The following is a 72,089-nucleotide window of genomic DNA, read 5'->3' on the forward strand; positions in this document are numbered from 1 at the left end:
ATAACCTAATATTTTAGGGATCAAATATGTAATTCCCATGTTATAAGTTTGGCCACCTACCAAAAAATTTTCCAATGTGTACAAGTTAGCCACCAAATATAAAATTCTCATGTTCAAAGTTTGTCCACCAACCAAGATGAAATTTCCAATAAGTTGGCCACCAACCAAGAAGAAATTTCCAACTTGCCAACTTAATTTCAAGTAAAATCTAACACCATCTACCTCTATCTAATTTTTCAAGAATTAAATGAGAAAAGCGTTCCATAACCAATATAAATAAGTAAGGTGATAAGGGATCTCCATATAACACCCCAATTTATGGGATAAATTTTAGAATTTTAAAGTATTGAATTTAAGTGATATTTTGAAAGAAATTGAGGATTAAATTGTAAAATACAAAGTTGACAGATCTTTTTAGGAAGTGTAGGAAATTCAGGGACACAATCCTGAATTTACCCATTTTTCTTATATGTTGAATTATAAACTCTCTCCCCTGTGTAATCTGGTTTTTCCCAAATTATTTTTCCCATTTTCTCTCCCCCACCAACCCTCATTTGACCTCTGATTTCTCCACCTTCCGACCGCCGTTCGTCGATCCGAAACCACCGTTTGTCGATCCGAAACCACTATCGTGTCTGTTGTCGACCGATGAACAAAAGCCCTCAAACATCTCGTTATGAATCGGCTTCGTTCGTCGTAAATCTCAATCGGAAGTATCGTTGGTTTTAACTCGATCGCTATTGGTTTTTCGTTGATTCAGATCGATCCAGCCACCCGTTTTCAATACCTCTCGCACCATCATGTTCCTTACATCGTTTCGAGTCCGCCAGTGTTATTCTTGTCTCCATCGCCGCCGTGCGAGTGAAGGGGTGAGGAAGTTAAAGTTTCCGATGTTTCGGAATTGAGCTCTCTTCCATTCAGAATTGTGAAGCGAGCTTGATAAGATTCTCAAAATGCCTTAAAATATTTTTAGAAATTTTTACGGAATTTTTTTGAACCCTCTAGGCCTTCGTACGCACCCCTACGCGCCACCCTTGAGAGTGGGCTTCGTCTGGCAGTATGGGGGAGCTGATTGAGCCGAGTCAAGCCGCCGAGCCGAGCCACTGAGCCGACTGAGTCAACCCGTGCTGAGTTAACTCGATTAAGTCAACTCACTAGGTCAACTCGTTTACTTTGACCGAGTCAACCCGTTGACTTTGACCGAGTCAAACCGTTGACCGTTGACTAAGACCAAAAAGTAAAAAATTTTGAAAAGTCATATTTTACATTTTTTAACGTCCTGAATCCGATTCTGAAGTCCGTTTCGCCAAATTCGAACCCGGTAATCTATTTTTCACTGATTTATCACCCAATTCGATCCGTTTTTCGCAATTAAGCTCAGTTTTTGATTAAATTTCTATTGATATGTATCTGAAAAATTATTGGACATTGATTTCAAGATTGAGGGCGTTCAAATGGAGTTTAAATGGTCGATCGGGATGGAACGAAAATCGAGGTAATACTCTACTACCTTTTGTATGCTTTTCGGAACTCATGGATAGATGATAACTGCTTGATTGGAATAATTGGTTTGTTAGGGTAGTTAACTATCTTTGGACTCATACGGAAATTAGATTAAGGAAGAAACACTGTATAACACTCTAACGGCTCGAAATGAAATTAGCATACTGATCGGAAACAAATCTCAGTTCAATGAATAAATCAGTGAATCAATCCATCTCAGAAAGTGTAATTTCTGACTAATCTCATTAAGGATTAAATGTAGGAAATATTTGGATATGAAATTACCGAAAGGAGCGCTATGGATAAATTATAAAATTACCCTTTACTGAAAAAAAGGGCCAAGACTTTCCTTAGTGGCAAAATTAGCCTCCAGTGAGGAAATGAGCAAAGTACTCTATTCTTTAATGGAATTGGAATACTTTCAAGCATAATTTACCGAAGTAATGCCACTTTCGGAATTGAATAAAATTACGATAATACCCTTAAAGAGTAAAACAAAATATGGATGACTATGATAATAGAGATGACCTGAGAACTCATACCTTGATTCACGGGAACCTTGGAATCATCGAATTAAATTTCGGATCTATATTGGAATTATAGAAATACCCCTAAAGTGTAAAATGACCAAAATGCCCCTAAAGTGTAAAATGGCCTAAAGTACCTCTAAACCCTGGAATTTCTAATACCACAGCTCTGAAATGAACTTAGCAACCTCAATGATTGAGGATTAAGTAAATGATTTTGATAAGTCTGGAAACTCTGATGAACTTACATGATATATCATCCCTATGGGTTATGAACCATAAATCAAGTAAGTCGACATTTCCTAATACTGTTGAAACGTGCAAATGAAATAAAGACCTATGAAATATATGTTCGTCTTCTTAAGATATATTCAACGATGATTCTAAAGATGATCTATGGACAAAAATTGTTAGTATTAAAGAGTGAATACCCTGGAAGGACAATGAATTGACCATTTGACAAGCATCCGTTTTGGGAGTTGTTCAGCTCGAGTTGTTCAATAATCCGATAGATCGACACAAATTATAAGTGCCCTAAATCTTTGTTTCTCCCTTATCAACTCAAATCACTATGATCATATATGAAAACACAAGTAACTCATATGCAAAGGATTATGAATACCCATTTGGTTCAATTGGACTAAAATCCGGTTAATTCAATGCCTAATCTTGAATACACCTGACTGTTGGGTAATGGAATCACTCTCAGTAAATCTGAATATAGAATTATTCTGTATAAAGGTTCCTGAACACTTTCTTAATGTACATGAATCATAGTGGGATTCTAAAGTATCAACCTTAAATGCCTGATTAGATCGATTAGCAATTGATTCTCTTCAATAGGACGTTGTTCCTGGTATCCGATCAAATTGTATAAGTTTCATGTTATCCATACTGATGACTACCAAGTGCATCTGAAAAATACTCGGATTCTCTAGTGTGTTCCACATGTATTACATGACGGTTTTATATGTTTTGAAATGAGTTTTAAATAAAGTATTGATTTACTGGTTTATGAACCATGACAACATAGTATGTGATATTCGATTATGGTTTTCACTGAAAATATAAATTTTTCCTGATTTATGGAATCATGAAAACTACTGGTTTATGAACCATGGTTTTATGTTTCACTGGTTATACTCGAACTATTTTATTGGGATATTATATGGGTAGATTGGAGGTACAATTCTGATCAAGCTGGTAATTTCTTACGGACCTAAGGTGATCCTTGGGTAAGCTCTCAGGCCCCAAGGCATTCCTTTGGGTTAATCATTGGACTACTTATGGTGTACAGGTGGAAATCATTTATACGATTTATTTCATTATCACGGTTATGACATATTACTGGATCACGATCCAGGTATTACGATTTACGGCTAAAACTGATTTCTACTAGATTTTTATATGGATAGGATTCTGAAGTATGGAGGCACAGCTCTGATCCAACGGTAAGACCTTACGGACCTAAGGATACCCTTAGGTAGGCCCATAGGCCCCAAGGTATATCCTTAGATTGGTTCCCTTTGTAGTCTTCTTAGGGTAACCCTACAGACCTAAGAAATACCCTTAGGTAGGCCCATAGGCCCCAAGGAATATCCTTAGGTTGACTTCCTTTTGCTTTATGCTTAGGGTAAACCCTACGGACGCAGTTCTGGGGAGCTGCATAATGGAGTTTGGTTGGGGGTTCCGCTATGGTTTTAAAAGATTTATATATTTTCACTGATTTTGATTGGAACACATCCTATTCGACCTCATGAAAATGTGATACTATGAATGCTTCCTATGAACTGAGATCTTCATGACTTTTACTCGATGAACTACTAGTAGAACCACAGATTATCCTAAAATCCTATATACGTCAGATTCAATAATGAAATTATATGGTTTTCCATTTAGCCACATGACATGTAGCATCAACTGGTAGTAGTGTATTACTGAGCTTTCCAAATCTCACTCTATTACTCATCTTTGCAGGTTAAAAGAATCGTATCAGTGCATCTATCGACTTTAGTAGGGGAGTTTTTCTTTCGGTATTGCTTGCAGAGTATGATACTTGTGATTGGGGGCATGTAGATTGTATTTTGTTCTATATCTGAGTCTGAACACCTGTTTTATTTTTTAATACTGATAAATGATTTTATGAGTTTACATGTTTTAATAAAAATTTTCAATTTTCCGTTATTTTTACGGTGGGTCGCTCCGGTAGCCCTAATGTGACACTCCAGATCAGATCGGATTACGCGCATCGGTCTGAGGGGTTACACTCTCTATCTTAATCCTTGGCCTGGCTCGAAAAATTATGTTATCTCTCCGTTCCATAAGTAATTGATGCTGCTATTTTCGATACAGAACATAATTGTATTGATCATTTCTTCGGGGGGAAATTGAAATCGGTTAAAGCCTTTTGAAGAAAACTCCAGCTGACTTCATCGTACGCTTTCTGAAGATCCATCTTAATAATAGCAGCCCCTTTGTTCCCTTTAAGATTCATTAAAGTAGATACCGCCTCTTGAACAATCAAAATATTATCTGAAGTTCGCCTTCCAGGTAGAAAACTGTTTTGAAAAGTTACCACTTTTGCCAGAACTTTATACACCCTATTGAAGAGACTAATAGGCCTAAATTGAGTTAGACTGTTTGCTGCTTCAGTCTTTGGAATTAGCACCAGAAACACCTTAAGAATCTCTTTATCAGAGGTCCCGGCTTAACAGTCCTCGGGAGTAATCTTCGTAATTGGTTTTGTTTGTTTATTTGGTTCCCTTGGTACTCGGGAGTAATCTTCTCTTTTGCAGCTTAACAGTCCTGTCTTCCATTTCGACAACATCCTGATCTTTGGAACATCCTTCCAGTGTGTTGTTTTGAATGTGTTTCGACTGAATACTAAAGTTATCCGTAACATGCTGTTCTATCTCCATACTATTAGCATTTATGTCTATTGGTTTTTCCCCGGGTATTTTCCTCTTATCTTCAGTTCTCTTTTACCAGAATTTCTGTTGGGATAATTTTGATTTTTTTCTAACCATCTCTCCCGAATTCGTATCCGCCTTGCTATTCTTTGTCAAAATTTCATGTTTAGACTTTTGGCTAACTCTTCTCACAGTAGTTTCTGTTCGATGTTGCTCTGAATTTTCTTCTGTTGGGAGTTCTTCCCTATTCATACCCTGTTCGTCTTCATTCTGAGTTTCCTTAACATCTCAAAACGATTTCCTTGTTGAACTTATTTAGCATTGTCAGGAGGTTCGTATTAACACGATTATTTTTCTATCTTCTTTGGACCAACATCCAGGGGCCAAAGTCTCCCTCATTTGAATTTTCTGGAATTCTTTATTTTTGTTGAACATGATATCGACTTTCTTGATTAACACAATTAATATGCAGGTCATTTCTTTCCTCTTTCTGCTGATTTTTCAAATGTTGCAGTGGACAAGACTCCATTCTATGGCCGACAATTCCACAGCGGAAGCATATTTGAATGAATTCCTTCATACTCAATGTTTAGAACAATCTTTCCAACACTTACCTTAGCAAGGAGGGGTTTATTCAAATCTATTTCAGCAAAAATTCTTGCGAACTTACCCCTTGTAGCCCAAGCTGTTCTATAGTCGACTTTCAAAGGATTCCCTACAAGTTTACCTATATTGACAAGAACCCCTTCATCAAAGTACTCGATAGGAAGCCCTGGAATATGAATCCAGACTGCTGTTGATGGAATCAATGCTTCTTCAGCTATAAAATTTGATTTCCACTTCTGAACTGTCAAGTAATGGTCCATGATTTTCCAGGGACCTTCTGTCAAGACTTTACTTCTGTCTTTCATGCTTTGAAATTTCACCGCATAGAACCCGTGTGGGACACCACTTTCGAGATTCTACATTGTTGTAATTTTGTTATGAAATGTTTTGTATGCTATAGTCTTTCCCATGAGTTTTACAATCAGGGCTTTCTCCCATGGTTTCCTAATCTTTTGCTTTAAAACTTTCGAAATCTTCATCCTCGAATCTGCTTGAACTATTGAACATGCCAGTAAAGAAAGGTGAGTCGGCCACCGTATCGCTCCAGGATTTAGTCCATATTCTTTCTTCTGTAGCTACCTCTTCTCCCGTTGATCTTACTCTCTTGTTGTCACCACCACTTGCTATTGAATCTTCCGCCGCCTGGGGCACTGTCGTGACCGGCGAATACTCCCCTGCATGTGCCAAACTTTTCAGAAGATTACTTTTTAGAATCTTGATTTCTTATTTTAGTCGTTTTGTTTTGTTTTTTTTGTAAAGTAATCTGCTATCAATTAAATTACTTGGGGAATTAATCAGAAAATTAATATGATTAGCTAATGATTGTAGCACTAGTTAAATGGATTCCTATTTATGACATTTTTATACATCAAAAGTAATTACGCGAATACTTATCCAAAACAAGAGCAGACACTAAAAGTAATTAAGTAAACACTTAACAAAAACAAAACAAACTAAAGTGAGGATGAAACTGATTTCAACTTAAAAGGAAACTCGAACACGAACATGTATTACATAAACATTACGAATTCCTTACATACATTAATTAAACACTCCCTCTCTCCTTATTTACTCTCATACTCTACACATACATACAGACAGACATAGATATTTACATCAGCTTTATGCCTAAAGCCTTGCATGGCGTTTATTTCAGCAGGTCCGCAATCCAGTCCAGATATTGCAAATCCGAATCAGCCACCCCAACCCCACCTCCAAAGATGCTGTTGTTGTTGTTGTTCAGTCGCCTTGCCTCATCTTCTCTCAGCTTCAATGTCCTTAAACTCTCGAGCAAAGTCGAGAGCCCTTCCAGTTTTGGTGTTGAAGGTACAACATGATTTGCCTGCATTGGCCTGGAAGTTTCTCCGCTGCTGCTCGATGGAGACCCCTCCGCCATCATCAGCCGGTAATGTTCGGTGGTGGCGTCCATCATCAGCATCTTTCCTTTGCTTGCTGAATTTGGAGAGTTTAATTTGGGCTCAGGCCTCAGCTGGTCAAGTGAGTGAGCAAAGAAGCACACCTTACGTGTGCAGAACCTGCCTGCCTCGCATGGGCGGGTGCGGTACCTGGCGGGGTGAAGCCAGTACTCGAACACGCCGTGAGCGAGCTTGCAGTTGTTGCCTTTTGGGCATATTCCGTCGCGGAAGGCGGGGCAGATAATGGCGACGTAGGGATACTTTCGAGGGTCACGTCTTTGAGCCCTCTCGCCACGGTGCGCGTAGGGACAATCCATCCAGTCGTGGCTGCGCATCCTGGTGCAGCGCTTGATCTTGTAACCGTACATCCGGAATTCATCGGACCCATAGATTTCTTGATCAATGGCCTCATTATATCTAGCCTGAGCCAGAGCCAAAGCCTGACCTTGAGCCTGAGCCTGTGCCTCTGCCTGCGCCTGGACAATGTCGAAGTTGGAGATGGCCTGTTGTTCTGCAGGATCGCAGACATTTGGATTGACGATATCTCTCAGCATTTTTCCGAGAATGTCAAATGAACAGATAATCCAAAACCAAATGCAGCTACAAAATATTTATCAATACAAGAAATATGGGAATCAAAGAAACCTAAGAGATAAACAAAACAAAAATATAATTATGGTTGTAGGAGAAGGTGAAGCACTTGGGGAGACTAAGGTGGTCTGGTTTATATAGATAAGAATAAAGTAAAAAAAAGAGTAAAAACTTCATAGGACAGTTACATTTCAACTCCATAACCATTTACCTGACCACGGTCGGATCTATGTTATAAAATAAAGGGTAATTCTCCTCTCAAATTTTATCGTATTAAAAATATGTATTGAAATATTTATTCACCTGAATTCTTAATTTTAATTTATTTTAATTTCATCTTATTTTTAATAATCTGACTTTTCACTGTAACTGACGTCCTCTTCTTTTCTCCATCAACTCTCGTTAGCTACATGTTTTGTCTACTTTTTTTTAAATATCAATATTTAAATAAATAATAGATATTTCTTCAAATAAATAAATAATATTTATTAATTAAAATATTTAAACTCAAATATGAATAAACTATGTCTGAGTTTACAAGAAGCAAAAATATTCATATAACGTAGATGACATGGGGAGACACACGTGTTGGTCATAAGGCGGCGTACTTATATTAGGACAAAAGTGCAAAGTGAGATTCCGTGGTACACGTGTTAGGGAAACGACTCTAGTCGCCAAGCATCTTATGCTCAGTCTTACATGCACTGCTCCTCGTCATCCGTTTCTCTCATCCTTTGTTAACTATTTGACAAAACTCTGAAACTAATTCCCTCGTGGGACTAAATACTTATATTTTTCTCTTCATAAAATTCAAAAATAAAATAAAATAAAAAATCTATTTAAAAACATATATGTTTTGAAGCATATAAATAATTTTACTTATTACAGTGACTTTAGTCAGTTCATAATACGACTACATATAGTAGTAAAAATCTTAAAGTTCACAAATAAACTTAGTAAAAATTATATTTTAAATTCCTCATGATATTTTGTATTCATCTTTAACAAAAAAAAAACAACTAGTTTATATATATAAAAAGGGATTTAATTTTATTAGGAAAACGGATCTCAAGAAGTAGAAACATGTATGAAATTGAAGATCAAGTAAATGAAGCCATCGTACCTCGGGCGCTGATATGAAAAGTTATCACCTTCCTTTCAAAATCATACTTGCCAACAATCACCTCTTTGTGAAACCCTAAACATAGTTGACACCGACTTCTATGATCAAGCTCACTGATGAGTGTTCTAAATCGATTATATTTGCTCGTTAATTTTTTGATCTTGTAGATTTATTGTTGTTGATTTGGTTGTATTATGTTTATTTTTCGTACATGATCTTATTTTTCAGGATTAACAGTAAAAATGGTACATTCTGTATTTTTTTTTATTATTTGGTTATGGTTGGAGACATGGGCACGACTCTGGGCATGACACGGTCTGACGTGACCGTTTCTAGAAGGTTCAGTCAACAACAATTTTCTAGAAGATCTAGTCAACACCTTCTAAGAGGTGGACGGGTAGAGATATCTTAGGAGATTTAAAGTTTGAATTTGAATAAAACATTGAGAATTATATTTAGGATTATTTTTATTCCATGTTTATCTCTTGGATTTTAGTTTAAATATTTTAAGAGTTATATTTTATCTTATCTTTGTTTTTAGTATTTTAATTTAAATAGTTTAAGTATTTTCATTAGGACTTATCTCTTTATATTAGGAATTATATTTTCCTTATTTTTAAAATTTTAAAGGCTATAATTACTCTCTCAGGGTAAGCCTAGAAACACATTCAGAAATCATTCTTCTTATTTCTCTAGTTTTTAATAAAAGTTTTTTTCTTCTTTTTCAAAGTTCTTTGTTTTATTTTATTTGTCAAAGATGCTATGTATGATTGTCATACTTAGCTAATTTTTCCATAGCCAAAGGCTGAAGCGATGACTCAATCCCAATTGTGAGGATTGAAAAGCACTAAAATAACTTCGAGTTATTTTCTCAATTTTCTGTAGGAATAAAATTGGTAATCGACCTATCTTTTTAAAATCAAAACTTTTTCAAATAAAAAATAGCTCGTTGGTTTGAAAGTTATTCTGATTACAGTTGGGAGGGAGAATCGACTGGTAGCAAGTTTGACTTCCTCTGAACACACTTAGCGACGGTCTGCTAAGGGAAATTGAGATCGGGTTAGATTCTCATTGAGGCGACATAGTCTGAGTCGGGTTTTTCCAGATCTATAAAACAGGTTAGTGTTAGCGACAATAGTCGTAGTTAGTCTCCGTAAAGGACTAATATCCAAAATAGATTTTGGTTTATCGGTTCACAAAAGAGAAAAACAAGTTATAAGAGTTGGGACCTATAGACTGTAACCGACAAATAACCGAAGCAAAAATCTATTTCGAGGATCAACAGAAATTTGAGGCAAAGCTGAAGTCAAAGGCTAATTTTACTATAAGTTTCTCTTTATATCAATATCTTTAAATTATTTATTTAATTATTTTCTTTTATTTAATTCTTATCTTTTATTTTAAAAACAACTTTTATAACCCCCTATTTAATCTCATCCAAAAGTCTACCTTATCTCATCATTTTCTAAATTAGAAAGTTCACTTCATTAGAAACACCAGAGTCCCTGTGAACCAGCCCTACTTCCCTACGCTACTCTTTATTTATTTATTTTTAAGAAGCCAAAATTATTTTGACAGTAAAACGACACCTGTCGAAATTGGTGCCGTTGTTGGGGATTTCGGCTAAAGTAACTGATAAAGTTGTTTCTTTTTTATTTATGACTAGAACTAATCCAGGTGATTTGGTAGAATTTGATCCAGAAATCAAAGCTCGAGCCAGACGAATTCATACAAAAATGCTTCTAGAAAAAGAAGGAAACAACAACAGGAACAATTGGAGCATTCAGATCCAGAATTAAATTCGGAATGATCATCAACTTTTGATACAAACGAAGAACCGAAGATACACTAGGCGCAGAGAGCACGCCAGAACCAATTACAAATCAGATGATTTAACAGTTAGATGCGACAGTTGCCGTACAACAACCTCTCTGCATCACTTTTCCTCAAGGCGCAACTCCGTTTACGCTGAAAACAAGCCTTATTCATATTCTTCCTATATTCCATGGGCTTCCCAATGAAAGCCCACACAAACATCTCACAGAGTTTCATATGGTCTGTTCAAGCATGAAACCTCAGGGTGTATATGAAGACCAAATGAAACTACGGGCTTTCCCTTTTTCTTTATTTGGTTTAGCCAAAGAATGGATATTTTATTCACCTCCCAATTCTATAAATACATGGGCTAATTTAACTCGGATTTTTCTTGATAGGTTTTTCCTAACAGCAAAAACAAATGAATTAAGGAGAATCATTCTGGGAATAAGACAAAAAGATGGAGAATCGCTTGACGATTACTGGGAGCGATTTAAGAAGCTTTGTGCAAGCTGTCCACAACACGGATTATCCGAGCAAACACTCCTCCAATATTTCTATGAAGGGCTACTTCCAATGGAGATGAAAACTATAGACGCTGCTAGTGGAGGAGCTCTTGTGAACAAAACACCAGCTGCATTAAGGGATTTAATTTCGACAATGACTGCCAACTCTCAGCAGTTTAGCACTTCAAGTGAACCCAACCGACGGGTTCATGAGATAAGTATTATTTCCTTAGAAAACAAAATCGATAAATTAACTGAAATAGTTAATTCTTTGGTTGCGGGAAAAATTGGATCAGCAAAAGTATATGGAATATGCACAATGCCAGATCATCTGACAGACTGTTGTCCAATGCTCCAGGAGGAAGTTGACGCATAAGAAAATGTTGTAGGGAACTTTTCAGGACCTCCCCAGAGACTCTATAACCCATACTCCAATACTTATAATCTGGGATGGATAGACCATCCAAATCTGAGCTATGGACAAAACCCAAGGAAAATCAAGCCTATTAGCAAAGGCCCCCACAAATGTTTCAACCACAAAAGTCCTCTCTCAAATCCATTGTTGAACGTTTGGCCTTGTCTCATAAAAGTTCCAAAATCGAACCGATGCCCATCTACAAGAAATGAGCCAACTGACTCAAATTGTGGGAAGATTAGAATCACAAGGGAAGTTACCTTCTCAAACGGAATCAAATCCAAGAGAGAATGTAAGCGCCATCACTATCTGAAGTGGTATAGTTGTCGAACAACCAGTCTTAGAGGATGTTGGCACGAACCCACAAAGAAATGAAGAAGATCTGAAATCCCAAATAGAAGAAGAAGTAGTTGGTGCAGATCCCCCTAAGAAAAATAGAATTGACGCAAATCCCCAAATAAAGAATAAAGAAGTTTCAAATCCTGAACTGACACCATATCCCTAAAAAACTCCACCATCTTTTCCTTCAAGGTTAGTAAAAAGAGACAAAAAAACTGAAGAAAAGGAAATTCTGGAAGGTTGAAATTAACATATCCTTCCCAAACGTAATATGAAAAATACCAAGGTATGCTAGATTTCTTAAAGACCTTTGTACCACGAAAATAAGGCTTACCAAAATAGAAAAGGTGAATTTAGGAGAGCCTGTTTCAGCTGTTTTCCAACGAAAGCTTCCACCAAAGTTAAAAGATCAAGGTATATTTGTTATACCTTGCAAAATTACTAAAGTTCGAATTAAACGTGTAATGTGTGCTTTAGGAGCTTCTATTTATATAATTCCTTCATCTGTGTACAACTTACTTTCTAATGAGCCTTTGAATGATACAAGAGTAACAATACAGCTGGAGGATCGATCGATAATATATCTCGAAAGACTATTGGAAGATGTCTTGGTTAAGGTAAATGAGTTTATATTCCCACCAGATTTCTATGTCATTGACATGGAAAACGACCGAACGAATACTTATTTCGAGATACTTTGGGGTCGTCCATTTCTTACACAACAAATACAAAAATAGATATAAGAAGTGGGACTTTAATCATGGAGTTTGATGGTGAGATCATTAAATTTGATGTGTATAAGAAAATGAAACACCCAAACAAATTGGCGAGCATAAATTATGTTGATATTATTGATCCTTTGGCAAATGAGTTTGTATAAACTAATGTATCTTTTGATCTATGCATGGAGTTAGAAGATTACAATGAGGAAATCAGAGAGTTGGAAAATTTATTTTCTGTTCATTCTGATTTACGCTTGATTCTTTCTAAGTCTAAAGTTCTTCCTTCTGTTTTGCAGGCATCTGAGATAGAATTGAAATAAATGACAAAACACTTAAATGCCTTATTAGGAGAAAATGCTACTTCATCAGTTATTATTTCAGATAAGCTTTCAAAGCTAAAAAAGATCCGGAAAAAAACCTATGAGAAAACCAAAATCTACAAAAAAAATAAAAGAATTATACGATCGTGAAATTTCTCATAAGGAAGTTCTTAATTGGAAAAATGTATGAAGTGGATGAAGTATTTCTCTCAAAACCTATAGTCCGAAACAGATCGTCAAGCTAACGACGTTAAACAAAAGCGCTTTATCGGAGGCAACCCATTTTCAATTATGCTTCTTTAATTTATTTTTATCATTTTTGTTTAATTTATTTCCTCTAATTTTCCTTTTAATTTTTAGGTATCCGATGTTTTAAATCAAGCTTAAAGGAGGATTTGGAAATCTTCATTCGAACAGTGCAAAAACCAGACGCTTTAGCAGTGAAGATCGTTCAACATTAAATCTGGGGAGTATTTATTCCTTCTCTCGTACTTTAATTTTACGTTTTAGGACAAAACGCCTTAAGTGAGGGGGAGTAGAGTCTAGGTTGAATTTTCATTTGCTTATCTCCATGTTTTGATGCTAGTATGTGTTGGTTGGATTTGCGGAAAGTTTCATTGAATCTTTTTGTCTTGTTGAATGTTTTTTTGGTATGACATGCTTGTTTGGGAACACATAATTGTTTAGGTTAAAATATTCTTGATAGCAGATAGCATGAGTTATGATAAAGTGGGTATTCTTGTGATATTCCATAATTTTTTTGGTTGAAATGTTCTTAGCTCAATGCATGAAAACATTTTGGTGAGATTTGAGACTTTACGTGCATATTATTCGGCTCTCATTTTGTTGGATTGAGTGTGTAAAATTTGACATTAGTATTCTAGAACCTACATTTTAAATACTATCAAGATTACAAACGAACATGATGCTTAAAAATGATTTGGGCCCCTTAGGATTAACCACCTTGTTTTCCCCACTAAATTGCCTACCCATGCATTTTTCCCTAGTTAACCACTCTTAAGCTTATTCACATTCTTTGTTTTCACCACATTTATAACCCAAGCTTTTTTATCCCTCTTTTCTACTATTTTCAAGACAAGTGAACAATTTATCCGGTGTATGATCATGCTCCATAAACAGAAGATTTTTTGTGGTGTTAGAAAGAAAGTCATGTGTAAAAGAAAAAAAATCTTCTTTAGTTAAAAAAACAGGAAAAAAGAAAAGAAAACAGAAAGATACATGAGAAAAAAATGGAAAAACAAAGTAACAACACAAGTGCGGAAAAATCAAGTTCAATTCGAAAGAAAATGTGTTGTTTGATGGTACTTAGTCGATTGATGAAGTATTACTTATTATTTGTAGTTCCTTGTCTTGAATTTTTATCCATATATTTAGCCTTATTCCCACCTTTACCTAAGTCCCGTTACAACCAATAAAACACCCTTTGATTTATGCATATTGTTCTTATTAGTAGTGGAGATTTGATTTACTTGCAGGCCTATTGTAATTTCGTGTCAGTTCTGGCATTGAACGTTTCTATACCCCAAATACATTGAGTTCTTTGAGTGAATCTTGGTAAGGTGTTGAGTTATGTGGCATTGAGATTGATGAATGGATGAATGTTACAATTGTATTTAACTTGTTCCAATTGGCGATGTTCAATTGATTGATGTCTTAACTTGGATGATTATTGTGGTCTCTACCTTGCCTCCTCGAATGTGAGACTTGATAAAGAAAAGTAAATGGAATTTTTGGTTGATTTGATTATATCATACTTGAGGACAAGCATAAGATAAGCGAGGGGGAATTTGATGAGTGTTCTAAATCGATAATATTTGCTCGTTAATTCTTCGATATTGTGGATTTATTGCTGGCGATTTGGTTGTATTATGCTTATTTTTGTGTAGGATCTTACTTTTCAGGATTAGCAATAAAAAGGGCGCATTTAGTATTTTTTATTATTTAGTCACGACTGGAGACATGGGCACAACTCTGGGCATGATACGGTCTGGCATGGAAGTTTCTAAAAGGTCCAGTCAACAATGGTTTTCTAGAATATCTAGTCAGCTCCTTCTAGAAGGTGGACGGACAGAGATATCTTAAGAGATTTAAAGTTTGAATTTGAATAAAACATTTGAAATTATATTTAGGATTATTTTTATTCCATGTTTATCTCTAGGATTTTAGTTTAAATATTTTAAGAGTTATATTTTATCTTATCTTTATTTTTAGTATTTTAGTTTAAATAGTTTAAGTATTTTCATTAGGAATTATCTTTTTTTTAGGAATTATATTTTTTATTTTTAAGATTTTGAAAGCTATAAATACTCTTTCAGGGTAAGCCTAGAAACACATTCAAAAATCATTCTTCATCTTTCTCTAGTTTTTAATAAAAGTTTTTCTATTCTTTTTCAAAGTTCTTATTTGTTTTATTTTTATTTTTCAAAGATGCTAAGTATGATTGTCATACTTATCTAATTTCTCCATAGACAAGGGCTGAAGCGATGACTCAATCCCTATTGTGAGGATTGAAAAGCACTAAAATAACTTCGAGTTATTTTCTCAATTTTTTAGAGGAATAAGATTGGTAATCAACCTATCTTTTTAAAATCAAAACGTTTTCAAATCGAAAAGAGCTCATTGGTTCGAAAGTTGTTCTAATTTACAATTAGGAGGAAGAATAGGCTGGTAGCAAGTTCGACTTCCTGTGAACACACTTAGCGGCGGTTCGATAAGGGAAATTGAGCTCATGCTAGATTCTCATTGAGGCGACATAGTCCAAGTCGGGTTTTTCCAGATCTATAAAACAGGTTGGTGCTAATGACGATAGTCGTAGTTAGTCTCCGTAAAGGACTAATATCCAAAAATATATTTTGGTTTATCGGTTCACAAGAGAGAGAAATAAGTAACAGGGGTTGGGCCCTGTAGACTGTACTGGCAAATAACCGAAGCAAAAATCTATTCCGATGATCAACATGAATTTGAAACAAAGTTGAAGTCCAAGGCTAATTTTACTATAAGTTTATCTTTATCTCAATTTTTTTAAATTATTTATTTAAATATTTTCTTTTATTTAATTATTATCTTTTATTTTAAAAACAACTTTTAAAACTCCCTATTTAATCTCATCCAAAACTCTATCTTATTTCATAATTTTCTAAATTAGAAAGTTCACTTTATTAGAAACACCAGAGTCTCTGTGGACCGACCCTGTTTCCCTACGTTAATCTCTCTTTCTTCATTTATTTATTTTTAAGAAGTCGAAATTATTTTCAGTAAAACAACAGATGTCACTCACATTCAACGAAAATTACCGGATGTCCGGTAACCTTGAATAGCTTAATTTTCAGCATCGGCTCCATGCGACGATAAGAGACTGTTCGAAGAGCGTTTGAAATATGAATCGAATTCAGTAAATCAAAATTCATCTTATTCAAAGAAGAATAAGGTGGTAGATTAAAAAACGACTCGAAAGAAAATATGTTTCTGATGATTGCGATGCTCGGTGAAACCAGTATATGTTACGATACGTGGCAATTAGAACGTATACATTGTTAATTATTCATATCGTAATACTTAATTTATTAGAGATCGATTCTGTAATGTTCGTCAAAAACATAAGTGAATTGTGACTAAAGTCTCTTGTTAACATATCAAAGATCGAATAATTTGTAATATTAGATGAAAAAGAATAAATGTTGATAACGATATGTTTTATAGATAATAAAATGAAATAGTGTAGGTTTGGTCCTTTAGTATAGTTATTTAGCATAGTAAAATAAAAGAAGTAGAAGGAACAGAAAGTGACGTAGGGCTAGTGAATGTGAGGTTGTCGGTGAAGAAACAGAGGAAGTGGAGACAAAGACGAGGTCTGGTTTTCCGGGAGCGAACGTTACTTTTGTCATGGTCTTATCTCTTTTTGTAACAACACTCCAAAAGGAATCCAAGCTACTCTTCACTCCTCACTCCTTTGATGACTTCATTTGTTTCCCTTTTATAGATTATAGGGTAAATTACATAATTTCTCACCCATTTACTACTTCGGTTTAGTTTTGGTCACCTAAGTATTATCTTTTCAAAATCATAAATGAAGTTATATTTTAGTTCTATTTTGCTCACCCGCAGTTAAAAATTATTATTTATATAATTTTTTATTATTATATTATGTTGTCTTAGGTTATGTTTACCTTATATTTTAATTTTTTAGATAATCCATTTTTAAATTTATTTTACATTTTATTTGGAGGCCTTACGTAGGTGATGAAGTTACTTCATTTGTGCCACAATATGTTTATTTCGGTTGTCAATACTGGTTTGCTATTACATCACCAATCCATTTTGCTTTTGTCAAGTTCCAGTATTCGGATAGTGTTGAAGCAATTTGACTTCGACCAGCCTATTCTGCAACCTCCATACAATCATAAGGAGCTCCACAAATTGAAAGCAAAGGGTAAGCATGACGAGAAATGGGTCGAGAAACATGCATACTTCATTAATATTTGGAACAATAGAGGCTCGTTATTACCAAGTCTTACTCCCATTCAAGATGATGACTTTGGTTTCCAAACTTTAGCTTGCCTTAACTATTATGGGATAATGAAAAGTCGTATTTGATAACATAGAGTGAAAGACGACAATTTCAAAATTTTAAGAAAACAAATATTGTAAAACTGAAAAATCTATACGGAGTGGGAGTTCATCCCACCATGAAATAGAAACAACACATGTGGATGATAGCTCACCACAAGCATTTGATGATTCTTGTTCTGGCATATGTACCCGAGTTTATACATCCTCATCCACCCTAGTTTATGCATCCTTAAGCATCTATCTACTATCTCATGTTTGAATCAACGTATGATTTTGAGCACATGACATCATAGATGTCAAATACTATTATTTTTCATTCTATATTTCCACCAAAGATGGGAGAACAGAGTGTGGATATATATTTACAACACTCGATCAGATGCCCTCATTGAATGAGGAGGATGGCTGTAACATCCCAAACTATGGGTTAGTGACTAAATTGTAAAACTTCAGAATGTGGTGATTAAAGTGGGATAATTGAATAGTTCAATGATTTATTCAGAAATATTTCCTGAAGGTTTTAGTAATTATTAAAGGAATCAAAGGGCAAAATGGTCATTTAACATGAAATATATTTTCCCTCTTATAAGATAAGGGAACCACGTGGGGAAAGGAGAGATTTCTCCAAAGTTTTCTTCTTCCTTCTCCCAGCCGTGGACTCCAACTTGCAAAGGTAAGATTTCTTAATAGTTGATTCTTTGCTGAAATTTAAGTTGAGTTTCGATCATTAGATGATAATTAAGTTTAAGGAAAGCTTAATTTATTCTGAAACAACAAGATGAAAGGTATATGAGAGATTAAAGGAAATGAGTTTTTATATGAATTTATGGAAAAGAGTTGATAAGTTGAATATGAAGCTAAATTTGACTTGTCATCAACCAAATTAAGGAGTATGAAGTGTTGGAATTGAATTTAGAACATGTTGAAAATTGGGTATGATTCTTGGATTCTAGGTAGAGAAGTGGATTTTGTAGTTAAAGATGTATTGAATGAGTATTAATGACTTCAAGTATGAGTAGATGAGTTATGTATATGTAAGGGGATGAAATATGAAGTGTTTGAGCAGAAATGAGGGGATTTTCGTGCTCAAAACGTAATTTCTGGGTAGAGGGTATCAGTACCCTATGAAGGTGTATCGATACCCCCCTTTTAACAAAAAATTACAGAATGTTAGTAGGGTATCGATGCCCTATAGGGGGTATCGATACCCCTTGAAGATGAAAAATTCATAATGTCATTAGGGTATCTATACCATAGACAGGGTATCAATACTTCAGTTAGGGGTGTACCAATACCCTATAGAGGGTACCGATACCTACTTTAAACAAGAAATGAAAGTTTAAGAGTTAAAAGATTAGAGTATACAATTGGATTACTGATATGTATAAATGTATAATTATGTAGATAGTGAATGTAACCATGTTCCGGAACAATCGAAGTATTAGGATCGAATCACAGAAAGTAAGGCTAAGGTGAGTGCAATTTAACTTATACTTATGTTATCGAATAAACATTGGTTTGTGATGAGCCAGTGATGTACTTACTATGGTAATAAGTGACTCCTGAAATATTAATTGATTTGTGATTGATGTGATTCTTATGTGTGTGCATAAGAACATGAAAATGGATATATGTGTCATATGTTATTATATGTGACATGATCTACCTGATTACATGTATATGCGATATGTGATGCTGGATTACATGAATATATGAAAATATAATACAAATCTATATGGTATTGACATAAGTGATTACAGGAATATGTAATATAAGATACGTGAACTCAATATAAGTGAATATATGGAAATAGTATATAATTAAGGTGATATATGTGTTTATGAACAAGCGGAGGTAAGTTTAAATGAAGATATTATAATAAGATATAAATTACACGAGTTAGATATATAGGAATTGGTATAATCAACTTAGGAGAATAAATGAAAAGTGAGATAAGCTAAATAGTATTGACCTATGGGACAATATGAGAATAGTGTATAAATTGGGAAACATTGATAGAAGTGATTATACGAAGATGTAAGATAAGCTATATGGGGAAGAATTATAGGCTTAAATGAACATATAATTGTTAACTTCCTAAAAAGGCTACTTTTAAGGCCTTTTTCACTTGAGTTATTGTTTGTTTAAAAGCCCATTTTAGTCATTTTATGATTATGTAGTTTCATATAGTTGCATTTGTGGTGGTAGTGCTGTTTTATTTATTAATAGTCATGTTTGAGGAAAAGGTGCAGTTTGTCTATGGTGTGCAGGGAATAGCAAGAAAAAGGATTCTTTGGGAAGTCATGCCGAGGCATCACATGTTGTTGAAGCAGATTGAAATGCCTTGGCATTTGTGGTGCAGAAAACGACAAAAAGATACATCTATACGAGGACAGTTGGCGCTGCACGTGAAATTATTGTTGTAACCGCCTGCCAGAGGATCACTGCCACCTGGAGGATAAAGTTCATGCTTATGGTGTGATTCTAGGGGTATGAGGGGTATTTTGCACCCAACAACCTCATCATTACCCCTAGATATTTTTAATTATATATGAAACCTCAAGGGAGAGAATGAGGAAGATAGGTACAGACATACTCAGAGCAGAAAAATCAGATTTTTATTTTTTTCTTTTCTCTTTTTCTTCCTTGGGGTTTTCCTCATTTGATAAAGCTTCAAGGAGTGGTGAGCTAGGTATCGATAGGAGCTAGCGAGCTAAGGTGGTTTGTGGTGGTCGAGGAGACCTCCGGTGGCGAACGTCGAAGGCTTTTTCTCACTTCCCTTTGCTGCTATTTTATTTATTTTATTTGTGGGTTGTTGGAACTTTATTTTAATAGTATATTTAAGTTTATTTTGGTTCTTTATTTTCTTTGCTTATGAATGCTTCACCATCTAGGCTTATAAGAGGCATGAGAGTTTCCATTTCCTAGATGAAGGTTAGGTGTTCGAGAAAAACCTAAGCTAAAAATACTTGTAAGTATTCAAGAGAAACGCAAGACAAGATCCTCATAAGCAATGGGCTATAGTATTTTCAAGGGGCTTTGAACCGGCCTAGGAATACTATAATCTAATCCCTTAGATCTCGGGAGAGACTAGGATAGGATTTCAATGACTAAAAAGGGTGTCTTTATCAATAGGGTAGGCTGGCCAACATCGTTGAGTGAGAGCATATGTCTTAGCATCCTATTCTATTAGGTTCATTTGAGAACACTTTAGGAAAACCCTGTCGAGCAAGTAAAGATTAGATAGCTTAAATCCACATGAGAGATAAGTTTATCATCCTTGAATCAATCCCAACCATTCATTCCATTAGAAGTTTATCACGTGAGGATTATCTTCTTATCATTTTATTTGTTATTTATTTACTATTTTTACCATTTTTCATTGCCTCGGCATCACACCATTTTCAACACTAAACATCTGTTCTTGCCACTGCATTTCCATTCACTGCACTATCAGACCATTCATCCACATCCACTTTCATACATCTTTCATTTTCCATGACACTTGTATATATTAAGACTAACTATGCATAGATAGATTAGTGCTTAGCTTTGGTTGGACTTTTGTAATTTCACCCAATCCCTGTGGAGACGATATGTTGATAACGATATGTTTTATATATAATAAAATGAAATAGTGTAGGTTTGGTCCTTTAGTATAGTTATTTAGCATAGTAAAATAAAAGAAGGAGAAGGAACAGAAAGTGACGTAGGGCTAGTGAATGTAAGGTTATCGGTGAAGAAACAGAGGAAGTGGAGACAAAAGACGAGGTCTGGTTTTCCGGGAGCGAACTTTACTTTTGTCATGGTCTTATCTCTTTTTGTAACAACACTCCAAAAGGAATCCAAGCTACTCTTCACTCCTCACTCCTTTGATGACTTCATTTGTTTCCATTTTATAGATTATAGGGTAAATTACATAATTTCTGACCCAATTACTACTTCAGTTTAGTTTTGGTCACCTAAGTATTATCTTTTCAAAATCATACATGAAGTTACATTTTAGTTCTGTTTTGCTCACCCGCTGTTAAAAATTATTATTTTATATAATTTTTTATTATTATATTATTTTGTCTTAGGTTATGTTTACCTTATAATTTAATTTTTTTAGATAATTCATTTTTAAATTTATTTTACATTTTATTTGGAGGCCTTACGTAGGTGATGAAGTTACTTCGTTTGTGCTGCAAGATGTTTATTTCGGTTGTCAATATTGATGTGCTATTACATCGCTGATTCATTTTTCTTTTGTCAAGTTGTAGTCTTCAAATAGAGTGTTGAAGCAGTTTGGCTTCCACCAGCCTATTCTGCAACATCCATACAATCATAAGGAGCTCCACAAATTGAATGCAAAGGGTAAGCATGACGAGAAATGGGTCGCGAAGTTTGCATACTTCATTAATATTTGGAATAATAGAGGCTCGTTATTACCATCTCTTACTACCATTCAAGATGATGACTTTGGCTTACCTTAACTATTATTGGGATAATGGAAAGTCGTATTTGACAACACAGAGTGAAAGACGACAATTTAAAAAATTTAAGAAAAAATATGGTAAAACCGAAAAATCTATATCGAGTGGGAGTTCATCCCACAATGAAACAGAAACAACACATGTGGATGATAGTTCATCACAAGCATTTGATGATTCTGTTGTTCCGGCATAAGTATCCGATTTTATGCAGCCTCATCCACCTCAGTTTATGCATCCTTAAGCTTCTATCTACTCTCCCATGTTTGAATTAACACATGGTTTTGAGAACATGACATCATAGATGTCAAATACTACTATTTTTCATTCTATGTTTCCACAAAAAAAGGGAGAGCAGAGTGTGGGTATATATTTTACAACACTGGATCAGATGCCCTCAGTGAATGAGGAGGATGGCTACCACAACCCTTAGCAACCACAACGTCCGCAATGCAACCAATGTCTGCCTCGACATTATCATTCCACAACACCATGACACCGACAAAAACTATAAACGATTAATTATCTTTGTATAAAAATTAATATTAAATAAAATAGTGGTTATATTTACCTATTTAAATGATGATCGTTTAATTTCGTTTAATTCATCACATCCATTCAAATAAAATATGGAAATCAACCACACCCGTTAAAAAAAGAAATAGGAAAACATTCATTCAAATAAAATATGAAAAATCCATCACACTCATTCAAAAAATAATAAACAAGAAAAATCAAACATTTATTCTTCATTCATTGAAATTGAAACAAAAATATAAATTCAAATATTTGTTTATTCAAATACAATTACATATATGATTACTGATGAGGCATATATCTTGGTAGATTTTGATACTTTTTTTTTGAATGAAATTCACCCTTACATAATCCACATCTCTTCGATTGACCTTCTCTCTGCTATGGAAATTCATACTGGTATGAATACGAGTGGACTTAGGTCAATCCTTTAGACTTCTACGAAGCATTGAATTCGACAACCATTCGTCATGACCCTTTTTTGTCCAATATGATTCATTTGGGATTTGTCCAAAAATATAATTATAGACATTTGATATCCTCTGTAGTTGAAAGAACTCATCAACATAAGTGTACGCGCTTATACCAGCATACATACATGCAACGACTACATGGGCACATGAATATCTCCAAGCCTAAAAGTGACCACAGTCACACCATATGTGTTGTAAATCAGCTCTAAATGTTTGACATTCTCCTCATTTGTTACGACATATGCATAACACAACAAAAGTATGATCGGTTCGGTTGAAATTATGAACAAGCATTGAGTTTGCCAAACATTTTAGTTTAATAATAATAAAACGTTTATTAACTTTTAGTATGTAAACAAATCTTAAAGTTCAAACATATTAAATTTTTACATCATCATAAGTCAAATACTTTTTAGAGCATTATCACAAGTCTATTACATGCCAGCTAATAACATCAAAAGTAGACATAGTTGACGTACAGTTACTGATGAGGCGACCCTTGATTGGCGATGTCATATGCACTCCTTACTCCGCCCGCAATAATACTTACTTGTGAAATCAACACACGCTAAGTAATCACTTAGTGAGGCATAATAATAATGAGGTAAATTTTTAAAACCTAATTATATCGTAACTATCAAAATACGAATTGAAGATTACAACTCATTATAAATTTCATGGTTTTGCACTCATAGTGTCGATACGGTAATTCACAAACTCATTATGAATTACGTAGGTTGTACACATAGTGTCGATATGGTAATTCACAAACTAATTATGAATTACGTGGGTTGCACACATAGTGCCGATACGGTAATTCACAAACAAATTATAAATTACGTAGGTTGCACACATAGTGCCGATACGGTAATTCACAAACTAATTATGAATTATGTGGGTTGCACACATAGTGCTGATACGGTAATTCACAAAGTCATTATGAATAACTTAGGTTGCACACATAGTGCCAATACGATAATTCACAAACTAATTAGGAATTACTTAGGTTGCACACATAGTGCCAATACGGTAATTGCAACATATACATTAAACAAAATGCATCTATGACTATCATAACATATAAATACATAATAAATGCACTCACCTGGTTTGACTCGCTATTATGCCTTACTGATGTCTGACTATTTGACAACTTTATCCTTGCCCTTTTGATTGCTTGATTAAGGAGGTTAGTATACTTACATTTATCAAAATTAATAATACTCAAAAGTACTATTAAATTCGAATTTTATTAAAATTAATCATAACTTAACATTTCAGAATGAATAGTATAGGTACCCCTCCTATGGTATCGATACTTCTATACTATGGTGCTGATACTCCCTTCAGTATTGATACTATTTTTGCATTTTGGAATCCTTTTCTCAATAATAGTATTGATACCCCACTTCAATACTGATACTACTTGTATAAGTGTTGATATTGTTCATCGTGTTCATCTTCTTTCCTCAAATTTAACCCTATAGTATCGATATTGTTCTTTAGGTACTGATACCTTTACCCATATTTTACATATTTCACTTCGATTTTTACAACATTTTCTCCTAAATCTCTTACTTTTATCCACAACCATACCATTAAACTCATCATTACTTATCCAACTAACTTACATCCATAAATCTTCTTATAACATCTAAAATCTCTAAAGAACACTCAAAACTAAGAATTACACTAATTTTTTAAACATGTTTTTAATCACTTCTAAGGCTCCAAATCTCTTATTCACTTCTTTGACAAGTAAAAAATGCCTTCAAACTTTAATAACTGACCATATTTCATCAAATCATTTAAAAACTCATTTTATTAAATCTCAAATAAATCTTTCATCTCTCAGTTTTAATCATCCTTGAACTTTTCTTAAGCCTCTATATCACTTAAGGCTTCAAAACCATACCAAAAATGAAAGGAAAAACCAACTTGAAGGAAATTTTACCTTAGCTATGGAGGGCACGGGATGACGGGAAGAAGAAGATGGAGAATATAGAACTATTTCCCAGACTTATCCTCTTTTTCCCTTCTTTAACCCTTAATAAAATGAATATTAAATTCATTTCCTTCTAAAAGACCATAATGCCCCTCTATTTCTTCCATTCTTACTAATAGGTCTTAAACACAATTTCTTAAATAAATCCTTGTACTTTTAAATTTATTCAAATTAACCCACCAAATTTTAAATCCTTTCACTATACTCAACGACCCGATATTTGGGGTATTACACGACCAAATCTAGTGTCAATACTGAAGTTTTGCCCGAGGTTGGTGCATCCCGCCCAAATTGTCATCCAATGCTCACAAGGAGCAAATGTGGTATTTTTAAGCCTAAAGCTTTCTAGAGTTTCTTTGATGAAGAAGTTCCTTCAACAGTTAATGATGCGCTGCAGTCTCCAAACTGGGTTGCTATTGTTCAGGATGAATTTGATGCCCTGAAGAAGAATGGAACTTGGTCTCTTGTTAAGTTTCCACCAGGACGAGTAGTTGTTAGTTGTAAGTGGTTGTTCAAGTTGAAGCAAAATCCAAACGGCTCAGTTCATCGATATAAGGCGCGACTAGTTGCTATGGGTTTCTCTCATGTTCCTAAACATGACTATCTCGACACCTTTAGCCCTGTTGTGAAGTTTTCAACCCTTAATGTTGTTCTCTATTTTAGTGTCTAATAACTGGGATGCCTTCCTTAATGGATACTTGAAGGAGGCAATTTTTATGCAGCAACCTTCAGGTTCTGAATAGATGGCAGCTGATGATACACCTCTTGTGTGTAAGCTTCAGAAAACGTTGTACAAGTTGAAGCAAACTCCTCGTAATTGGCATGCCAAGTTGAAAGATGTGTTAGTTCAAATGGGATTTCAAGTTTCTCGAGCTGATGCTTCCATGTTTTTTACCAACGTCGGTGTTGAGCATGTTTATCTCTTGGTATATATCAATGATATTGTTATTACAGGTTCATTATCTCATGCGATTATTGGTGTTGTGCGCATGTTACACGAGACGTTTTCCCTTAAGGATTTGGGATCTCTCAGTTACTTCTTAGGGATTGTAGTAAAATAATCTAATGGCTCATTACTGCTCAGCCAAAAGAAGTTCATTTTGGAACTTTTGGAGGAGGCGAGTATGAAGAGTTATGCACCTTGTGTTACGCCTATGGTTCTCACGTCCAAATTGACTGAGGATGGTGAGTTACTTTCTGATTCTATTATGTATAGAAGCATTGTTGGGTCATTGCTTTATGTTTGTCATAGCAAACCAGATATTGCATTTAGTGTTGGAAATGTAGCTCAATTTATGCATGCACCTCGCGAAGTCATTTAGTTGCAGAGAAACATATTCTTGGCTACCTTGCTGGTACTGTGGATTATGGGTTGTTGTTTTTGCCATCTGATTCGGGGCTGACAGTTTCAGCATTTGTTGATGCTGACTGGGGCGCTACTATCACTGATCGGCGATCGATTTCTGGTTATGGTGTGTCTCTTGGTAAACATTTGGTTGCATGGAGTTCCAAGAAATAGAAGTTTGTTTCTCGATCAACAATGGAGGCTGATTATAAGAGTTTAGCTGATGCTATAGCAGAAGTTACTTGGGTGAGTGCGCTTTTAGCTGATCTCGGTTTAACGCAACACGAGAAATCAATGATCTGGTGTGACAATACAGGAGCAGTGTCGATGAGTGCCAATCCTGTTTACCATGCACAATCGAAACATGTTAATCTTGATATGCATTTTGTTCGTTAAAAGGTGGATGTAGAGCAGTTGTGCGTGATTTATGTGCTTGCAACTCACCAAGTTGTAGATGGGTTTACCAAGCCCTTGTCCAAATCAGCGTTTGAAGTGTTTCGTGAGAGAATCTGGGTGCGTTTGTGCTCAAGAACAGAAGACCAGACGAAGTAGAGGGAATATTAGCATTATTAGTAGGTACATGTGTTAGTGTATGATGGTTGAGGTTGTTAGAGTGGTTAGACAATCTGTTAGGGTTATAACAGTCTGCATGGGTTGTATATAAAGGGCATCTCAAGTGTTGTGCACACTGTGTGCATTATTTTCTTAATAAACATCTCTATATCCTTCTTATTCCCGGTAGCTTAACACAATCCTCCAACAACAACGAACACCTCAATAGATGTGAGAATTCCAATTGCAGACGAAATTTCACCAACAATAGCTAGACTAAGACCAGAACAGATAAACCCATCATGAAAACGAGCAATAAAGTGAGCTCCTTAGGCCACCATATAACACCTCTACAATCTAATCAACAAAGCCACAAACCAGTCTTGAGATACTCCACAACCAAAACAACACAACAAACTGAAACCTGGGTTGCAAGAGAACCATCCAGCACAACATAAATTAAGCTATCTTCAACCCTTGCGAAAATGTTTTAGATTGACAGTAGCGAAAATCACCAAAAAGCTATGAATCAGCAACAACCTTCGTCGAAGAAGACACAAAAATGGCCACCCCCCCTTGTACCTCGTAAAAGATGTAATCATTTCAAAGGAAAGAAAACCAAAAGCACATCACCAACAACCACACTCGAGAAATAAAAACGTAGAACCAGACTAATTAAGCACCAAGATTTCCAATCCGCTGCTGCACTACACCAAGCTTTAAGGAGTTCTAGACTCGACAATCCGATATCTGCCAACCATTCCGCCCATGGCTTCCACCACTTCCCAATCTTCCTCAACAAATAATCTTCCAAATCTGGCAAACACATCTGCTATGCTTGCCCCTGCTATTAACCGCGAAGAACAACACCCAATTTTATAAAAATAAATGCTACAACAAATTGCTCCCATCTATTTCACCCCAGAATAAGAGAGACTTTACACAAGAGTTGACTGCTTAAAACTTATCCCACCTTGAAGCAATAAATCGAATCCATCCGAAATACTATGAACAACGAACCACCGATTGTTAATCTCAACACCTGTGAATGAAGCTTTCATGGCTAACTCCACACACAATCTTTTTAGAAAACTTCAAACCACTTAACAAAATATATCTTCGAAACCAATCTTCTTACAATCCAATTAAGCACCCACATTCTCACTGAGCTCTCCCCTAAAATTTAAAGATTACTAATTCTCTTCCAATAAGGCTAGATCTCTCACCACCTCCCTTTCATCACCTATGAACTAAATTTCAAGTTTCTTTCCTAGTTCGAGCGTTTACCTAGCCTCCTTAATTTGTAATTCCAGCCTTTCAATCTCATTTTCTTTCTTCTTCTCTTTACTGATTGCCCGATCTCTCATCTTCCTCATCCGAACAGATAGGGCTCTGTCTTGGTAATTCTCCTAACACTTTCTTCTTTTGGAGATTCTCCACCTCCTCTTTTATAATTTTTATTCTGATTATCTTCCCTGTTGACAACGTTTATGGGGGTATTTCTCTGACCAGAGTTACCGTCTAACTTCTTTATCCCGTCGACCCTTATTTCTTTCTTCTGATTGACTCTTCTCCAGAAATCTCGTCTTTCATTATACTAAGCAGAAGATACTGATAAAATATTCCCATACAGCGAGGAAGCATTCCTTCTTCCAATTACTCTATTAGCCTCAAACTTTTCAAAACTCACAAAACCAAACCTTTTCCCTCTCCTATTCCTTTTGCTTGCTATGAAAGCATCCACTACCTCACCATGTCTTCCAAATGATTGCCATAATCCTTTCCAGTGAAGAGCTGCTGGAATGTTTTCCACATATAGTGTGGTTATCTGGTTTGCAATCCCTTTCCCCTTCCTCCACCAGCTGCTGTCGCTCCCCATTCTTTGGTTTGTTACTGTAAACTTGCAAAGTTACAACACACTACGATTATCCCTTCATTTGATTGTAGTTTTAGTTGACGGAGGATTATCTGCCATTAATTTAAATGTAAAATGGGATTTTTGATCAATACAAGATAAAGCATATAATGTATTTAGGTTATTAAATAGATGATAAAAATAAAACAATATCTTCGGATATTAAGATAATCTACTAGTAATCCTAATAATGCTTGGGAACCAAGTTTCCCTTCCTACTAATTAATCCATACCTTTTATAGGTAGAGTTATTTGCATATCAAATCTTTCCTTGCTCAAGACTTAAACTATAAATACTTCGTTTCCTTTTTAGAGAAAAATCAAGGGTTTAATCTTCACTTTTTCGTCATTATGCAGACCAAGTTTATGAAGTCGAAGAGAGAAAGAAACAATGGAGGACGTGACCAAGAGAAGGTGTAGCAGTAGTAGTAGTGGACGTAATGGTCATAATTCGAGAACGTGTGACGAGAAGAAAGAATCTGTGAAGCTTTTTGGTGTGAATATAGCAGCAATGGATCAAAATCAAGAATGTTTGAAAAAGAAAGTTTTTTTGCGTGGGAAATCCGCAGTTTGATGCAGAAAACCCTAACAAAAACAGAACCGCCCATAAAACTGGAAGAGGGAAGCCATGGACGGAAGAGGAGCATATAATGTTCTTGGCAGGTTTAAGAAAGCTGGGGAAAGGTGGTTGGAAAGGAATTTCAAAGGACTTCAGTTCAAGTTGCAAGCCATGCACAAAAATATTTTCTCAGGCAGCAACGAGACAAGAAAAAACTCAGGCAAAGCTTATTTGCATGCCTTTTCAACAATCTGAATCCAATTCTGTATATATTCTTAATCTCTCTCTTGCATGTTCTTTTCAACAAGAGTAACATATATGTAAGTCTAAATTTATGTATGTATGTATAGGTAATTTGTTCAAGTTGATGACTAGAGTTTCATGGTTTAAATTCACAGTACGAATGTCCTTGGGGTTCACCTGTAGAAGGGAATTCATCTCAGATTGTGAACCAATTTTCTCCGCCGATGATTGAATTTCCTATTTTACTGACTAGTAATCAAACGATTCGACCCATGGTAAGAAACTATCTGCAGTTCATTTTTTCCTCTAGTATACCAGATTTCCAGAGACAGATAACCTCGCAAGTTAATGTTTTAACAGGCAGAAGTAACTTGTAACATGATGCAATCTCCAGCAGTTGGAGCGGTAGCTGTCGGCGCACCAGCTGATCAAGCTTCGCCGGTGTCAGTTCGGGACAACATGTTTGGAGCATGCCCTGGTGCTTCATCAACAGAGGAAGATCATTTGGAGATCAAGATTGCTACCCCTAAACCAACAGAATGCATAACTATTTAACAATTTCGAGGATTCATTAGGGTGATTTGAAAAACACAAAATTGTCATTTATTATAAATAAGTCCCAATATTGTCCAGTTTTAAACAATAGTTTCAAACACATTGACCAATACATGATTCAGAATGTTTTGGTGCCTACTCTTCCATGGAATTACAGGCCATTATAATAAACTGTAAAAGAATTAAAAGTTCATTCAGCCATTGCCAAACATTGTTGAAGTTCTCCAACACTCTTACAAACTTATACTTAAATGTACTTATATCAACGTATTCGAACACGAACAAATGTACTTGTATCAACAGAAAAATATGATTTTAGTGTTGCATGCCAAACTAAATTGAAATGCAATGCCAAAACAATCGTTTACTGTTGCATTTAGTTCTACAGAGCAGATAATTATCACCAACAGTACCTAATTCTACCCTATTTAGTGATATTTCTTAAACCTTTTATGCTTTTAGAGTTCGGTTTGTTTCTCTTTCAGAAATGCAGTCAATCGAACATGTTTTTTTTTATCAGAGTTTTCTCTAATCTTACATAACTCCTTTTGTTTGTTGTCTGTATGGATTTTTTCACCATAAAAAAGTTAAATCTGTTCAATGAAGAATACTCTAAAATCTAAGTAGCTTCCTTGAAAGAAATTGGAAGACCTATGAAACTACTTGAAACTTGGCCATTTCGTTACACTGCAACGTTCTACACAATTGCTTATCAAAGGTTACAATCTTAGCAGCAGGACGGACCTAGAAATTTATGTTAGAGGTACGAATTTAAGAAATTATATTAGAAATTTAAAGATTGTGAAATTAGATAATCAATGGACAATACAAAGAAAATACATAAAATATAAGATAATTTAAAATTTATAGAGATACGACCTCATCTCCAGCAACCCCTTGGTCCATCCCTGCTTAAGCTTAACTCATTGGCTCAGCACAAGACCCTTATGTAAGGAGTGTCAGATTTGATTCCTTTTTTCTCTCAAGTAGAATTCATTTATTTTCTTTGATGTTATTCAGATTAATAAAGTGTGTTAACATATGGCATCACCCAATTGGTTTGAATAAAATTATTAGAAATGACACATGGACTGTTGTAGGGGGCGAGTCATGATTCTAATTCAAGTGGACAGTGTATAACTAACGATAGAAATGCGAAGGACAAAACTAAAATAAACCATGGGGGACAAAATCAAAATAAACCAAAATTTGAACGTCTGAATTCATGTTTTCCATATATATTTTTAATAATAAAAAATTGGGTGTGGTTTACACTTTTTCTATTTACGTTGGTAACCTCATTTTAGAAATAAGAATAAAAACACCTTTATTTAGAAATTAAGATAATAGAACATCTTATTATAGGAACAGTCAGCATATAGTACAGAAAAGTTTAATTCATGGTATAATGATAAACTTGACCCTAATAAAGGCGTGAAAGAAGTTTAGAGAGAACATTATATGGAACTTGGAAAACAAAAGACAAACATGCGAAGTTTGTTACTTGAAAAAAAAAACATGCAAATCAGTTTCAACTCATTATGGACCCTAAGTTTGCCTAAATAGCATGTGCTCCTATTTAAGCGTATAGGTCCCTGGAGCAGCTACGAAACTCCATGAATTCTTCTCTCCGCCAAGCAAAAAAACCAAACATAAACGAAAGCTGTCTTATAAGACACAGCTAAGCTAACACAGAGAAAACCAGACAAACCAGAAAAAAATGGCAGAACCGGTGACCAACGAAGCCAAAGACACTGTTCCCAGGGTCATATGTTTCTTGTCTTCTTTGTTGGAAAGAGTAGCGGAGTCCAATGATCGTTGCCGGTTGTTTCAGTTGCAGAAGATGTCGTTTTTTCATGGCACTACGAGGCCTACTATTTCCATCAGAAGCTATCTCGAGAGGATCTTTAAATACGCAAACTGTAGCCCTTCCTGTTTTGTGGTTGCCTATGTTTATCTTGATCGGTTCGTGCAGATGCAGCCATCTTTGCCTATCGATTCTTACAATGTACATAGGTTGCTCATCACCAGTGTCTTGGTTTCCGCCAAATTCATGGATGACATGTAAGTTTAAAGCTATGATTCCTGGAAAAATAACTTTGTGGTTCATTTTGTTTGCTCGCCTGGTTTTGGTCTGGGTTTTCATGTTTGAAGATTAAACATTTTGTATGTGCCATGGATCTTTCAATTTTCAACTTCAAAATCCATGATTTTGATGTTTGATTGAGCTTGCAAACCTTGTTTATTTGTGCTGATATTTCCTTACCTGCAAGATTTCAAGCAGGCATGTGAGAACATGAAAATCTTACAGCCATGTGAGATAACACATCATTTCTGACCAGACAACGTTATCCTGGATGTGCTGGTGTTGTCTATATCAACCATGGCACGCCTGTAAATTCCCCATAAAATTTTAAGAGCTTATGAATATGACAGCTCAATAAGGCCATGCAATCAGTATTTAATTATTGGCTTAAGATCCTCAATTCATTTCACAGGCAATTATAGCAGCTGTTTTAACTGTCATTTTTTTTTACTTTTTGAACTGTACTCATAAGCAATTAAACCCTTTTTTTCAGGCATTACAACAATGCTTACTATGCCAAGGTGGGTGGAATCAGCACAGCAGAGATGAACCTTCTTGAATTGGACTTTTTATTTGGTTTGAGCTGCCAATTGAATGTGACACCTACAACTTTCCACACTTACTGTACTTCTCTACAAAGGGAAATGTGGATGCAAATTCAATCCCCTCTACAACATTTCCCTCAACCTGTTAGGATCCATTGTTGTTTAAATGAAGATGAATCCAACCATCACCAGCACCTTGCTGTTTAGGCCATTGTTCTTGTGGTGTTTATTATAGACAAGGCCATTGATGTTGTGTTTAATGACCCCAAAAATGAAGATGTTGGCTCCAGCACTTTGATTTCTGACAAGTCAAAAATCTGATTTGGGTTTCTCTTCTTTTCTGTCAATGTGCTGTAAGAACATTCCAAACCTCATTTCTTGTGGTTTAGTCATAGTTAACCGCAGTTTACCTTAATTTAGCGCAATTATAGTTGAGAGTTTTGTGCTTACAGTCTGGCCAACATATATGTATGCATGTATGGATAGATGGATGGATATCCAAATCTTTTACATTTTGAGTTATTTCATTAAAAATGCATTATTCCAATAAAAAGCTGATAAAACTCATTCGGAGATTACAATGGTGGGTCTGGCACATGGTTTTGATGTTATGAAAAGCTCGAGTCATGTACCTCTTTAGCTCCTTGTTCACTTTATCTTCATCCCACATGAAACCTTGAATGTTCTGCCAAATCGAATGAAAAATGATTAAAACACGCTGTAGTATTTAGTTAGATCGACCCGCTGAACTGTTCTTTTCTCTCGAAATAGGATGATCAATTCTTTCCCTCAGAACTTTAATTGAGAGTTTCCTGTCTCACGCAGATTAAGAAAGCAGTGCAGAACAAAATAAGATTTATTACCTGAACCCACTCGAAGTAGCTGATGGTCACCCCTCCTGCATTTGCATATATGTCGGGCATCATTATCACTCCTTTCTTTGATAGAATCTGCATTAATGGAGTCTCGTACCTGAACTTAGCTTTGATCTTTGGAAGCAGAAAAGAAGGGGGAAATATACCTCATCTGCTTCCGGATCAGTAGGATGGTTTGCCGCCTCTATTATGAACTTCTCCTTAACATCCTCAGCGTTTTCCCTTCAAAGGAAATGAAACCAAGCTATAATAAAAGAGCTGGAAATGTTAACGTAACATGCAACACTCCACCTAAAGCACATGAGACAAGAACATCACATTCGTGTACAAGCAGTTCATTCGGATCCAAGGAATCTCCCCCACTGAACCCTTTCAAACTTCCAGTAGCTTCTTTATACTTCAACAGCTCCAGTATATTGATTCCATTTGGATTCTTAACAGCACCTCACGGCAATAACCTTACAACCCCTCTCATGTATGAGCCTTGCCACCCAAGATCCAACATTACCGAAACCCTATAAGGATGTCAACAATATAAGCATTAACAAAAGTTTTGGAGCATCTGAACGGAAAGGGAATTTTAACAATCTATGAATTTCGTGTCAACTCTACCTGAATAACAGAGGTCAAACCCTTAACTGCCTTCCAATATTCAGCGAGCAAAGCTTCAGTAGCATATACAACGCCACACCCGGTTGCAGCTTCCCTGCCTAGTGAACCACCTAGATCCTAAAATCCTCAATATAAGAATACTAGAATTTGTTATTCTATGCAGTCAATGACATCTTTATCAACAGATTACAAGCTTTGGATTTCGGTCTTTGACACTTACTATCAGCTTTCCTGTAACAACAGCCGGCGAGTGTCCATGAAACTTAGAGTACTCATCCAAAATCCATGCCATAGTCTACATATAAACTTAAGAAAGTAAACTAAATGAAGTAAAACAAAGAAGTTAATATAAAATAGAACATCATAAGGAGTACATTATAACTTGTGCATTAGTTCTCATGTCTGGTGCAGGAACATCTGTATGTATAGCAATGAGATCATGGATCTTTTGAGTGAAGATGCGAGTTAGGCTTTCCAACTCGCTCTTACTTAATTCCTTAGGATAGCATCTTATGCCGCCTTTTGAGCCACCATAGGGAATGTCTGCAACCGCAGTCTTCCAGGTCATTAGTTGAGCCAGTGCATTCACTTCATCAAGATCAACCTTTAAACAAACATCGATTGAGATGTAAGATCAAAACATATATGCATAGTTAAACTGCACATCTTTAACTATTGCAAGAGTTAGCTTTTCCATTATCGTAATTATGGGATTCAAATCAAAGAATATCAACAAATTGTTAAAAGAAAACGTGTTAACCTCAGGATGATATCTGATTCCTATTTTCATGGGACCACGAGAATTATCATGCTGTATTCTGAATCCAACGTATGATACCAAGGTTCCATCGTCCTTTGGAATCGTGCATTCCGCCTGATTATAAAGAAACACCAATCAAAACATTAACATTCCAAAATCTCAGAAGAGAAAAGAAAAAAGATTTCCATCAACAATTAAATGAAAAAAAAAAAGAGATTTTTCCTGCAATACCTTGATCTCCCAAAAAGGGATCAAAAGAGACTTCTCAAGCTTGGAGTCTAATCCAAGTAACCGAGACGCCAGGCGGAAATTACGGCTAGTTCCAGCAAGAGCATTCACGGCTACCTATTGAAACCTCAAAGAACAAGGGATGCCCAGAAACGGGAACGATGAAAAGATCAAAGGGAAACAACATTTTGAGCCTTAAAACAAGGAAACGTAACAAGTTTTTGAGTTAGTTGAACACAAGAGAGAAAAATATTGTTTCTTTCAATGGAAGAAAGTGGACATATCATACATTTCGGGAAGGTCTCTAAGAGATAACAGAGGGTAAAAGAAGAGAATGGAAACAAGGTACTGAGCGGATCCAAATCAAAAATCTTATGAAATAGAATTAGTAGCTCCTAAAGGCCAAATTTAACAACTTTAATTTAGCAGATAGCAATTGGAATAAAGCTTTTACTTATAGGGAGGAAAGGCCAAAACCTACTTTTTCCGGTTTTTTTCTGTCGTGTATGATCTATCCTAAAGATGGGCCCATGTAAATGTATATTTATATTCTTATTTTGGGTAAAGTACCTAGACAGTAATAACAATCTGATAGTTAAGTAAATTTGTATAATTACACTTTTGATTTTCATTACTTACTCATTCTATTAATTTATTTCAAATTTTAATTTAAGTAAAAAAATTAATTCACCAATTAGACGATGAGATTTGTTGTTTAATGTTAGTGAAAGAAGGGTACTGAACATGGAGCGTTGGAGTGGAGGGTGAGTGTACTAACCAATGGGACCAAATCATCAAACAGCAAAATCATAGCAACGCATCTTATTAAAGGAAAGTATGTGAAGTGAAGAATTAACGAGCTGGAATAGGTTGGGAGCCCACCGCTCCAGCTGATCTTGTATGATTCTTCTTAAGTTGATGCATTGGCCAGGCTTGAACTTCTACTCGAGTTGGAAGAACAGAAAAAATATATGCTTCTTCTTGACTACAAAGTAGTTGCTGATGTTGCTGCTTGCAGAAAAGCAGGCTTTATGATATTGGTGAGGATGTTGTATCTTTGAAACATTTATTCGGACATCTCCACAGTGGGTCCTTTAATATGTTTCCAAAGACATCACAATTACATTGTCGCCAGACAAGTTTTGCGTTTATTTAATGCTTTTAAAAACGCGATCATTGATGTTTCTCTAACTCCAGCTCTTGGATAAACAGTTTGGTTATCACTTTAAACCTCAAAACAAAAGCTAATCCCATACAAATCCTAATATTGCATTAACTCTCTGGAAAACTAAAGCAACAGGAAACAACAGAGAGGATTAAATCGTAGTTTCTACGAGTTCTTAATTATATTTCAGAACACTAGCATCTCCTACTCATTTATCACAGTTGAAGCAATGCGTAGGCAATTCTCGAATTAATGGATTCATCGCTCCTGCAAACTCACAATTTGAGAAAAATCTGCCTTCCATTTGATACGGGAACTGTAGTTTATCTTTCTCCATGTTATAGAACAACATGACCATTATAAACTTCAAGTAATAGTCTTCTCGAAATTGCTGGCTTCCGAGTCTAACAACACGTGATCCATCTTAATACGGCCTGTATCTCATTGGCCGCCTGAACCTTGGAAACCCCCTGAAAATGAGGTCAAGTGAGTTAATATATTCGATGACATGGTTACTTATCGGAAACTGCATTCAATTCTCTCGAGCACAGGGGTAAACAAAGTGTGATGCTGACGGATTAGAAAATCATGTAGATGATTCTGAAGTAATAGTTACCATGAAAATCAAATGACTTTACTAATACTTTTCACTTGTAAGCCATGAATGATTGAAAGAAAGTTTAAACATTACACAGACAACAAATGCTGGATAGCAGAGATCATATAGGTATAATTTCTGAGCATCATGTGATCTTTCCACTTTTTTTTTTTTTTGATAAAACCAAACGGATGCAACTGTTATTACTTGTAAATACCATTTGAGCATATGTTAAAAAAGTGAGCTTAATGTTATGATATGCAAAACAGAAAGGAAACTAGACAGTTCTAGTGATTAGCACCCAATCCTCGTGATTTTGGAAGCCTGGTAGGGACCAAAGGCATGACGATGCCTTGTGAATCCTTGCCCAACCCCATACCTTCTACAAAACCCATCTTGGCCATCATCTTGGATCCAAAACCTTTGGTGTACTTTTCAAAACATCCGAAAGAGTTATTATGCTGACCCCTCGATGAGTTGCCAAAACTTTTGATACGGTTTACAGAAGCTCCACCGGGTTTATTATGATGTACCCTCTCTGAGTCACTGCTTGTGCTGGTGAAATTCACACCCAACCCAAGGGATTTAGGCCGCTGTACGGCTTCAATGGGCTGTGCCATGCCTTGACCATCTTTTCCCAATCCTCCACCTTCAACAAATCCCATTTTAGCCATCATTTTGGATCCAAAACCCTTTGTATGTCCCTCGAAGGCCCCAATTTGAGCTGATCTGACAATACCCTTATGTTCATAACTTTCTAATGTACCCTCGGGATCTGTAGTTCTGACCTCATCAGTTTCCGATATCATGATCCCACTTGATACAAATGAGACAGGTTGATTAGAATATGGGACCTTTTTTCCATTTATTTTTTTCTCACTTGATCCACAGAATTTACTTGAACTGGCTTTCTTAGAGCCACTTCCTTTAGCAGCCTTCTTTGCTCTTGTTCTGCATGCTGCATCCAATGCCTTCCAATAAAACCCTTCATTAACAGCAAAGTTCGCATCCTCATCACTGGCTCCAATTAGCTTTTCCAGGCGAAGTTTGTCACTGGAAGATGGCATGGAAGTGTATCGTGTATGTGTTACTGTCACGAATCTTTCCACTTCCAAGCATCTAATTCCCAAAAAAGAATGAGACCCTTACATAAAAGTAAACCCAACAAATTATCTTTTTTTCTTTCATTTCTAACAACGAAACAAAGCAAGCACACTTTCATGCTTACCCATAGCCATATGGAGGATAGAAAACAGGACCAGGAATGAAAGGCCTTCGGGAGCGGAACCTTCCTCGATACTGTTTCATTCCAGGAACATTTGTCCGTTTAGCAGAGACCTGTGAATAACCGAAACACACTTTAATTACCATGTTGTTTATTCATGAGCATCCACACATATATGATTATAAACCTTCAACTGACGACCATGCAATTCCGTTTCATTTAACAGTTGAGCATTTTGAACAGCATCAATTTCAACAAATTCGACGTAAGCAAATCCTTTAGGTTGACCAAACTTATCAGTCAAGATTGTAACTCTGTTCACTGTTCCACAGGATTGAAAATGTTGTTGAACTTCCTCAGGTGTACATGCATAGTCTACCTGTTGTGACAAAGATATATAAAGAAAGGAAAACAAAAGTTAGCCAAGATCCAGATCATTTGTTCACAAGCATGGAAAAATTGTTTAGTTATACTTCATTGAGATCACTTGTTAATTGTACATTGAAACAAGTAAGGACTTACTTAAAGAAGAAAAACAACATTTAACACAAACTATATTGATATTTCATCCGAGTAATTTCTAACAGATCAAATTTGTTCGAACCACATTTAACTTGACATCAGTACAATACTAAGACATGATTTTCCTTGCAATCACATGCACATAAAAAGCCATTCTCAAGCTACACCGTATGCAAAAAGGATAAAACCAAATAGGAACAAAGAGGCAAAACTATTCCCATATCCTTATGCCAAACAAGAATCATACTTTCAGATTATAAGTGAATTTTTATCATAAAGAATTAATCGAACAGAAGGTAAGGCGTATGAGGCAATATGACCAACTAAACATTTTAAAAATAAATAAAAGAAAGCATATGAAAGGGATGATAAACCTTACATTACCAACATAAATTGAGCGGGAATCCACTTCCTCCTTTTCAGCTTGATTTGCAGAAGCACTTGAGGAATCTACATAGGCATCCAGGAAAATAAAGTAAAAACAAACCAGTTTACTAGTATTAACAATTCATACACAAAACACTCCGTAATTAAAAAAAAGGAATTCAAATCAGTAAAATTAAGCAGATACTCTCTTTCTCGAACAAGAAATGTATATCACAATCAAAGTCAAATTTTGTAAAAAAAATAGAGGAATATATATACATATATAAACAACCTTGGGCAGTGCCCATCTCCTTCTCAACTTTAGCCTGCATTTCACGTAAAGCCCCCGCCTCTTCCTCGATCTCCCTAAGTCTTCTTTTCATGTCTTCCAAGTCCTAAAATGTCAACAAACAAGCAAACATGTTATTCATCAGAGAAAAAGCTAAGATAAAAGCTAGGGAAAAGGGAAAAAAGATAAAATAAAAGAAAGGGGGCAACTTTGGAGTTGGGATTGGGATCTTGGTCGTTGGCTTCGTAATCCTCAGCTCCACCAGACATGTCCACCTCCACCTCAGCATCCATCTCTCCTTCCTCTTCAGGGATCTCCCCTCAGTACACCTCGTGCTCTTGCTCTTCGTATTGATCCATAATAGTCAAACTGGGGGTTTGGAATTAGGGTTTTACTCTTTTGTTCTGGATTTGGGGAAGACAAGATTCGGTGCTCGGCACTTGGGGAGATGGGACTGTGATGTTTGCCTTCGATGGATATGTATATTTTGATATACTATGATGGTCATCGGTCGGATGGGTCGGATTTTTGGTCCACTCTACTCAACCCGAGAATAAGGGAATCTTCCCCTGAGATTTAATCTGATCCGACCAAAATAAGGTTTTCTCTAACTTAAATATATGAATTCAAAACTCGACCCGAAATAATAAAAATTTATTTTTATTCAATAAAAATAGTGACTTAATTGAAAAAATTTTATAGAGATATTATTGTAATTATTTCTAAATATAAGGTAAAATTATATTTTTTCGGGTTGAATCGGGTCGGGTATTTTCACCCTAAACCCAAACCCAACCCAATTCGACCTAAATTTTTTTAAAAAATATGACCCGATCGGATCAGGTCGAAACCCGTCGAGTTCGGGTTAAGTGGCCATCCTATGATCTACTAGGGTAAATTTTGCTTTAAAGTCTTCTAATTCAATTCATATTTTAATAGTAATAATATCACTTAAAATAAAATAAATTAAAATGAATTAATGGCCAAATTGACAAATATGCTTCCTCCTTGCGTTGATATATGTCTTCATGATGTTTCTTTAATGAAGCTTTTTCATTTTGTATTATTAAAATTTGTGAAAATTTTAAATTTTTAATTCCAAAAATAAATTCAAAATTCTTAGACTTTAACTTCAACCTAATTATTTTTTTCTCGTTACCTTTGCACTATAAGATGTAGGGTGGAGATCACAATTCTTTTAGGACTTTTTGATAAGTTATAATTATATTATATATTGTATTAATTCTTTTATATTTTAATGACCTAAATTTTCTATAAGTCTATTTTTGTTAGAAAAATTTAAGAGTTAAATTGATATTTCAGTTGCTGAAAGTGTAGGTCCTCGTTTCGAAGAGGCATGGGCTGATGAAACAGATTCCCAGGCAGTACGTAATGGGGGCAGTTGAGCATGTTGCAATTTGTCAACACTTCTAATGCTTTGGAGGAAGTTAGTTTGGCGCACGTGGTTCCTATAGTGGAATTGTGTGCTGGTTTCGATGGTAAAACATTAGAGGTGTCGACTTCGCCTACGGATGGATTTAACAACAAGGTTGCGCATGATGAAATTTGCCAGAGGATTGGCAATTTTCATGCTTTGGAGGATTTTAGTAAGGCGCACGTGGGTCCTATGGTTGATTCTGTAGGACCAAAGATCAATGAAAGTGGTGGGCTTATGGCACTACATAGAGATTTGGTAATGGAACTATCCCAAAAGCCTAACCACGTTTTTCCCATTTCTCAAGATAATATTTTTTTCAAAAGCTGGCAAAGGGTTGGACGTGAATGCAAACAGTAGTGCATGCACTAGCAACGTTTTGAAAAGAAAAATGAAGCACTTGAGGAGGCTAAAGCGGACTCAAGCTGTCAGAAGAGGTGCGGTTGTTCGAGGTATCTCTGCGAGGGAGAACCCAGCTCTTCGGAGGGAGCTTGAATTCGGCTGATCAGATTTTTGAATCAGCTTTGGTTCTGTTAGGTGTTAGGGATTTCGCTTTGGCCCTCGATGCGCCCGAGTGCTTCAAGTTTTTTCTGTTCGTAGCCCCGGAACTTTTATTGTATGGTTGGTGCTGAAAGGGTTTTGTTTCTAACCGTTTACATCATTGGTTTTCTCCTTTGATTCTGTCTGCTATTTCTTCTTTGATTTGCGGGTGGTCTAGCTTGAAGCTTCGGTTTCCTTGTCTGGTATCTGTTTTCCAGCAGCTCGGGTGGTTGTCAAAGCTTATCTTTGTGGATATTCCTTAAATAGGGAGGATCCACCAAAGATAAGTTAAAAGATGATTGGGTCAGCTGAGTTGATTCGTGTAGTCTTTGCTCTCTGGTAATATGCTTCGGTCCTTGGACAAGTCTGTTGGCAGTTAGTTTTTCAGCATGTGTGGTTCTCCATGACTCAGGGTTAGTCTTCGTTTAAGTTCTGGTTGTGTTTGATGTGTTGGCTCGTTACGGTTATACCGTCGGTGTTCGATCTCTTTCTTTTTAATAGTTTGTTTGTGTTGAATTTCTTGAATTAGTGTTGGGTTTGTTGTAGGAGTGGAGTATGGTATCTGTGTTGTTACATATTTGTGTTTTTTATTACCGCCTCAAGGCACACTCTTTTTACTCCGCTTAGGATTAGGGAGGTTTTTTAATGAGGTTCTTGAGGTGGTATACTTTGTAATCATTCTTAATACAAAATACTCTCTTTAAAAAAAACCCTTTTTAATAGAGCGCCACACCATCAAATTAAGAAGAATTAACGACTCACTGATCAAAATATAACAATCGATGATATAAATGACCAAAAATAAATAAATCGATAATGTATGTGATTAAAACATAAGTCCTTTGAATTTGATGAACAAGAGTATACAAATATAAAAGAAAAATGATTAATTCAATAGTTTACCCCAAATAATTAATGAACAAAAGTATACAAATATAAAAGAAAAATGATTAATTCAATAATTTACCCCAAATAATTAATGAAGGAGGTACACAAATTAGAGGGTGAAGAGTACAGGTAGTCTAAATTTAAGGTGCTTTTACTTTACTTGTTTTATATCGGAGTCATTAAATTTTAATATTGCTTTAATTAAGGTTATTATCGTCATGTGATATGCTTATGTGCATTTTTCTTTAATAAATTAGTATCTTCTGATAAGATGATAATTCATTATATAATTTTACTAATGAAATATATATAGATCATGATGTGATTAAAACCTAAAATTCCTAAAGAGAGCCTAAATTTAATCATAAGATTATCAATTATTATTATTATCATTATTTTAATAAAATATTATTTAAGTTAGATTTATAATTAAAATTAATTTTATTAATTTTATTTTATAAAAGTATATTAATTGTAATATAAATTACTAAATGATATGATAATATATTTTTATTCGAATATCGTGTGTAGAGGGATCACCTTAAACTAGTATCGGTTTGAATTACGTAGTAAGCTTAATGGTGCATACAAGAACTAATGACAGGCAGAGCGAGGAACACTCCAAATCTCATGTTTATAGATTTTTTCTTCACAAATTTATCTTATAAATTAGAGTCACGTAGAAAATAAACACAATATCAACCATAAAAAAATAAAACAAAAATTACAAGGAAAAAAAAAGAATCAAAAACGTGGAGTTTATGAAGCAATCTGCATGGTTTTTCTCTTTGTTCCGGTTGTTTAGTCGCAGAGTGCACAGAAACCCGCAGGGTAAATCCCAAGTAAATGATTGGTTCAGTAGTGTTATCAAGCCTCTCATCAAAGGGCTGGCACTTTAGACCTGACTTGGGAAAGGTCGAGACTGAACCTAAAATCATAAAGGTTAAGCAAGGTGGCGGTGGAGATTTCGCTACAGTAATGAAAGCCATTGACAGCGTTCCAGCCGGTAACAGCCAAGAGAAAAATCACAATTCCTCGAGACAAGCCTTATGTTACGTTGTTGGGAGACTCCAAAAACATGCCCAATTTGATGTTTGATGCCACCGTCAAGGAGTACGGAATTGTAGGCAGCGCCACTCTTACTACATTGTCTAATTACTTTGTGGGTGCTTATCTCACCATAGCGGTAAGCTCGAATTTAACCTACACGTATCGTTATATTTTGACTTAATTTATAATTGATATTTAAATTTTAGGGTAAACTACATTTTAGTACCTAAACAATCCGTTTTAATACCTAAACTTTCAATTTTTTCAAAACTATACGTAACATTTAGTTTTTGTTTCATTTACAACCCTTGTTCAAAGCTTAATGTTAAGTTTTAAAAAAAATTTAAAGTTTAGGTGTTAAAACGAGCCAAAATTGATAGTTTAGGTACTAAACGTGTCAAGTTTTTAACGGGCAGTTACTAAAATGAAACAAAAAACTAAATGTTAGGTATGGTCTTCAAAAACTTAAAAGTTTATGTACTAAAACAGACCAAAATTGATAGTTTAAGTACAAAACGCGTAGTTTACCCTATATTTTATAGAGATATTTGAGATATTCTAAATTTTGAAATAAATATCAAATTTTAGTATAAATGAGATATCATGTAGTTGTATCCTTGGTTAGTGGTTGAATGTATATATTATCTAGGGTGTACATTGAAATCCGAATTTCTTTAAACTAATTGTTTATTTTATTGATGGTGTCCAACCTGAATTTTTTTGTATCGGTCCATATGAAAATTTCTATTATTAATACATATATGCATATCTTGGAAAATATTTTTGGATCCGCCAATGCCCTTGTTTATAATGCATTATTATTCTTGTAACCTGTAAAAATAGAAAATGCCGAACCACATTAAATTTATCTTTTACACATATATTATTTTTATATTGATATCGCTTTATCTATTTTTTCAACTTATAACTTATTGACACATGTTCTTCCTTGAATTGAATACATTGTTAACTTTCATTAATTTGTTGACAATTATATAGAGAACAGTGCTCCAAAGCATGATGGGAAAAGGGCAGGAGCACAAGCGGTTGCCTTGAGAGTATCCGGCGACAGATCGGCATTTTATGGCTGCAACAAATTCAGTTTTCAGGATACATTGTGCGATGACAGGGGGAACCACTTCTTCAAGGATTGCTATATTCGAGGCACCGTTGATTTCATTTTGGAAGTGGGGAATCTTTATATCTGGTTGGTATACATTTAAACAACACATGAAATACTATATATATATATGCCGGATTTTGATTGGAAAAGTGGGATGCAGGACTCGGAAATATTTGTAGAAATAGATCCGAAACTCACAGTAATCACGGCACAAGCTAGAGAAAGTTCATCGGAGGACATTGGGTACTCCTTTGTGCACGGAAAAATCACCGGAACGGCAAATGGTTCGTTTTTGGTGAGGGCATGGAAGAGCAGTCCGAGAGTTGTTTATGTATATACTAAAATGACCAACGTTGTGAATCCTGCTGGATGGTCTCATGAAATACAACCAGAAAGAGCCAAGTAAGCTGGTGGTGAATGTTGATAGTACACACTAATCTTATTGATTAGCTATGATAATGGTAAATTTTTTTTTTTGCAGAACTGTTTACCATGGAGAATACAAGTGGACCGGTGTAGGCGCATATTCCAGTGGGCGGGAGCCATTCGCCAAGCAGCTAACTCAAAAGGAAGCCGAGCCATTCCTGTCGCTTGACTACGTTAATGCCACCAAATGGCTGCTTCCTGCCCCGAAGATCTGATTAATCCATGCCATGTTAATCAATTTTAGAGCTTGTTTCATTGTTAAACGGGTGGAAATAACTAGGCTTGTTTGTTTTTTTACTTTCATTTTCTTGCTATGGCTTGTAATATAACAGGTAGCCCATTTAATTAAGACCCAAAAACCAGTTTTTAAATTCTCTTAGTTTTTTTTTTTCTGTTGATAATGTTTTTGTCCTCCTAAAAATTGATAAGTTAACTCCCTATAAATTTTATAAGTTTGCCCATTAACATAAAATTTTGTGTCTATCTTTGTGTATTATTATTAGACTAAAAAGATTTTAAATGGATTCCAATTCATAATCGCTCCATGTTGTTAGGAAAAAAAAACAATAGCAGTAAAAAGAAATATTTGGATCAACACTATCAATTTTATTATTTCTAATTAATCAAACGATACATGGTTTGTGCTTGTGATAGGTTGTGGATTTGTTTTATTATTTCAAATTAGATTTTGACTTTGACATGAATGCATTCAATTATTGTTATTTTAAATAAATAATCACTTTTTAAAGGTTTTGATGCTCGTTAAATTTATTAAAAATTAGGAGTTAAATAAAAATATGAAAAATATTATTATGCTGTGAAATAAAAGAATTTCACTGGTTCGATCAATAGCTGTCATGCGTAATCGAGACAGAGAGATGCGTCTGCACTGGATTCCCCGAACAGAAAATGAAGCTGCTGATAAACTCACCAAGATGATCCCCCGAATGTGTCCCAGACGACCATCCCACTGGAATAAAGGAGAACTTGCTAGCTGATATAAGGGGAGTCATACCCCCAGTGCGTACGTAAACACCATTAGAAAGTCCTTTCACTTAAACTAATATGGTGAACATTTATATCTTTATTTTTTTCATATAAAAATATTGAACACATTCATGGGTCTAGCCACACTCATTCATGATTAACTCAAAAACAACTAAAATCTCAACATAATTAGAAGTGACATTAATTGTTTCCCACGACAATCGTTCCACGAAGGTCTCGAGTGAAGTCTTTGGCCATTGGTATGGTTGTGGTGAAGGGGACCTTGTTTGGTAAGATTGGTTTGACCTCGTGATTTGTACATAGATGAAATTAGGATGATCTCGCCATCCCGGATTGTATGTGTTGCTATGGGGATTATAGGTCCTTTGGGGAGTTCCCGAAAAGTTCCCCACGACATTCACATGTGCCTTGTTTCATCTTATATCGTCGGGCAACAATCGGTTGGGTGGCTTAGCATCATACAAATCTCGCATACTATGGCTGATTCGTTTTTTTGCAATAAGAGAATTAATGATTTTAGTTAATTTGTCGATTTTATTTTCAAGTGAAATAATACTTACCTCGTGAACCCGTCAGTTGGATTCACTCGATGCACCAAACTGTTAAGAGTTGGTTGTCATCGTTGAAATTAATTTCCTCGCTTGGTTTTGTGTAATGTTGACGAGAGCTCCCCTGTTATCAGAGTCGATCATTTTCATTTCCATCGGAAGCAACCCTTCGTAGAAATATCACAGAAGTGTATGTTCGGTCAATCCGTGTTGCGGACAACTCTTACATAGCTTCTTGAATCAATACCAATAGTCGCAAACCTTCCTCCACGTTAACCATAACAACATCCAGACCAACATCGACTTTTGGTTTTGAAACTTGTTTTGATTTGAAAATAAGCTCAGAAAACAGAGAGAGATATCCGAAGCGATTTAAGTGCTTTACAATTCTCACATTTGGAATTGAGCCATCGCTTTAGCCTTCGACTTTAAAGAAAATTAGCTAACCATGACAAAAGTCATACTTAGCATATTTGAAAATAAAAATAAAACAAAGAACTTTGAAAAAGAAAAGAAAAACTTTTATTAAAAACTAAAGAGAATAAGAAGAATAAATTCTCAGTTGTTAAGAGATGTGTTTTTTAGGCTTACCCTGAGAGGGTATATAGCCTTCAAAATCCTAAAAACAAGGTAAAGATAATCCTAAAATAAAGAAATAAATCCTAATGAAAATAATTAAAACAATTTAAACTAAAATACTAAAAACAATATAAGATAAATATAATAATATTTAAAATAATATCCTTAAACATGAGTTTAATTCAAATCCGAATTGCAGAAACGTGCGGCTGATCCATTCGTTCTTCTAAAAGCACTAACTGGACCTTCTAAAAGGTGCCGACATCATCATCTCGTAAGATGCATCATGTCCAAAGTCATGCCCACTAATCCAGCTTTGATTCTGAAAATAAAAAAGAAACTTTAAAATTATGTCATTTTAGTGCAATTTTCGGAATCTAGTGTCCTACACAAAAAATGAATCAAAACAGACAAATAAGCCACAAAAACCAATGATTAAGGAGCAATTTAAAAGTAAAATAATTACCAAATAAAGTACTTATCAAATTTCCCCTCACTTATTCAATGTCTGTCCTTACGCATTCTTCAATTAACACATCAAAATCACAAGTTGCCATCTTCAATTTCAATTTATTTCTCAAACTTCCAATCGAACCAAGTCTATCACAATTTTTGAATTCAAGTTACAATCAAGCAAAGACACAACTAAGAAAATTTAAAGCAAGCAAGATATCCCAATTAATTGCCAACTTCAATGAAACATGACTCAATACCTCACAAAGATTCATACATATCCGCTCAAAGTGTTTGGGGTAAATGAAATCGTTCAAACCGGAATTAATCAAAATATTATCATAGGCTTGAAATCCAATCAAGTGTCCACTACTAAAAGTGAACATAATGCAATAATGAAGGGGTCTTTAATTTGGGTTGTAACGTGACTAAGGTATGGGTAGGAAAAATGCCGAAAAGAAAGGTTTAAAATGCCAAAATAAGATATCAAAATAATTAGGAACAATCCACGAACTAACATGAAGCACAATGAAAAATAAAACAAGGAAAAAGAATAAATGAAAGGCAATTGAAACGATCGATTTTTCCTTCTTCTTCTTTTTTCATTTGAACAAAGTGTTTCTTTTTTTTTATGTTGAAATAGTGAACATTCTTTTTCGATTTTTTTTTTCATTTCCATTTTTTCATGGGAAAAGAGTGATACAAAATCTCAAATCTCGGCAAGGGTGTGAAAAGAGAGGGGAAATAAAAAGAAAGACTTCGGGTTTAATTTGGTGAGTTGAAAATCAAACAAAGGGAAATAGGTTCAAATATGATTCACTATTAGATATATAAATGGGCAGACTTTTTTTTTTGGAAAGGTGGGTTTATCCTAGGTGTCCTTATCACATTAAAACATTATGTCTTAAATATAATCTCGATATGCATTGTGATTACAAGTTCTAGAATATCATAATTAGTCCGACACACTCAAATCAAACAATGAGCAAGAAAGAAAATGTATGCTCGTTAGACTCGAATCTCACAAGAAAAGTTTATATACACTGCGTCAAGTTCATCTCTATCAACAAAAGCATGAAATATCAATACTAAGAAGAAAATCACCAGCTATACCAATCACCATCATGCAAATTAAATTCGATCAAAACATAGTCACAATCCAAAAGGAAGCAAGAGTATAAAGTAAATTTCAAGGTAAGCAACTAAAGATTCCAACACATCAATATCAGAACAACTTAATTACAAACAATCAAATAAGCAAGCGAAAAATTTGATAGCAAATTCTACCCCTTCACTTAGACCATATTGTCCCAATATGATTATTAAAGCACAAGAGAGGGAACAAAATTACTCCCCTGATTTAATGGCAATCACAACCACGGCCACGTCTAGACGAGCTATTAAAGAGTACAATGTCTAATCGAGAAGCCACCAGAAGATATATTAAAATTTTCTACAAAACAAAAATCAAGAATAGATCATTCCGAGATTTTATTCTAAAGGAAGTAGACTCAAGAAAATAACTCAATCAAGCTTTATACTTTTCATTTTTTTTCATTGTTCGAACCAAAAGTGTACTGCTGTTATTTTTTTAAACCAAAATTGTACTGCTATTTTTCACACTGCACTGTTCTGTTCGAACTTTTCTACACAGTTCGAAGCAAATTGTTTTTTTTCTGTACTATTTTTTGCTGCACTGCATTGTTCAAATCTGTTGTGCATTTTTCAGCACTGTTCGAACCAAATAAAAAAAATTTTGCACTGTCCAAACAGTGTATTTCGAAATTCTGCTTCCTTTTTTTCCCCGAATGATTATTCATTTTTTAATGCCACACAATCTCTTCACGCCTTGGGGTCGGGTTTTCGCCATTTTTTCACTTTCGGTTCGAACAATTCTTCATTCTATCTTGGTTAAAATTCAAGTAGGAATAATGGGGTACCTGAAAAATCAAAGAAAAATTAAAACAAAAATAAATCAGAAAAATAAAATTGAAAATAAAAATAAAAATTGAACAAACGGAAAATGAAAATAATAATAGGTTGCCTCCCATAAAGCATTCTTTTTAACGACGTTAGCTCGACAACCTGATTTTTTTTTCATAATGCGGGTTCCTTTAAATTGATTTCTTCGATTAGACCAACCGAAACATTTTCATAATATGGTTTCAATCTTTGACCATTAACTTTAAATCGAACTCCTGAGTTATTTTCAACTTCAACAACACCATGAGGAAATACTTGAGTCACTATAAATGGTCTGAGCCATTTTGGTTTGAGTTTTCCTGCAAAAAGTTTAAATTTAGAGTTAAATGGTAAAAACTTTTGACCGACATAACAAGTTTTAAAAGAAATTATACTATCGTGGAATTCTTTTGTTTCTTCTTTAAATATCCGAACACTATCATAGACGTTTATCTGAATTTCCTCAAGTTCTTGAATGTGTAATTTATGAGTTTCACCAACCGCATCCATGTCCATGTTACACTGTTTAACAACCATATATGCCCGATGTTCTAACTCGATCAGTAAATGACATGGTTTACAAAAAAAATCCGATATGGTGACATCCAATGAGACCTTTATAAGTAGTTTGATATGCCCAAAGTGTGTCAGTTAATTTTAAACTCCAGTCCTTTCTGTTCGGTTTAATAATGTTTTCAAGAATTGTTTTAATTTCCCGATTTGATACTTCATCCTGTCCATTTGTCTGTGGATGATAGGTTGTGGCAATTCTTTGATTCACTCAAAATTTCTTCATCAGTGATTCAATCACTCTGTTTTTGAAATGTGTTACTCTGTTGCTTATTATAGCATGTGGCGTGCTAAATATGGAAAAATAATTTTTTAAAAAGTTAACCGTAGTTTTAGCATCATTATTATGGTTAGCCTTAGCTTCCACCCATTTAGAAACATAATCTAAAGCCAAAATAATATAAGTATTTCCAAATGACGAAATAAAACGACGCATATAATCGGTTCCCCAAACATAAAAATTTCACAAACTTGTACAGGGTCAAGAGGCATTTCATTCCTACGACTTATATTACCTGTACGTTGATATCTCTCACAAGTTTTACAGAACAAATAAGAACCCTGGAAGATGTGAGGCAAAAAAATCGTATTCAAGAATTTTATGGGTTGTACGTTTTCGCCCAAAATGACCACCACAAGAGTAAGAGTGACCAAATTGTAAAATTGAATTTACCTCATTTTCAGTAATACATCGTCGAATTACCTGGTCCGAGCAGTGCTTCCATAAATAAGGATTATCCCAAATATAGTATCGGAATTCTCACTTAATTCGATTGATTTTAGCTCTCGGTAAATCTAATGATAACTTACCTGTGGCCAAATAATTGACCATGTCCGCAAACCATGGAGTTATGCTTTAAGCCACCATTAATTTTTCTTCAAGAAATTCTTTTCTAAGTGGCGGGTCAGATGTGGAAAGGAGAATTCAGCTTAAGCGATCAACTACCAAGTTTTCACACTCATTTTTGTCTTTAATTTCCAAGTTGAATTCTTCTAAAAGTAAGATCCATAGGATAAGCTTCGGTTTTGTTTTCTTTTTGTTCATCAAATACCTTAAAGCTGGATGATCAGAAAAAATAGTAATTTTAGTGCCAAGCAAATAAGATCTAAAATTTTCTAAAGCAAAAATTATAGCAAATTGAAGCAGGCCCTCGTCACAATATTGTTAGACAAGTGGAAATGTATAGGATTGTTTTCTTTTTATTCCTTTTTATGGCTTGTAATGTAACAGATAGCCGAGTTATATATAAAACATGAATCAGTTTTTACATGATTTATACACTTACAATATTTTTAAGAAAATAACTTCAGTGACCAAAAATGCCTTATATATACGATTTTAACCAACTTTTTTTTGGATTTGCCAAAATGACCAACTAAATCGCAATGCGATCGATAATTCGCAACGCGATCTCCGGTATCGCAAATCAGTTTCCAGATTCGTAACGCGATTCTGACTATCGCATTGCGATTTCACAAATTCGCGTTGCGATTTTCCTAATTCGCAATGCGAATATGTAAATCGTAACGCGATTACGTAAATCGCAATACGAATTAGGAAAATTGCAATGCGAATACGTAAATCGCAATGCGATTACGTATCGCATGCGATTACGTACGCAATGCGAATTAGGAAATACGCAATGCGAATACGTAAATCGCAAAGCGATAAAATCGCAATGCGAATACGTAAATCGCAATGCAATCTGACTATCGCAATGCGATTTACATAGCGCCATTCGTATTAACGCGTATTTTTTTTTTTTCCAAACGAATTTTTCCAAACACGAATATTTTTCTTAATATATCGAACCGTGAACCGTCCACAGTAATCGTAACTCAAACCTCAAACCTAAAATCACAACACTCAGTCCCATCTCCATCTCTCACTCTCTACGGCGAAATCTCCCCATCTCCGAAGATTTCGTCCCCATCGCCGGTGAAATCCCTCACAACCATTCACGGTCAGAAATCCCTCACAATCATTCAGAAATAGAAATCAACCTCCGAGGGTTAGTTTTTTTATTATTTTTATTTTGAAATTTTGCATTATTTTAGGTTTTCATATTGAAATTGATGATAAGTTACTGGTAATTTCAATAATAGATTAACCGTTTCACTTAGATTTCTTATTAAATTCATTCGATTGCTGCCAATACTGCTAAACTGTTTAGTATTTAACCCTGTGAAGTTAGTATTTGTCTTTGTTTTGTCTTTTGGTTGAAGTAATGCAGAAGAAGAATAGTTTCGAGAATGATAATCGCAACGCGGAAATGACTATCGCAATGAGATAATCGCAACGCGAAACCAAATCGCATTGCAATTTTCATTTCGCGTTGCGATTTTCATTCGCGTTGCGATTTTTTGCGATTTCATTTCGCGTTGCGATAGTCATTTCTGCGTTGCGATTTTCATTTCAACCAAAAGACAAAACAGTGTTGCAAATTTAGTTTGAAGAATAAACTACTATTTATGTTTATTGTTTTTGGTATATCTTCACAGTGTAGTTTTTGGTATATCTAACTTGGTATTTATTGTTTTTGTAGAATTTTTTTCGGCTTCATTGACATTAAGGAATAAAGTTAGCCTAGCCACTACAATTGCTTCGAAGCTTTCACCTGCACAAAGAAAATTGTTTGAGGAAACCTGCTTCGGGCCATGGCTGAGAGTACAACATCCGGGTGGAGATGCTAATTTGACCCATTTGTGGCTTCAGACCATGACTAGCGATCTACCCGACAATATACAACGTGGTGAGGAATATATATGGTTTCATTTTCCACCGACGTATACTTGTTTTGGGCAGAAGGAGTTCTGCTTAATCACTGGTCTACGATTCGGACACGATGATGTAGGCCGATACACTCGTCATATCACCCGCCCATCATGGTTATCCAAGGTTTTTCCTGATGAGCCAATAGAGAAGCCGAACTTACACGTCGACGACCTGAAGAAATTGTTTAATAAGAAAGATGGTTTTACTTGGATGAATGACGTCGATGTTGTCCGAGTATGCCTTCTACTACTTTTGTATACCGGATTTTTAGGCAGAGAGGCCAGACAACCTATTCCTCAGGAGCTAATATTATTGGTAGAAGACCTAAATGCATGGAATCTGTTTCCGTGGGGTTCGTATATATGGAAAGCTACCTGGACTAAGTTATCGTCTGCCTTTGATGACCGCAAAAGTTTGCGGGGCGATGGGTCGAAATACACTTTGTCAGGCTTTGTTTGAGCCTTTAAGGTAAGAATTTCTATATAATGTTTTCAAAATTATAATTAATTATTTAACAATTACTAATGTTTGTTATTATATTGTTTGTAGATTTGGATATTCGAGGCTTTCACCAGCATGCGGACATATGCATTAAAAACCTCAAATGATATTCCTAGGGCTATTTCCTGGAAGAAGAAACGTCTGTTGGATTGAGAAGACTTAATACCATATGCGACAATAAATAATATAAGTTAACACAATATGTCATATATAAACAAGTTATTAATAGTAGACGTTTAACTTTGTTTGAGTTTTTATATTTTAGGAGGCCAACACTCCATTAATGAGACTGACACCCACAGGCTGAGCTTGCCACTGATTGGTGGCAAGCTAGTCAACATTTTTTTTGATGCGAATGATTAGCAGCCTCCACTTCCTCCACTTCGAGAGCCATCACCTCACCCAGAGCCATCACCTGATCGACCCGACTATACACCTCTACAACGAGAGCCATCACCTATCTCGTCACATCATCGAGCCTCTTCTCCACTATCACCTCATGATAGGCGACCGGCAAAGATGCCACGACTATCTCCCTGTTCTCCACCTCCACGGATGAGTCAAGGGAGTTACGTGATGAGGTCAATGCCTTGCGTGAGGATATTACTCTACGATAACGATGGTGCATGGCGTGGGAGGTGTCTACTTTACGTGGTGAGGTTGCCGCTCTACGTGAGATGGTAGTATCGTTACAGAATGAGGTTCATACTCTATGCAACGAGGTAAGTTTAAGATTTTCCATATTTAACTTGATGATAAATTTACTCGTAATTTCACTTAGATTAACCATTTCACTTAGATTGCTTAGTAAATTTATTCGGTTGCTGCCAATACTGCTAAACTGTTTATTAACACTGTGAAGTTAGTATTTGTCTTTTTTGTCTTTTGGTTGAAGTAAATTTATTCGGTTGTGCCAATTCTGCTAAACTGTGTATTCTTTAACACTGTGAAGTTAGTATTTGTCTTTGTTTTGTCTTTGGTTGAAAGTAAATTTGTTCGGTTGCTGCCAATTCTGCTAAACTGTGTATTCTTTAACACTGTGAAGTTAGTATTTGTCTTTGTTTTATCTTTTGGTTGAAAGTAAATTTGTTCGTTTGCTGCCAATTCTGCTAAACTGTGTATTCTTTAATACTCTGAAGTTAGTATTTGTCTTTGTTTTGTCTTTTGGTTGAAGTAATGCAATCCATTCAAGTTTCAATTTGTAAAAGAAGAAATAGTTTATTCTTGAAACTAATTTAGTAACACTGTTTTGTCTTTTGGTTGAAATGAAAATCGCAACGAGAGAATGAAAATCGCAACGCGAAACGAAAATCGCAACGCGAAATGAAATTCGCAACGACAAAATCGCAACGTGAAACCAAAAATCGCAACGCGAAACTATAATCACGTTGCGATTTTTGGTTTCACGTTGCGATTTTGTCGTTGCGATTTTCATTTCACGTTGCGATTTTCATTTCGCATTGCGATAGTCTTTTTTCACATTGCGATCCATTCTTCTTCTGTAAATTGAAACTTGAATGAATTGCATTACTTCACCAATAGACAAAGACAAATACTAAGTTGACAGTGTTGCAAGTTTGAAACTATTTGCCTTTGTTATCTGATGCATTTTGTGAACTATGATAGAATAATGACTTGGGTGAATTCAATGCAAGTTTGAAACATTTGTCTTTGTTTCACTGTTTAAATATAATGTCTGTTTATTTACTGATATTTGTATTTAATTATTTAGCGGTCCGATAAGGTGGATGCTTTACGTCGGGTTTTTCTTGCACGACAGAGTTCACGCATCAGACGGCGTGCACGTGCTATTAAGTCTCCGTACACCCCAATAGTGCGAAGAGGCCCCTATCGTTCCTCGAGAGTCCCCTCCCACCGTTCAAGAGGCCACTGTCATCGTTGAAGAGGTCCCTCCCACCATTCAAAAGCCCGATTCACATGGCGTCATATGTAGGATTCTTGAGAAACCCTCTGACGTGCCGGACATGATGGATTCAAGTTGGCTCTCGTATGAGTTACCGGCCAGTACCATACCGGTATCTGAAGTGGAGAGGAGACAACTACCGGACACAATTCTGGATAACACCCTTTGGGCTAAGACCGCAGTTGATTTTTATCTACATGAGCGGAGCCAGGGGTGTTTCACTGACATATGCAAGCTCAACAATGATATCTATTTGTTGCTTGATCGGTCTTGGTGGGGCGTATTATTAGGGGTCGAAGACAATGGCTATTTCGATGGAGGGGAAGTATATTTTCTTATATTTCAATTTGATTATTTTTTTAAAATTTATGTAAGTTACTAATATATGTCTTTTTTTGTAAAACAACATATCGATGCGTGGGTGTCACATCTTCTAATAATTAGGAAACTTAAGGAAAATAAAAGAAATACACGATATACAATTATGCCGACGTCTTTTAACGCCGTTCACTTGAAGAATCAACGAGATCTTTGCGTTGGGCAATGGACAAGCTAAACTTTATCCTGCATGGTGGGAGGTCGATAAGGTTAGTATTTATTTTAGATTGAGTTTAAAGGTATTCATAAATAAGTGCGCAAATGAATGAATTATTTCTTATGATTGCAGGTGTTTATCCCTGTTTTGGAACGTAAACATTGGCTTCTCGTCGAGCTTCAGCTCCCATCCCGTAAGGCAATAGTATATGACAGCATGATAAATTACATATCATTGGCTGATTTAAGAGATATTATTAAGGGATGGATCTCTCATTTGGCTAAATTCTTGGATGCGATAAATTATTGGACTCGTTCTGGAAACAAGAGCCAAAGAAGCTCAATATTACAGTTAGCAGAGACGAGACCGCACTACAACAAACGAAAGGACCCGAGGGGATTGTGGTCCTCTCGTATGCTTGGCGTTGGAGCGTTTGATCACAAGGAAGTATAAAGTATCTACCTCCCACCGATAGAGATAGAGCTGCAGTAGGCTTGTGGTTTCGGCATTATATGGCTAGATCGATATATACGAGACGCTTCCTACCTGCATCCGCGTTATAAAAATGTCCATAAACAATTGGTAAGTTTATAGGCTTGTGGTTTGAAAATGTTTGGTTAAGTACCTAGAATTCAATAATTTGCTGTTTGTAGGTTTTAGATGTGTAGAAAGTGTTGTTTGAGCAAATGTTTGGTTTCAGGTTAATCTCAGAAGTGAGCTGCGTGAAAATGATGTATGGCTGCAAAAGTTGATTCAATAGTAGATGAGGAAATAAGAATTATTGCTTATTTTTTGATTGTTTAATTGATTTGTAAAAGATGATTTGTAAAAGTTGATTTGTTTAATTGATGTGAACATAATTCTTATTTGTGCTTGTTTAATTGATTGAAATGTAATGGTTGATTTTTTTGATTTCAATCTGCATTATGTTGAAGGCAAAAATGACTATCGCAATGCGAAATGAAAATCGCAACGCGAAATGAAAATCGCAACGCGAAACTAAAATCGCCACTCGAAACTAAATTCACGTTGCGATTTTCATTTCGTTTTGCGATTCCCTCGTTGCGATTTTCATTTCGCATTGCGATTCTCTCGTTGCGATTTTCATTTCGTATTGCGATTCTCTCGTTGCGATTTTCATTTCGCATTGCGATAGTCATTTCCGCGTTGCGATAGACATTAAGATGATTGCGAACATCATTTCCGTGTTGCGATAGTTAAGAATGCCTCATAAGTGATAACAACTGAACATCATAACAATTTCAAACTCAAGTTACTAATACATGCCTAACTGAAAATGTTAAAAGTTCACACATAAAATCCACATAATACAACGTTTGCATTTTAAAAATCACCTAAGTTAACAGTCCCAAAAGGTGAAGCGATTGTGATTGGGATTTTAAAGATGATTGCGATTTTGATTGCCTTTGCTTGACACCATATGAGCTTTGGATTTTGATGAGGATCCATATTTTGGTAGAGGAAAAGATGATTGTGATGGCACTGGTGATCCACATGTCAACCTTGTATGACCACTTTCCTTGCACCGACTACATGTCGATCTCTTCTTCTCTTCACCCTTAGACGGTATACGATTGTGACTTTTTGGTCGGCCAGGTAGCCTTCTGTCCATGGCTGGTGGCAAAACTGTTTGTAAGTCATCTGGTATGTCCCACTCAGAAGGATGTGGAATAGGGTAGACAATCTCGCCATAAGTCTGTCGATATACTTCTGTAGTGTAGCAATCCATAGCGTATGCGCTTGAATCATCTTGATTTAGATGAAGAGAAACTTTTATAACATGGCCACACGGATAACCAGATGTTTGCCATTTCATACAACTACACGTCTTTGCATTTAGATCGACAAGCCCATTTAAGTTATTATCCAGTACTTCAAACAAAGTGTTTGAACATGGTTCAACTCTCCATGACGTTGACTTCACAACACGTTTCGTTATCTTTTTTTGTCCATGGTGTAACACGATGTTCCAATGTTCCTGTAAATTTAAATAAATAATACTTAGTAAAATATATGATAAGTTAGAATTTAAAGAAATAATACATGCATGGTTTCTTTTCTTGTAGTACCACTGTTGAATAGAGGCTCGAAAAAACTCCATTAACATAGTAATGGGTGATTTCCGGGAATGACGACTTAGAGCGTTGATTGATTCTGCACTATTAGACGTCATGAAATCATATCTTGCTCCAAGTTGATGTACTCTTGACCATCTTTCAAACCCGACATCTTCTAGTGTTTGAGCACACTGAGGCAAAATACGTCTTAAACAATTTATATGCTTATTAAAATCCACTTCCCGATAAGCTTTTACACCTTTCAGTATGTCCATTTGTTTTTTTATACCAGCAGACCTTGATTTTAGATTTCTATACAAATGAACACCACAAAGTCCATGAAAAGCATCTGGGAAACACCTTCTAACAGCGTTGTCAATTGAGTTTGCCCTATCGGATATGATTGTCAGATTGCTAATAGGACCTATGCAATCCCTAAGATGCCCCATAAACCATGTCCATGAATCAGAGGTTTCAGATTTTCCAACCCCGTAAGCTATTGGCAGTATCTCATTGTTAGCATCCATGGCTACTGCTAATAAGTTTACTCCAAGGTATCGACCTTTTAAATGTGCTCCGTCAACTATAATAACTAGGCGCATGCAATTAATAAACGAACGAATCTAAAAAATCATATACACAAGAAATATAATCATTTAAATGTGAAATGCATGTAACTAACAAAAATGAGTCAACAAAATTATATTTATTTACTAACCACAGCACCAATGGCGATAAACAGCAACTCAAAGCGTCCATCTCTATCTGTTTTGATATGAGTTACCGACCCAGGATTTTTCAGCTTTAAATTGTGACAATAAGCCGGCAGTTGGGCAAACGATGCTTCTGGCGACCCCCTCAACAATTCCAAGGCATAACATTTGGCTCTCCAAGCTTGAGAATATGAGATACTAATCTTGAACCAAGCATTCATGTCAGTCATAATTTCATGTTCCCGATATACCCTACCATTCAAAAACATTAACTCAACCAGAAAACCACCCAACACCTTTTGTTTGCCTGTCTATGGTGAGGAAAAACTTGGGTTCTTGAACATGTATGTTTATCAATAAAAGTCCTAACTTGAAACATTTCGCAATCTTTTATCCTCTTTGCAATCATACGCCACATACAGTTTTTATCAATCATACACCTTGTTTCGAAACGATCTTTGCTTGATTTGTTAACTTTTAGTTGATAGCCATCTTCCACACATTTCGTATACAAAGCTATCTTCAAGTCTTCCTTTGTATCAAAACAATCATCTTTCTTGATACGAATAATTTTTGTGTGACAATCAACTGCTATCTTTACCAACTCTTCTTCCGGTATCTGAAGTAATTCTGGCATATTCCAGTTATACTCTCGTGGCATTTTCTTCGGGGACTTTTCTTTGGGGATTTTTTTTCTTCTTCTTTTCTTCTTCAGTGTTATATGAATTACAGAATGGATGTTCAACATGTTCATTTACAGTCGTAACTTCCTCCTCATTATCATCAACAACATCTTCCTCGGCAACGGCTGTTTCATCATAAAAATTCGGGTATTGACCAATATCAAAATCATTACACGCAGGGTCTGTTTCTTCTTCTGAAAAATCATCAAAATCTGAGTATTGACCAAGATCAAAGTCCGGGTATTGACCAAGATCAAATGTCGAATACTGACTAGTACTCACAATTTTTTTTGTTGGCTCATCATCGTCTAACTGGTCAATACGAAAACCGGAATTTGGTGCTGAAAGTTGATTGATTTGGATTAGGGAAAGGTTGTGGGTTTTGAGATTGTGTTTGGTATTGGAAATGTGGTGAAACAATATTTGCTTGGTGATGAAATTGTGGTGGAACCATTAAATTTTGAGCATCATAAACTGAGGTTGAAAAACTTAGTTGATTACTACCCGCTACTGACCCAACTTCACTACTTCTAGGTTCAACAACATACAATGTAACATCATCACTTGAAACACTAATGTAAGCAATGATCGTTCAACATCTTATTGTCGGTTAACAAATAAACTTTACCATTTTTCTGATAAGATAGCCTAAATCCACTTAGGGGCTCTAAATTCAATTTATTTACAACACGTAACATTAGAGTTTTATAAGTTAACTTTTTTAATGACTTTAGTTGAAGATTCATGGGTAAAGGCATATATTGTAAAACACCATGAACATTCTCCCATGGCCCTCCAAAACACAAATCTATCCAAACACGATCAACATTAGATGATTTCATTATTGTAAATTAATTTACTAAACAAACGAGCTGCGAAACTAAAACCTGTTGCCGGATGGGGAAGGATGTCGTTGGATATAGGAACGGATGTCGCCGGAGAGAGTGATAGATGGAGATGAATGAGTTTCGATTTAGGGATTTAGGTTATGAGTTGTTGCTGCTGCGTTTATACCCAAACATTTGTGTTGCGAAATTAAAACCTGTTGAATTCAGAAATCGAGTTGCGAATTTGAAATTCAGTATTGCGATAGTCAGAATCTCGTTGCGATTTACTAAATCGCAATGCGATTAGTAAATCGAAGCGAATTAGGAAAATCGCAATGCGATTACGTAAATCGCAATGCGAAATAGTAAAATCGCAATGCGATTACGTAAATCGCAATGCGGTTACGTAAATCGCAATGCGAATTAGAAAAATCGCAATGCGAATCAGGAAAATCGCAATGCGAATCAGGAAAATCGCAATGAGATTACGTAAATCGCAATGCGTATTAGGAAAATCGCAATGTGATTACGTAAATCGCAATGCGAATTAGGAAAATCGCAATGAATACGTAATCGCATTGCGATTTTCCTAATTCGCATTGCGATTACGTAATCGCATTGCGATTTTCCTAATTCGCATTGCGATTTACGTAATCGCAATGCGATAGTCAGAATCGCGTTGCGAATCTGGAAACTGATTTGCGATACCAGAGATCGCGTTGCGAATTATCGATCGCATTGCGATTTAGTTGGTCATTTTGGAAAATCCAAAAAAAGTTGGTTAAAATCGCATATTATAAGGCATTTTTGATCACTGATGTTATTTTCTATTTTTAACGATAGTAATAGAAAAAAATATTTAAAACTTGAGATGGATTTTTGTAAGTTTTGAGCAAATTTCGTGAAAAGTTAATTAGATGCAAATATTGATATCGATCTTATTACGAACATGAATGATGACGAACGGTGATTGGCAACCAACATCAGTCGAAAAAGATTAGTGCCTAAAACTAAATATTTTTAAAGTTTAATGACAAACTTGATATATCTCTAAAGTTCAATGTGTAAAACATCTTTTTTTTTGTATCTGTAACCGTGCCAAAACGAAGACATTTTGTCCGTATCATCATATTGACAAAAGTACAATTGTACTAGCATGTCTAAACCGAGACGAAGCATGTCGTGATGGGCAGCCAATATCAGCCGAAAAAGTTTAGTGGCTAAAACTAAATATTTTTAAAGTTTAGTGACAAAATCGATATATCCCAAAATTCAAGGGGGTAAAACAACGTCTTTTTGGACCGTGCCAAAACGAATACATTTTGTCCATATCATCATATTGAAAGAAAGTACAATTGCACTAGCATGTCTGAACCGAGACGAAGCATGTCGTGAAGATGTCGTTAATTAGAATTTATCCACGATAACGGCTAATCCATCGGACGTGGCGATAGCTTAGTGGCATACACCGCTGAAATGGTCGTTAATCCACCTCTTTATAAACGTCCCATGGCTGGCCACTCCAAAATGACGGCACCTGTTTCCATGGCTACTTCACTGACGTTCGCATTACTTCCTTCCCAAGGTTACTTTCACTTCGCCATTGTTAACAGCTTGTTTTCTATCACCATTTTGATATTTTCTCTCCCTTGTAATTCCAGGGCTTCGGGGACCCACTCGTAGCTTGCCATGTACAAAACCACAGGTTTTGCTTCTCCAATAATTTTGCTTCTTACTGAATTTCCTCTCATCTATTCTTTTGTTCGGTGAATTTTGAGTCGAAAATATGGAAATTGGAGAGTAGAGTGTGATGTGCTAAAGCTGTTCGGTGAAATGTTTCAACGTGTTAAGAGTTCTCTGATTTTCTTTACAAAGACGCAATTTTTTTTTACAGAGATGCTTTGTGAGAAAGGGTGCTTCAAATTTGATAACAGCCAAGTTTGAGCTGAAGCCGCCCCCATTTCCGCTGGTAAAAACTCTTGTTTATGTAGTTAATATATATCATTTTTGTCGCGTGCTCAAAATGGAACCTTTTAAGACTAGCTGCTAGTATTATTGGGCGTACTTGGGAAGTAAAAGAGATCCCATTGCCATGCTTGTTGCTGGAGCCATAATTTGTTACTCTGTTTACACAAATCTGCAACTTTTGTTTGTGTTCATCGCCATATTCGGTTATGAAATGATGAAATGATATAAACGTATCGACATGGATGGAATGAGGGGCTGACGGGGGCTGTCGTCCCTGAAAATTTCGAATAGGTTCACTCCCTTACATAAAATCTTGCATTGTCTCTGTATATGGAAACACTTGTAAAGTTTTGTTATCTGTTAATGTCTTAAGAATGCATTGGAACCCCACATGAGTCAAGATACCCTGGAGTATCATTGGGGAAAAGACCATGAAACCTATCTGGAGAACCTAAACAAGCAAATCGTAGGAACAGAGCTAGAAGGAATGTCCTTGGAAGACATTGTGGTTGTTTCATACAACAAGGGTGATAAACTTCCCTCCTTTAACAATGCTGCCCAGGTATGTCATACACATCTGTGAGTCCGAGTTTTTGCATATCATATCCGCCCTTTTAAATTTTATGGCCCATATTTGCAGGCTTGGAACCATAACTTCTTTTCGAAATCAATGAAACCAGGTGGTGGGGGAAAACCATCTGGAGAACTTCTAGATCTGATTGAGAAAGATTTTGGTTCCTTCGATCAATTTGTTGAACAGTTCAAGTCTGCTGCAGCTACTCAGTTTGGCTCTGGCTGGGCATGGCTTACATGTGGTGACCACTTGCATTGCATCTTTTCTTATCTCTTGTTAATTTTCTTAGAGTAATGTGTCTGGTTTTTCTAGAAAAAGCATCAGGGAAAGACAAAAAGCTTGAAGTCAAAGTCTTAATGCCGAGAATCCTCTTGTGACCGACTACTTTGTAGTATATTCCTTGCTACACAAGATACAGTGCGATTTTTGCTACATGCTTACAATAGAGATTGCTTTCTACTTAGATTAGTTGCATGTGATATTTATCAACTGTTTATTTTCTGCCCACTCCTCACTATCGATGTCTGGGAGGTAATCCGTGTTCTAAATTATTCTGAAAGTCTTTAAGTGTTAGTCTTGTTAACCAATACTAATTTCATCTCTGGGATATGCTTTGTGTCAACAGCATGCTTATTACCTTGACTTCCGGGTAAAGGTTCATGACTTGTGATTTGCTTGGCATTGTGTGATAAAGGTTATATTTTTTGTTTATAATGTAGTGTTGTGAATCTGAAAACTTTGTAAGTTCTTCCGCCAGAACCAACGACCTGATTACATATCAACGTTCATGGAGAAGCTTGTATATTGGGAAGCAGTTAGTGTTAGACTTGAGAAAGCAAAGGTTCAAGCTGCAAAGTGAGAAAAGTTGGAGAGTAGAAACATAATGATGCAGAGGCTCAATGAAATATACTATGTTTTAAGAACATGCTGTAACTATATTTATATCTTTATTGGATTAATTCTGTAACTATATCTTCATCCCCCAATTTGATCATTGAAGGGTAACTCCATGGGCATATTCTGTTTTGATTCTCCCTTATTCTGTAATCATGGCCACTCAATATCCTTGTGATGTCTGTTCCACTCCAACCCACAAATCTTCCCATTTAAATCGAATGATTAATGCATATCCACAAAGCATAGCTTCAGTTTCAATCCTAAAAGCAAACCCCCTTATTAATAATGAGAAGTTAGTACCCATGTTACTCGAACTTGAGTGTGAGCATCGGATATGTATGTTCGATCTGGTTATGTTTCCGGACATACAGGTATGCTTGAAACTCTGCAGATTCTTAATACGGCCATCACTCAAGACTCCCCTAGAGGCAAGGCAAGAATATTGTGCTGGTAATGGCACCAAGCAAGGGCCTTGACAGCAGTACAATGATAACTGAATATTAATTAACTAAAAAAACTTATATCCAATATTTATTCTCATGTCATTTACACATAAAAATTTACCTAAAAAGTCTGTCAAATTTACCGGCATTCATTGATTTTCCTTTTCCAATATCCCTTGCCTTTGTGATAAATATTTCTTTAAAAAATATCCTCTTTCATTTGTTCTGGTCTGCATTTGTCTTCTTTAACTGATTTGAGACCTCAGAAGTAAAAGTGATAAAATATATCAATTGTGGGAATCAATTGTGGGTGACAATTCGAGCAGACTGCACTTGAACAATGATACAGCTAATTAATGATAGTCACCAGTGTTAAATGAGAGAATTTAACTGAAAAGTATTCGTGCATATTCAAACTATTTATTTATAAGTAGAAGTGAACATTCCATCATATCGAGTCGAGGTAAAAATTCGAGTTATTCTAATTGACAAGTCGTATTTTACAACTAGAATTTTCTCGAGTTGAGACGAGTTTAAGAAATTCGAATCGAGTTATTTGAGTTTATATTAATTTTACTATAATTATTTATAGTATTATGGCAAGGATTTGTTTCAAATTTTCAACTTTTTCTAACTATATATGTTCTTTTTATTTGATATACCAAAAATGAATATTTTTAAAGAATTTTAAGATTATTTTCAATTCGATTTCAAGTTTATATTTCGACTAAATTGTTTGAATATTGAAATTCTTTTTAAGGTTAAAAACTCCATTTTCTCTTTACTCTTTTGAAAATTAAATTCATATACTTGAAATAATTTTCAAATAATTTTACAAAGGGTTTGGATTTTAATCGAGTCAAAAATCGATTTTAAACCCTACAGTACTGATACTGCAAACAGTACTTATATTGTTCATGCAATACCGATACTCTAGATGGTAGTACCAATATTCCGTTCGTGGTTTTGACAAAAATGAATTCTAGTATACCATTTTGGTATTGATACTCTCTGAGTATCGATACTCGCATAAGAGTACCGATACTCCTTTCTCACTAAAAGGTAGATTTTGTAATTAATACAGGAAGTACCGATACTCCAAGCCCGAGTATCGGTACTCAAGGGGTCTGGACATCGTTTATTGTGGGAAATTTCACCCCAACAACTCTATTAACTCTTCAACAACCCAAACAACTAGAATTGAATGAAGAGGTATAAAAACAATATTTCAAGTCATATGTGAAGACAAGAGACATAGAGAAAGTCAAAACAATCACATTGAGCCAAAATCAAAGTCACCATTTTTGAATATTCTTTTTTGCTTTCAAAGAACACTTTTGTACTCATTTGTTTTTATGTTGAGTATTCTTTTTGTTCTTGAATTGTGCAAACAATTTCCTTGTGAGGTTTCCAAGTTTGCTCATTTATAATTACTTCTTGGAAGGGTTACTTGAGACTTTGGGGTATAAGTCTAAGTATATTGTAAGGTTACACCTTGTCCTAAAATGTTAGAAAATTAGTGAATTTGTTGAAATCCTTTGTGGAAGTTAAGGTAGTGGATGTAGACTTCATTGAAGAAGTTGAACCATTAAAATTGTTTGTGTCAAATTTTTAATTTTTCTTGCAAAAAGCTTCCATCAATTTTTTTAATTACCAATTCACCACCTCTTGCCCATTCCATTGATTCGATTGACTCAATAGTATTTTGAGGGTAAAATATTAGAGTACAAAGGATTCAAGGAATTGATGGGAAGAAAAAATTTGTAAACAATTGTAGTCAAAAGACCAAATTGAGTAAAATACAATATTAAGGGACTAAATAAAAAGAGAGTACATTTTTAGTAAAAAGTGAAAATTGAAGTACATAGGTATTTTTTTATTGTATATAAGCATGTGGTTCAATTTGGTAAAAAGGAACTTAAAATAAAGGAGAATTGAAGAAATAAAAAAATTATGAAAACTGAGGAACTAAGTTGAAATTTTGAAAATTTATTATCAAAAAAAGGAATTAAAAGTAGATATATTCTATGATGTTTTAGGAGAACATGGTTAAATTTAGTAAAAAAAATAGACTTAAAATGAAGGAGGAATTGAAAGAATAATGAAACCAGGGACTAAATTGTAAAACTATCAAAATACATAGTCAGATTTTTAATTTTTCGAGTAATTTAAAATTTCAAGATTTCAACTCGACTCTAACTGGAAAACCAAATTGATAGTTCGATTTAACTCAAGTAACTCGAATAACTCAAAATTAAAAAATAAAATTTGATTTTTCGAGTCGAGTTTTACTCACCCCTATTTACAAGCACCAATATTTATACACTTTAATAGCAAAAACTTCTTAGCTAAACACTAATCTAACAAAGTAATTATTCACTAAAAACTTCTAATTACAAGTAAAATTAACTCAACTAACATTCCCCCTCAAGTTGACGATTGAAAGATATCTTTAAACTCTAACTTGACAATCAGGTATTCATATTATTGAACCCCAAGAGTCTTAGTCATTATGTCATCAAGTTGTTCTTCTGATCTCACATATTATGTTCATATTAGACTCCCTCGAATCTGTTGGGAAATAAACGAGTAATTTCCCTATAACCAGATTAGAGAATGTGAAATAAAAGCGGAAAAATAATACCCAAAATTGATAGCGGAGTTCAGCCAATTTTGCCTACGTCTCCGGACTGCTGTAGATCTTTTACTAAAGTGAGAATTTACAAGTGTTTACAAAACACTCACAACTGACAAGAAAGCTCTCTAGTATAGGGAGAAAGAAATGATTTTTGGGATGATTTTGAAGCTAAATGGGTAAGGGTATTTACAGTTAAAGCTTAGGGACTAATCTTGTAAATACCCTAAAGTATAAAGGGACTAAAATGTAATTATGCCAAATTATATTTTCAATAAAAATGGGGCACCGAATTCGGTGCCCCCATTTGTTGAAACTTCAGCCTTTTGTTGAATTAGGCGATGCCCCCACCTTTTGACTTTACAATCTTCCACTTGAAGACTGATTTTAATCTATCTTCACACCTCGATCAATGCATCAACATTTTTGGTATTGTTACTCTAGCATGCCAACTGAAGCTGAACACAACTTCAGTTTGTCCGTAGTCACCGTCTTTGTCAACATGTCTGCCGGATTTTGAGCTCCACTAATCTTTTCAAGTTTCAAAATCCCATCTTCCAGAAGAGACCGGATAAAATGATATCGCAATTGTATGTGCTTCGTCCTGGAATGAAAAGGATTCTTCGCTAGATGGATGACACTTTGACTATTGCAATACAAGACACTGTTTTCTGTTTCTCGCCGCCTAACTCTTCCAAGAAACTTTGGAGCCAAACCATCTCCTTGCTGGCTTCCGTAACAACGACATATTCTTCTTCAGTTGTGGAGAGAGCATATCTTATGTAGTTGAGAAACCCAACTCACTGCAGTTCCTCCTAAGTATAGACATACGCTGTAGTGCTTCTTCTGATGTCGATATTTCCAGCTAAGTCAGTATCTACATAGCCTGTCAGTATCGTATCTCCACCTTTGAAACAAAGTGCTTTGTTTGTAGTACCCCGCAGATATAGGATCCATTTGACTGCTTCCAGTGTACCTTGCCTGGATTATTCATGTACCTAGCAGCTCCCACATGAGCATATCTGGTCTAGTACAAACCATGGCATACATTAGACTTCCAATTGTTGAGGCATACGACACCTTCACCATGTGTACACGTTCTTCCTCCGTCTTTGGTGATTGTTCTTTGGAGAGTCTAAAATGAACACCTAAAGGTGTACTTACTGGTTTAACATCTTGCATGTTGAACTGAAGAGTACTTTGTTGATGTACTCATCCTGTGATATCAAAGTCTCCAACTTTGTGTCTCTTAATCCTCATCCCAAGAATCTGCTTTGCATCGCCCAGATCTTTCATTGCAAACTGCTTCGATAATTTTTTCTTCAAATTTATATCTCTTGCATGTCTGCGCCTGCAACGAGCATGTCATCAACATACAACAATAAAATATTAAAGCTGTTGTCGAACTTCTTGATGTAGCAACAATGGTCTGCTTGATATCTGGTAAAACCACTGCTACTCATGAAACTATCAAACTTTTTGTACTACTGTCTAGGAGCTTGTTTAAACTATACAAACTCTTCTTCAACCTGCATACCAGGTTTTTCTTGCATGCCTCTATGTAGCCTTCTGGCTGCCTCATTTAGATTTCTTCCTCCAAATCACTATGAAGGAAAGATGTCTTTACATCTAACTGTTAAAGAAGTAGATTTTCAATACCAATCTGATTGTAGACAGTTTTACGACTGGAGAAAAATTTCATTATAGTCAATACCTTCTTTTTGCTGAAACCTTCGATAACCAATCTCATTTTGTAGCGTTTGCTCCCATCGTGCTCCACTTTGATCCTGTAAATCCACTTGTTGTGGAGCGCTTTCTTTCCTGGTGGTAATTCAGCTAATTCCCACGTCTGATTTGGCATAAGCCAGTCCATCTCATCTTTTATGGAAGACTCCCACTTGACTGAATCCTCCACCTGCATTGCTTCATCATAGCACTCTAGTTCACCATTGTCAATCAGCAACAAGTAGTGCAAAGAAGGCGAATAATGCTGGGTTGGTTTAGGAATTCTGGAGGAGCTTCTTAGTTCTGGTGTGTCTGGTTCTTCTTGAACTACTTCAGGACTGATCTGAAAATCATTTCCAGAAATCTCCTCGAACTCAGAAAATTCCTTTGTTTCAGCTTTGGTATTGGAGCTACTTTGATTCTATGGTTGACATGTCTGTACATCACATTCTCATTGAAAATGATGTCTCTGCTTCTGATGATCTTTCGATTTTCGTAGTCCCAAAACTGGTAACCGAACTCATCACCACCATAACCAACAAAGACGTATTTATTGAACTTAGCATCAAGTTTACTTCTTTCAGTTGAATTTATGTGAACATAAGAAATACAACCAAACACTCTTAAGTGTGAAAGGTTTATTTTTTCTTACTCCAAACTTCCTCTGGTATTCCACCATCCAAGGGAACTGAGGGCCTACGGTTGATCAGGTATGCTGCACTGTTGATAGCTTCAACCCATAGGCAATCCGACATGTATCATCATGCTTCTGGGACGTTCATTCAGAGTTCTGTTCATGCGCTCTGCTACGTCATTCTGTTGCGGTGTCATGAGAACTGTTGTCTCCATCTTGATCCCATTGTTGGCGCAGAAATCTCTGAATCTACTGTTTCTGTACTCTCCTCCATTATCAGACCTCATCGCTTAACTTTCAAACAAGTCCTATTTTCCACCATGACCTTCCATTTTATGGTATCAAAGACTTCTGATTTCTTTTTCAGAAAATAAACCCTACATTCCTTGTTGAATCATCGATGAAGGTGACATAATATAGTGAGCCTACAAGAGATGGAACTGGAGATGGTCCCCATACATCAATATGAACCAACTCTAACTTTTCTGCCTTGGGTGTCTTGCCAATCTTTGCAAAACTGACTTTCTTTTGTTTGCAAAATGCAATCCTCGCATAGTTCGACATCTACATTCTTTAGATCCGACAGCTTCCCTTTTGAAAAAAGTATCTTCATCCCTTTCTCGCTCATATGGCCAAGCCTTTGGTGCCATAGGTTTGATTTTCCATCAGCATCTGCTACTGTAATGATATTCTCTAAATTTGAGGTTACATAGAGAGTACCAGTCTTCTTACCACGAGCATTGATGAATGCTCATTTGGTAATCTTCCATTCACAGCCTGAAAAGGTTGTATTATATCCTTCTCCATCAAGTTGTCCTACAGAAATCAAATTTCTTTTGAGGCCTGGAATATGTCTCACTCCTTTCAGCATCCAGGTGGTTTGGTTTGGCAACTTTAATCAGATGTCTCCTTTTCCGACGATCTTCAATGTGTCATTATCAGCTAGATGAACATTCCCAAAGTCACAACTGACATAGTTCTCCATGATTTCTTGGCATGGGGTGGAGTGAAAAGATGCCCCTGAATCTAAGATCCATGATTCAATCGAACTGTTAACGCTTAGAATCATAGCATCACCTGTCTCCTCTGTCATGTTGGCAGATTTGTGCGCCGGTATCTTTCTTTGGTGCTCGACAATCTCTTTTAAAGTGACCCTTCTTGCCGCAATTATAACAGGTAAATCTTTTTTTCCCGTTCTCGATTTTCCCCTTCTAGATTCTGATCTGCCACGATTTGAATTTCTTTATGAAGTTCTCCCTCTAAACTTCGTATACAAGGCTGTGAGCTTGATGCTTCTCCTGATTCTCTCCATCGAATTTCTTCACTCAATATAAGATCTCGAACATCTATGAATTTCAATTTGATGTTTCCCGACGAAGCTGCTGATTGCTGTAACATTAGCATTCCAACTGTCTGGTAGAGATGATAAGAGAATTAAAGCTCAACTTCATCATCGAATTCAATTTCCACGAAACTCAACTGGGTTGTGATTGTGTGAGTTCATTTAGGTGTTGAGCCACTAATGCCCCTTCCGCCATCCGCAAATTGAATAATCGCCTAATTAAATGAACTTTGTTTGAGGCGGATGGCTTCTCATAAATACTGGAGAGAGCCGTTATAAGACCCGCCGCGGTCTTTTCCTTTGCTATGTTGAAAGCAACATTGCGGGATAACGTTAGTTGGATAACTTCGAGGGCTTTTCTGTCAAGAAGAGCCCAATCTTCATTCTTCATGCACTCTGGTTGCTTTCCTGAGAGAGGTTGATATAGATTTTTCTGGAACAGAAAATCTTCAATCTGCATCTTCCAAAAGCCAAAGTTCGCACCATCGAACTTTTCAATTTTCACATTTCCTCCGTCTGCAACCATCGCTCCTACTCGAATATGGCTTCGTTTGGATCGTTTCTGACAATTCTTGCGAACTACCGTGTATTAGAACACCTCCGTCGATAAATTCGTATCGCCGACAAATTTTTTACTATTCATGAAATTCACTATTTATGTGAATAGTAATGAATAGCAACCTCACAAAAAAATTGACAAAATTCACAACCAAAAGCTCTGATTACCAATTGTTGGGAAATAAACGAGTAATTTTCCTATAACTAGATTAGTGAGAATGCGAAATAAAAGCAGAAAATAATACCCGAAATTGATAACGGAATTCAGCCAATTTTGTCTACGTCTCCGGACTGCTACAGATCTTTACTAAAGAGAGAAATTTACAAGTGTTTACAAAACACTCACAACTGACAAAAAGCTCTCTAGTATAGGGAGAAAGAAATGATTTTTGAGATGATTTGAAGCTAAATGAGTAAGGGAATTTATAGTTGAAGCTTATGGACTAATCTTATAAATACCTTAAAGTGTACAGAGACTAAAATATAATTATACCAAATTATATTTTCAATAAAAATGGGATTTATTAAAACTTCAGCCTTTTGTTGAATTAGGCGGTGCCCCCTGCCTCCCACCTTTTGACTTTACAAAATCTCCCATACGAAATGTCAGTGTATATATTTGCTTAGTTTTTCGTGAAAACATGATTTGCTGCAATTTGTAATGCAGTTTACTGTCACAATTTAACTTGATTGGTCTTCTCCTTAATTCTAAGTTCCACTAATAGACCCCTAGCAACTACCTCAGTTGATGTGACTAATATGCTTCAATATTATGCCTCCATTGAGGATCTAACAATTGTGTTCTGTTTTTTTTTTTAGATTTCCAAGAGATTAAAGAATACCCTAGCTTTATGCAAAATCCTATCAGCGATCTTTCGTCAAAGGATAGGAAGCCCAATCCAAATACAAAAAACCTTTAATTGACATTTACTTGTTGAACTTAAGAAGATTCCTTATCCACAGTTCTTCTTAATATACCTAACAATTCTGAAGGCTGCCTCAAGATGCAATTTCTTATGATATTACATGAACTGACTCAATGAATGTATTGCAAAGGTAATGGTTGGTCTTGTATGAGTTAAATAAATTAGTCTTCCTATGAACCTTTGAAACATTGTCCTATCATGCAACAACTCATCCTCCTGTTCAACTTTACTAACCTTCTCATCATATTCCAACATGGTAAGTTTTATATTCTATTCCAAGGGGGTCGAGGCAGGTTGGCTCCCCTATACTCATGTGTCTTCTATCAACTCCAAAGCATATTTCGTTGATTTAAGATAATTTATTCTTTCGGTCTTGATATTTCTAAACCTAAGAAATACTTCAACTCACCAAAATCCTTCATCTTGAAGTTTTTCTTTAGAATTCTTTTGAGCTCTTCAA

General features: G+C 35.6%; 5 protein-coding genes and 2 pseudogenes across 5 annotated transcripts; 4 read left to right on the forward strand and 3 right to left on the reverse strand.

Moving 5' to 3' along the window:
- Positions 1–6,692: 6,692 nt before the first annotated feature.
- On the reverse strand, positions 6,693–7,514 carry LOC120127544 (zinc finger CCCH domain-containing protein 54-like). Its single transcript, XM_039145417.1, has one exon. The coding sequence runs from the start codon at positions 7,512–7,514 to the stop codon at positions 6,693–6,695; it is 822 nt and encodes a 273-aa protein (XP_039001348.1).
- Positions 7,515–29,071: 21,557 nt separating this feature from the next.
- On the forward strand, positions 29,072–30,037 carry LOC120127545 (transcription factor MYB1R1-like). The gene is made up of 4 exons (XM_039145419.1): positions 29,072–29,161; positions 29,250–29,504; positions 29,638–29,757; positions 29,843–30,037. The coding sequence occupies exons 1-4, from the start codon at positions 29,072–29,074 to the stop codon at positions 30,035–30,037; spliced, it is 660 nt and encodes a 219-aa protein (XP_039001350.1).
- A 1,668-nt stretch (positions 30,038–31,705) lies between these two features.
- On the forward strand, positions 31,706–32,890 carry LOC120127602 (cyclin-U4-1-like). The gene is made up of 2 exons (XM_039145463.1): positions 31,706–32,101; positions 32,617–32,890. The coding sequence occupies exons 1-2, from the start codon at positions 31,758–31,760 to the stop codon at positions 32,873–32,875; spliced, it is 603 nt and encodes a 200-aa protein (XP_039001394.1). The 5' UTR covers positions 31,706–31,757; the 3' UTR covers positions 32,876–32,890.
- A 301-nt stretch (positions 32,891–33,191) lies between these two features.
- Positions 33,192–35,775, reverse strand: LOC120127546 (annotated as a pseudogene).
- Positions 35,776–36,325: 550 nt separating this feature from the next.
- On the reverse strand, positions 36,326–39,761 carry LOC120127565. The gene is made up of 7 exons (XM_039145431.1): positions 39,518–39,761; positions 39,312–39,414; positions 39,033–39,103; positions 38,319–38,510; positions 38,135–38,244; positions 37,208–38,025; positions 36,326–36,778 (listed from the first exon to the last, which is right to left on the reverse strand). The coding sequence occupies exons 1-7, from the start codon at positions 39,599–39,601 to the stop codon at positions 36,750–36,752; spliced, it is 1,407 nt and encodes a 468-aa protein (XP_039001362.1). The 5' UTR covers positions 39,602–39,761; the 3' UTR covers positions 36,326–36,749.
- A 3,171-nt stretch (positions 39,762–42,932) lies between these two features.
- On the forward strand, positions 42,933–44,985 carry LOC120127547 (annotated as a pseudogene).
- Positions 44,986–62,221: 17,236 nt separating this feature from the next.
- Positions 62,222–63,367, forward strand: LOC120127548 (superoxide dismutase [Fe], chloroplastic-like). Its single transcript, XM_039145420.1, has 5 exons — positions 62,222–62,457; positions 62,536–62,744; positions 62,862–63,000; positions 63,095–63,118; positions 63,227–63,367. The coding sequence occupies exons 1-5, from the start codon at positions 62,287–62,289 to the stop codon at positions 63,326–63,328; spliced, it is 645 nt and encodes a 214-aa protein (XP_039001351.1). The 5' UTR covers positions 62,222–62,286; the 3' UTR covers positions 63,329–63,367.
- The last annotated feature ends 8,722 nt before the right edge of the window (positions 63,368–72,089 follow it).

The sequence above is a fragment of the Hibiscus syriacus genome, unplaced genomic scaffold (assembly GCF_006381635.1).
Source record: "Hibiscus syriacus cultivar Baekdansim isolate YM2019G1 unplaced genomic scaffold, ASM638163v2 tig00110469_pilon, whole genome shotgun sequence".
Lineage (NCBI taxonomy): Eukaryota > Viridiplantae > Streptophyta > Magnoliopsida > Malvales > Malvaceae > Hibiscus > Hibiscus syriacus.

Bases quoted from the DNA above. Each gene is read 5' to 3' on its own strand.
- LOC120127544 (XM_039145417.1), bottom strand. From the start codon at position 7,514: ATGCTGAGAGATATCGTCAATCCAAATGTCTGCGATCCTGCAGAACAA.
- LOC120127545 (XM_039145419.1), top strand. From the start codon at position 29,072: ATGGAGGACGTGACCAAGAGAAGGTGTAGCAGTAGTAGTAGTGGACGT. The intron at 29,505-29,637 runs GTATATATTCTT...TTAAATTCACAG, and splicing joins AACAATCTGAATCCAATTCT to TACGAATGTCCTTGGGGTTC. The intron at 29,758-29,842 runs GTAAGAAACTAT...ATGTTTTAACAG, and splicing joins ATCAAACGATTCGACCCATG to GCAGAAGTAACTTGTAACAT.
- LOC120127602 (XM_039145463.1), top strand. From the start codon at position 31,758: ATGGCAGAACCGGTGACCAACGAAGCCAAAGACACTGTTCCCAGGGTC. The intron at 32,102-32,616 runs GTAAGTTTAAAG...CCTTTTTTTCAG, and splicing joins GCCAAATTCATGGATGACAT to GCATTACAACAATGCTTACT.
- LOC120127565 (XM_039145431.1), bottom strand. From the start codon at position 39,601: ATGGATGCTGAGGTGGAGGTGGACATGTCTGGTGGAGCTGAGGATTAC. The intron at 38,245-38,318 runs GTTTATAATCAT...GGTTATTCACAG, and splicing joins TGCATGGTCGTCAGTTGAAG to GTCTCTGCTAAACGGACAAA. The intron at 38,026-38,134 runs GTAAGCATGAAA...TTTGGGAATTAG, and splicing joins TATCCTCCATATGGCTATGG to ATGCTTGGAAGTGGAAAGAT.
- LOC120127548 (XM_039145420.1), top strand. From the start codon at position 62,287: ATGAGTCAAGATACCCTGGAGTATCATTGGGGAAAAGACCATGAAACC. The intron at 62,458-62,535 runs GTATGTCATACA...CCATATTTGCAG, and splicing joins CCTTTAACAATGCTGCCCAG to GCTTGGAACCATAACTTCTT. The intron at 63,119-63,226 runs GTAAAGGTTCAT...TTCTTCCGCCAG, and splicing joins CTTATTACCTTGACTTCCGG to AACCAACGACCTGATTACAT.